At 32.6% G+C, this 68,826-nt stretch overlaps 7 protein-coding genes and 1 long non-coding RNA gene across 18 annotated transcripts; 6 read left to right on the top strand and 2 right to left on the bottom strand.

Moving 5' to 3' along the window:
- Positions 1 to 4,844: 4,844 nt before the first annotated feature.
- LOC102628131 (seed lectin-like) lies at positions 4,845 to 6,181 on the top strand. Its single transcript, XM_006475869.4, has 2 exons — positions 4,845 to 5,292; positions 5,571 to 6,181. Exons 1-2 carry the CDS (start codon positions 4,896 to 4,898, stop codon positions 5,987 to 5,989), a joined length of 816 nt encoding a protein of 271 aa, XP_006475932.2. The 5' UTR covers positions 4,845 to 4,895; the 3' UTR covers positions 5,990 to 6,181.
- Positions 6,182 to 15,198: 9,017 nt separating this feature from the next.
- Positions 15,199 to 17,330, top strand: LOC102608420 (uncharacterized). Its single transcript, XR_008054495.1, has 2 exons — positions 15,199 to 16,663; positions 16,904 to 17,330. It is a non-coding gene; the product is annotated as an uncharacterized LOC102608420 (long non-coding RNA).
- Positions 17,331 to 23,615: 6,285 nt separating this feature from the next.
- LOC102628425 (serine/threonine-protein kinase EDR1) lies at positions 23,616 to 31,682 on the top strand. 4 transcript variants are annotated; one of them, XM_006475871.4, is made up of 14 exons: positions 23,620 to 24,308; positions 25,363 to 25,803; positions 26,058 to 26,161; positions 26,399 to 26,634; positions 27,178 to 27,543; positions 28,302 to 28,342; positions 28,855 to 28,923; positions 29,029 to 29,129; positions 29,676 to 29,754; positions 29,858 to 29,956; positions 30,078 to 30,146; positions 30,275 to 30,324; positions 30,429 to 30,605; positions 31,063 to 31,682. In XM_006475871.4, the coding sequence occupies exons 1-14, from the start codon at positions 23,892 to 23,894 to the stop codon at positions 31,172 to 31,174; spliced, it is 2,361 nt and encodes a 786-aa protein (XP_006475934.1). In that variant the 5' UTR covers positions 23,620 to 23,891; the 3' UTR covers positions 31,175 to 31,682. The 4 variants fall into 4 exon arrangements, with proteins under 4 accessions (XP_024952998.1, XP_052294746.1, XP_006475933.1 ...); XM_006475870.4 differs by having other exon boundaries at positions 23,619 to 24,308; positions 26,399 to 27,543; XM_052438786.1 differs by lacking the exon at positions 31,063 to 31,682 and having other exon boundaries at positions 23,617 to 24,308; positions 26,399 to 27,543; positions 30,049 to 30,146; positions 30,429 to 30,599.
- A 230-nt stretch (positions 31,683 to 31,912) lies between these two features.
- On the top strand, positions 31,913 to 34,850 carry LOC102628907 (hypothetical protein). Its single transcript, XM_006475872.4, has 3 exons — positions 31,913 to 32,672; positions 33,700 to 33,756; positions 34,503 to 34,850. The coding sequence occupies exons 1-3, from the start codon at positions 32,112 to 32,114 to the stop codon at positions 34,719 to 34,721; spliced, it is 837 nt and encodes a 278-aa protein (XP_006475935.2). The 5' UTR covers positions 31,913 to 32,111; the 3' UTR covers positions 34,722 to 34,850.
- A 1,489-nt stretch (positions 34,851 to 36,339) lies between these two features.
- Positions 36,340 to 39,982, top strand: LOC102629175 (protein REVERSION-TO-ETHYLENE SENSITIVITY1). 3 transcript variants are annotated; one of them, XM_052435697.1, is made up of 4 exons: positions 36,342 to 36,595; positions 36,712 to 36,814; positions 38,671 to 39,077; positions 39,392 to 39,982. In XM_052435697.1, exons 3-4 carry the CDS (start codon positions 38,793 to 38,795, stop codon positions 39,812 to 39,814), a joined length of 708 nt encoding a protein of 235 aa, XP_052291657.1. In that variant the 5' UTR covers positions 36,342 to 36,595; positions 36,712 to 36,814; positions 38,671 to 38,792; the 3' UTR covers positions 39,815 to 39,982. The 3 variants fall into 3 exon arrangements, with proteins under 3 accessions (XP_052291660.1, XP_052291657.1, XP_006475936.2); XM_052435700.1 differs by lacking the exon at positions 36,712 to 36,814 and having other exon boundaries at positions 36,340 to 36,595; positions 38,752 to 39,077; XM_006475873.4 differs by lacking the exon at positions 36,712 to 36,814 and having other exon boundaries at positions 36,343 to 36,595.
- Positions 39,983 to 40,536: 554 nt separating this feature from the next.
- On the bottom strand, positions 40,537 to 42,798 carry LOC102629467 (hypothetical protein). Its single transcript, XM_006475874.4, has 6 exons — positions 42,556 to 42,798; positions 42,126 to 42,196; positions 41,986 to 42,050; positions 41,384 to 41,893; positions 41,219 to 41,309; positions 40,537 to 40,966 (listed from the first exon to the last, which is right to left on the bottom strand). Exons 1-6 carry the CDS (start codon positions 42,695 to 42,697, stop codon positions 40,880 to 40,882), a joined length of 966 nt encoding a protein of 321 aa, XP_006475937.1. The 5' UTR covers positions 42,698 to 42,798; the 3' UTR covers positions 40,537 to 40,879.
- Positions 42,799 to 50,918: 8,120 nt separating this feature from the next.
- Positions 50,919 to 54,868, bottom strand: LOC102629757 (calcineurin B-like protein 10). Of its 4 annotated transcripts, none has more exons than XR_370421.4 (9): positions 54,359 to 54,866; positions 54,056 to 54,227; positions 53,592 to 53,674; positions 52,531 to 52,590; positions 52,064 to 52,172; positions 51,926 to 51,978; positions 51,760 to 51,840; positions 51,560 to 51,662; positions 50,919 to 51,394 (listed from the first exon to the last, which is right to left on the bottom strand). XR_370421.4 is itself a non-coding variant. In XM_006475877.4 (9 exons), exons 1-9 carry the CDS (start codon positions 54,404 to 54,406, stop codon positions 51,340 to 51,342), a joined length of 774 nt encoding a protein of 257 aa, XP_006475940.2. In that variant the 5' UTR covers positions 54,407 to 54,863; the 3' UTR covers positions 50,919 to 51,339. The 4 variants fall into 4 exon arrangements, 3 of the variants coding, with proteins under 3 accessions (XP_006475940.2, XP_006475939.2, XP_006475941.2); XM_006475877.4 differs by having other exon boundaries at positions 51,560 to 51,672; positions 54,359 to 54,863; XM_006475876.4 differs by lacking the exon at positions 50,919 to 51,394 and having other exon boundaries at positions 51,412 to 51,672; positions 54,359 to 54,498; positions 54,609 to 54,867.
- A 5,879-nt stretch (positions 54,869 to 60,747) lies between these two features.
- On the top strand, positions 60,748 to 66,408 carry LOC102630752 (histone deacetylase 2). 3 transcript variants are annotated; one of them, XM_006475879.4, is made up of 13 exons: positions 60,773 to 61,176; positions 61,258 to 61,313; positions 61,792 to 61,909; positions 62,966 to 63,028; positions 63,353 to 63,421; positions 63,540 to 63,706; positions 63,825 to 63,889; positions 63,971 to 64,017; positions 64,181 to 64,225; positions 64,314 to 64,364; positions 64,981 to 65,067; positions 65,357 to 65,444; positions 65,848 to 66,408. In XM_006475879.4, exons 1-13 carry the CDS (start codon positions 61,075 to 61,077, stop codon positions 65,946 to 65,948), a joined length of 1,059 nt encoding a protein of 352 aa, XP_006475942.1. In that variant the 5' UTR covers positions 60,773 to 61,074; the 3' UTR covers positions 65,949 to 66,408. The 3 variants fall into 3 exon arrangements, with proteins under 3 accessions (XP_006475943.1, XP_024953406.1, XP_006475942.1); XM_006475880.4 differs by lacking the exon at positions 65,357 to 65,444 and having other exon boundaries at positions 60,748 to 61,176; XM_025097638.2 differs by lacking the exons at positions 64,181 to 64,225; positions 64,314 to 64,364 and having other exon boundaries at positions 60,753 to 61,176.
- The last annotated feature ends 2,418 nt before the right edge of the window (positions 66,409 to 68,826 follow it).

The raw sequence follows: 68,826 nt of genomic DNA, 5'->3' as shown, positions 1-68,826 counted from the left end.
AATGTGTTTGGTGAATTTTTTTTATAATATATTAATTTCTATTTTTTGCTCTGCAATGCATCTAGTTTTTGTTCTTTTTTATATTCCTATTATCATTACAAATCTAATTAAAATAAATTACAAATGAAATTAGTAATAAAAATATTTATTAATTACCGTAATACATATAGGTCCAGCTACCTACCTTAACCGTGGTGGTAAGGTACCCCATTTTCTATCCCCATTTGAAATGGTCGTTGGATTTGAACTTATAGAATCCAAAGGATATAGTTTTAAACGTGATACACATAGTAGAAATGTGCTACCATTTGAGTTAGTTCTGTTGATGAAGATGAAGATGAATTGAGGATGAGGGTGAAAATGTCAAAAGCCAAAAAATTATCCGTGGTTAAACACACAAAGTCAAAGACTTATTATCAATCTTTCAAGAATAATTGTTATACTTGAGTGAAGGACTCCTAAAATAGTCTCAAGATATTGCTGCTTACAGGAAGTAGTTGGAATTAGAAGTACACAAAAAGTATCGGTATAATTACGAGAGGTCAAGACTGCATCGGTTGCAAAATCTAGCACAGAGAAAGAGCTTCGGTTTTTTTTCTTTTTTTGATAATGGAAAACCCTCGGGTCTAGATTTTGAAAAAATTTCTGAAAATTTGATGGTCTTCCCGTCAACGGTTAGCCATTAATTTGGCTACTTTTTTTCTCCTTCATACATTTACCAGCCAACTTGCCAAACTAATTTGTAAACGTTAGTTTTCCATGATGATCGTCAAGGAAACCAAGTTTTGAGACATCAAAAAATAATTAATCAACAATCCAATCACTCACGATACAAGCAGCCTTACTTCCCCTTCTAAATTATAGTGGTTTAGTTGGGCTATTTTCAGCCTGCTTCCACCGAACAGAGTTATTTATTTTATTTATTGTTGCTCCAAATACGGATGACTTCTTCTCCCCTCAAGGAGCAAAACCTGATGATGCCAATAAAATTCTAATCTGTCCTTGAAAAACCATGTCACATAAATTATAATAAATAACAATTAATATCGTCAATAAAGTGAAATGGCTTTGTATATAAATATTGAATAAAACGATAGCAACGACGAAGATTAATATTGTTGGCTTGCTATCTGAGATGTACTGTATGTACTTGTGCAGAAATGTTCATATTCAGTTTCTATTGATTACGTTGCAGCTTTGAACTTTTGATGTCTTCTTTTTCTTTTCCTTTCCCTTGTTCTCTTCTTTATCGGACCAAAATTCTCTTCTCATAGTGGAAATCATAAAATAAAAATTTAACCAGACATTTATGCTGCGTTTACTAAACTGAAATTGGAATGAGCTGGAATCGGAATGGACAATAATGTGAATGGGCTGGAATGAAAATACAAATAAGTTGTTTATTTGAATTATAGGAATCGAAATCGGAATGAACTGGATTGTCATTAATATGTTTACTTTGTCTTGGAATCGAAATCGGAATGAGTTAAATTGTAACAAATTACTAAAAAATACTTAATGGTTTATTGTCATAATTATTTTTAACTAATATATTAATTAATTGTAAAAAATGTAATTAATTAATTATAATAACTATATTAACAATTATTATAAAAATATATTAACTAATAATATTAATATTAATTACTTAATTAAAATAATATATTAATTATTATGATTATTTATTCAAAATTATAATTATTAATCATTATTGTTAATAATATATTAATGTATTAATTAGTAGTAATAATTATATTATTTATTTATTTAATTATATTAATTATAATAATAATAATATATGAATTAATTATAATAATTATATTTTTATTATTATAATATTTTATTAATTAATTAATTACAATAACAATATATATTAATTATTGTGATTATTTATTCAAAAATTATAATTATAATTATTGTTAATAATATATTAATTATTAGTAAAAATATATTAATTAATTAATAATATATGAATTACTTATAATAATTTTATTAATAATTATTATAATAGTATATTAATTAATTAATTACAATAATAATATTTTAATTATTGTGATTATTTATTCAAGAACTGTAATTTTTAATAATTATAGTTAATAATATATTTATACATTAATTAATCATAATATATTATATTAATTAACTATAATAGTATATTAATTAATTAATTATAAAAGAGGATAAAGTTGGCATTTTTAATTTTGGGGGAGGGCAAAATGGTCAATCCTAAGAATGAGAGACTCATTCCCACCTCTCCATGGGAATCAATCTCCTATTCCCCATTCCCAAATAGTGGTGGGCCCCACCATTCCGATTCCGATTCCTACTCCATATTTGCAAAGTAAATGTCATCAATTATTTCGATTCCGGATTCTGATTCCCGAATCCGAAAAGTAAACGCTCCGTTAGAAATATCATGTACATTCATTTTCTCATTCGATGTTCGTACTGATATTGTGTGAATTTAGAGTTTCACAACGTTGTGGACTCCAAAATTCGCATGAAAATTCATTCTGACATCTATGGATAATAAAAATGAAGTATGTGATAAGAATCCACATCAAAAGTCTTTCTAAATCAGGATATATTTGACTATATCCATAATGACATTTATATATGACAAAATCATTGCCAATATAACATGCTTATATATTGGAAGACGAATCCCTAATTTCGATGCTTGATTACTTGCTTTTATGTTATTAAATATTTTGTATAAATTAGGCCTTAGGCCGATCATATTTTTATTTTGCTTTTACAATATCCTCGCCAGATTAGCTAAGAAAGAAATTGTAGTATGCCATATGTCACTTCATTTATATGATTTGTTAATTTATTTTGCATTGAGAAAACACCAGTTAATTACAATACGATCTTAATGCTTGATAAATTAATAATCTTAATTAAATAATAGTTTTTGTTATTTCTTACTTAGGGCCAACGTGTTAATAATTTAATAAAATCTATAAGATAATATTTTTAAAAAACCACATTTTTCCATGTAAAATTTAATATTTACCGAATGTAAAATTTAAGTCATATAATATATGTCTACGTGGTTTTTGTGAAATGTACTCTTAAAGCTATTAGTTTCTTGTTGGATTTAATTTTGAATTGAAACTCGTCTCTAATTTTTTTATTAACATGAAAAAAAATCAATTGATATCATCATTTTGCAACATAAATTATTTAATGTCAATATCGCTTTGAGTGTTTCATTTTTACATTTAATTTTGAAAGTAACTCAATATCTTGTCAAAAGTAACGTTGTTGTGTGAAATTAATATTCAAATCCCATTTCGTTAACTGGATGTATTTTGGAGTTCTGATCAAATCTCCAGTATGTTATTCTAATGCCGTACAATTGAATTGATATGTTAAAAAGAGAATTCGCTCACGATGTACAATTGAATTATCTAAAATTCTAAATTATAGTTCACACAGTCCAGAAAATTATATTATCCTAAAGAGTATATAAAATTGAAATCTAATAGCCTAAAAAAAACGTGAATATTTAAGTGAATCACAATGTTCCGTTGCTTTGGCGCCGTCGAAGATAAGATAATCATCAATTTCCAAGATGAAGAAACACGGCACGTGTGAGATCCAAGAGCCACTCCTATATTCATGATGCGGATTGAAGGGATTAAATTCAAGTCACGAAATTATAACGTATATTCATGTCTTCGTAAAAACATTGTCATTTTTCAATGATTTGCTTGTCTTTGCCGGCCAAAGGCTCATCATATATCAGCCCCCTAGATCTCAGACACACAAGCATACTAGCTTAATTAATTGATAGCTATGGCTACTTTAGAGCCATTATGAGATAGAGCCATTTGATTATGTTGGAACCGATTTAAGGTAGAGTATTCTTTCATAGCAACGTCAACTAGCATGTTGCGTTGTTAGTGGCTAAGTAGCCTAACTCATTGCAACGTCATCTAGCAGCCACACATGGGGATTTGTTGCGCCATAGTTGGTGATCAGCAGGCATCATTACTCATAAACAACAATCACGTCAATATTGTATAAAAATCACATTATTTAAATTTTATTTTGAAAATCATTATTTGAATACTATATATACCAAAAGTTTGAAGGAGTAGAATGAAATATTCATGATCATTTTCATTTTCATTTTATATATTTTTAAGTTAAAATGATTAAATTAAGTTTGAAAACTAAAAAAAAATTCAATTATTCAGGGATTGAAAACCTTCGGAGATCTCCTGTTATTATTCGGGGAGGGGACGAAGATCCCCTCAAATAATTCTGACGAGAACAAAAAGTGGATGGGGACATATGCAGAATATCGGGAATGGTCATCCCTACTTGATTGCACACCTATATTGTCGGCCTAGTTAGCAAACGTGAATTTGGCAAAAAAGTTTTTTTGAAAAAAAGGCACAACTGAATAGATAAAGATATTTTAATATATACTTCAAGTTTATATATATATATATATTAATACATGATTAAAATTTATTTAATTATTATATTATCCTTTACTAATTATTAATCTTACAAATATATTTACTCAAATAAAATATCATATTAGATTAGGAAAAAACTCAAATAAAATATATGCGAACGTGATTTCGGCACAACTTTTTTTTTTTGGGAAAAAGGCACAACTTAATAGATAAAGATATTTTTATATATGTTTTAAATTTATATATATATATATATATATATTTAATACATGAATAAGATTTACTTAATTGTTATATATTTTTTTACCAATTATAAATCATACAAATATATTTACTCAAATAAAAGATGAGATTAGGGGAAAACTTTTATCAATAAAGTAAAATAAATGCTATATAAGTACATATGATGTTGAGCAATGCCATTCGAGAAGTAGCCCTCAAATTTTCGTCCCAAACAAAATGATTTTCCTACTACTCCTTTCAATTTTTCTTCCCAGTGCTTCTTCATCAATCCCTGTGGATCCACCTGTTAGCTTCTCATTTTCCTCATTCAACCCAAAAAGTTGTAGCGATGGCAGCCTAATTTGCATGGGCGCAGTGACTCCAAGTTATGGCTACTTGAGCCTCACATCAGACCCTTCACCAGAATCGCCTGATCAGCTGCCGCTAAAAAAGGTTGGACGGGTTTTATACAGCCAGCCTGTGACTGCATGGCCAGCTATGATTAGTACCACCTTCACCATTAGGATCTCACCCTACCCAAATACAACGGATTCTGCAGATGGCATGACGTTTGTTTTTGCAACCGATACCAGCCCTCCAACTGAAAACTCCGCCGGCGGAAATCTTGGACTGAGTACTGACACATGCATGCATGGGCGCATGTTATATATAATAGCAGTCAAATAATAAACAAAATGATGAATACATCAAGCAAAATTTTCTAATTGAGACTCATAATTCAGGATTAAATTCTAGGACAAGTTGCCAACAGCGGCATTAACATAATTTTAATTATAAATTCTCTTGTTGTCTCCGACTTTAATAAAATCAAAATCCTAGATCAGATCGCCACTTGATATATCATTTCTTTTATACACACACACACTAATTATGTTTACAAATTGTGTGTAGGTAACGGTGTTTCGCAATTAGCCGTGGAGCTGGACACTTACAAGAACGACTACTGGTCTGATCCAGATGCTAACCATATGGGCATTGACATAGCAAACTTAACATCGAATCCAGCCAAGAGTCTCGACAGCTCTGGTATTGATCTCAAAAGTGGAAGACCGATCCAGGTTCACATTTATTACGATGGATGGACGAAAATACTCTATGTTTATGTGGCATATGCGGGGAACCCACTTCAGAAGCTTATTGAAAGACCTATCCCCTTGTCAGAAACAATTCCAAGCTCAGTCTATGTTGGCTTCACAGCATCCACAGGGCCCGACTTTTCAGAAAGCCATCAGGTGCTTGATTGGACCTTCACAACGTTCCCATTGCCTTCTTCTTCTCTGGAGGAGCAAAACCTGGCGATGCCAATATAATTCTAAACCGTCCTTGAAAAACCATGTCACATAAATTATAATAAATAAAAATAACTAATATCGTCAATAAAGTGACATGGCTCTAGAAGCTGACTAAGATTAATATTGTTGGCTTGCTATCTGAGATGTTCTGCATGTACTTGTGTACAAATGTTCATATTCAGCTTCTATTGATTACGTTGCAGCTTTGAACTTTTGATGTCTTCTTTTTCTTTTTCTTCGTTCTCTTCTTGATCCGACCAAAATTCTCTTCTCATAGTGGAAATCATAAAATGAAAATTCAACCATACATGGAAACAATGTACGCATAACAACAGATATTTACATGGACAGTCCTTCCCTCCTGCAGATATCCGCACGAATTAGTGTGTAAATTTAGTGGTTCACAACATCGTGAACTCTCAAATTCACAAAAAAATTTAACAGTGTCAACTTTAATAAAAATCTGGATTCATACATTTATAGCGTAGTGCATACTTTCATGGATAATAAATATGAAATGTGTGATAAGAATGCACATCAAAGATTCTTTCTTAATCAAGATATATTTGGCTAATATCCATAATGACATTTATATATGTCAAAATCATTGCCAATATAACATGCATATATATTTGGAAGATGAATCCCTAATTTATGATGATGATTACTTATTTTTTTTATGTTATCAAAGCATTAAACATTTTGTATAAATTAGGCCTTAGAGCTGATCATCTTTTCATTTTGCTTTTATCATATCCTCGATAAATTAATTAAGAAAGAAATTGTGGTAAGCCATATGTCACTTCATTTATATGATTTGTCAATTTATTTTGCATTGAAAAAAGACCAACTAATTACAGTACAATCTTAAAAAATTAATGGTCAATAAATTAAAAATCTCAATTAAATAATAATTTTTTTATTTCCGACTTAGGGCCAACGTGTTAATAATTCAATAAAATCTATAAATTAATATTTTTAAAAATCCATGTGATTCCACAGGAGACACGTAATATATAAATTAATAATCACCCTAATATAAAATTAAATCATATAATATATGCATACGTGGTTTTTGTGAGATGTGCTCTTAAAACTATTAGATTCTTTTTGGATTTAATTTGACTTGAATCTCATCTCTATTTTTTTTAACGCAAAAAAAAAAAATCAATTGGTATCGTCATTTTGCAATGGAAATTATTCAATGTTAATATCACTTTGAGTGTTTCTTTGCGCAAGACGGATTCCATATATAGTACAACTATAACTCTTATCATGAAAAAATAAAAGGTCTATAATAATCTTATTACAATCAATGTAAGACAATTAATTAATATTCAAATAAAACATAATAAATATAAAATCAAGACAAATCAATACTATAAATGTGATCATATATTTTTGAAAATAAAAAATATCTTCATAAACTAATAAATTATTAATCTTTTAATTAATTATATAATATTTTCCACAATTACTAAATTGTTTAGATTTAGAGTCTCCAAACTTTAGTATTCATTGAGATTTTACTGCATATTAACAGAGAAATAAAACACTTCGTGGAGCCCCAAATAGTTTATATGACTTAATTATATATAGGGCTATTGATTGGCTTTCGTGTATGTGGAAGTGGAAGAGGTGTTGTGAAAGTAACTCAATATTTTGTCAAAAGTAAGATTGTTGTGTAAAATTATTCAAACCCATTTCGTTTATTGGATGTATTTTGGAGTTCTAATCAAATCTCCATTGTGTTATCCTAACGCCATACAATTGAATTGATATGTGAAAAAGAGAAATCGCTCACGATGTACAATTGAATTATCTAAATATCTAAATTATATAGTTCACAAGGTCCAGAAAATCATATTATCCTAAAGAGTATATGAAATTGAAATCGAATCGCCTCAAAAAAAAACGTGAATATTTAAGTGAATCACAATGTTCCGTTGCTTTGGCGCCGTCGAAGATAAGATATCACCAATTTCCAAGATGAAGAAACATGCCACGTGTTAGGTCCAAGAGTCACCCCCTTTATTCACGATGCGGATTGCATGGACTGAATTAAAGTCACGAGATTATAACGCTTATTCATATCTTCGTATGGACATTGTCATTTTATAATGATTTGCTCGTCTTTGTAGGCCAGAGGCCTCATCAGATCTCATGTGCCTAGACCTTTCACACACACACACACCTGTACACAACCTTAATTAACTGATCGATGTCGGATAAAGATGGCCAATGGGCCGAGCGGCACCTGGCACGATATGTATCCGTACAACACGGCACGACACAAATATATTTTGGTAAGGCACGCAGCACGGCACGACACGCACGTGAGCCGTGCCGGACCAATAATTTTAGGCACGTGACCCTTAAAAGCATGGCACAATTAGAGATGAGACAAAATTCGGCACGTCAAAAAACACATAATAAACACGTTTCATTGGTAGGCTAACACGCAGCCCGTGGGCCATCAATGGACATGAGCCAAAGTATATAAAAATTAAAAAAAAAGTGAAAAATAAATATAAAATGTTATGATTTTACAATTATTTTTAAATTAAAATTTTTAATATTTTTTTTAGCACAAGATTTTAAAAATTAATTTAAGTCCTAGTTTAAATAAATATTCTAATTTTTTATGTTTATAATTTATTAAATGAACAAATACATATCATGATTTTAATAAATAAAATTATAAATACCATGATTTTATAAATGATAAATTAAAAATTTTACGACATCAATATTTCATTTATGAAGTCATAAATTAGTCAATAGTTAATGGAGATATGTTTCATTTGTGAGTGAATATTTTTCATATTTATACACAAAAAAAAATTATGAATGAAATATTTTTATGATAAATTAAAAAATATAATATTAGTTGTTCAAATAAAATTAGGTGTAATTGTTATTCTATGACTTGTAATTTTGTTTCTTCATTAATTATTACTATGATCTATGAAATAATAATAATACTAATAATAATAATAATAATAATAATTATTATTATTATTATTATTATTATTATTATTATTAAACTGATGGGCTTAAAAAGCACGTTAGACATGTAGGCTTAAATAAAGCACGCCAGACACGTGGGCTTGTTTAAGGCACATTGGACATGTGAATTTAAAGGAGAAAAAAAGTTGGTAGGCTTTTTTTGGGTACGGCACGAGCGGGCCCGTGTTGTGGGCCATGTTGGGCCCTTAAAAAAAGGTGGGCACGGCACGACCCAGCCCACCAAATTGCCGACCCATGAGCCCGTGTGGGCCAACATTTGATGGGTCATGTCGTGTCCATCGTTAGTGTCGGATACTCAAATTAATACGGCAAATTACAAAACTTTTAGGGTGCATTTGGAATTATAATTATTTTTTAACTAGTGTTTTTATATTTGATGTGATGTTTTGGAGAAGAATAATAATATAAGATTGTTATATTACATAATCATGTATGATGTAGCAGCCATTGAATAAAAATCCTATGGAAATATAAGATAATAAAATCATATTATTTTCACAACCGTTGAATTTTCATCCAACGGCTGCTACATAATCATGTATGTTACATGTTTATGTAACATAATAAAAGCCATAATAATGTTCTTAATGTGATGTTTTCAAAGGTGAAGGGGATTTAGTAATTTGTTTTTAAAATAGTATATAAATGAAAACTGTAAAAAAAAACATATTCGGTAATTTATCCAAAATACGAAAATAATGAAAGTGTTTTGGGTGAAATTTTTTTACAATATGTTGTGTTTTAAATTTCATTGTTCGATACAATTAGTACTCTGTTTTTTTTTTTTTAATAATCTTATTATCATTGCGAATCTGATTAAAATAAATTACAAATGAAATTAGTAATAAAAAATATTATTAATTACCATAGGACATATGGGTTCAGCTGGCTTTATCCCTATGGTAAGGTACCCCCTTTTATTCTCCCCATTTGAAATGGTCGTTGGATTTCAACTTATGTAATCTGGAGACTACGGTTTTAAACACGATATACACAGTAGAAATGTGCTACCATTTGAGCCGGTTGGGTTAACGAAGACGATGACGGATTCATGAGGAGGGAAAAAAGGTCAAAAGCTGAGAAATTATCGATGGTCAAACACATAAAATCAAAGATTAATTATCACTCTTTCGGGAATAATTTTGAAAAAAATTGATGGTCTTCCCGTCAATCTCACCCATGACTTTGGCTATTTCTCTTCTGGGTAATTTTTAAAAACATCCCCTGAAATTTGGGCTTGTTGCAAGTAGATGGCGATAATTTATTTATTTATAAAAAAACCCCTACCGTTAGTTAACTTTAACATTGACCGTTAGTTGACTATGCAAAGACAATATTACCCTTAACAATAATTTGTAAACGGAAATAACTAAAAAAAATTAAAATTATTGACTATTTTACCCTTTTTAAATTATTGATATTTTCTTAAAGTTTTTACAAGAAAGATAAAATTAAAAATTTTAAAAATCATCTTTAAATTATTGATATTTTCTTAAAGGTTCTACAAAAAAGATAAAATTAAAAACTTGAAAATGAAATAGTTATAATCTTTACCTATGATATTGTAAATCTTTAGAATTGACAAGGATAAAATTGTCAAAAAATAGGGTTTGTGCTTTTCGTGCTAATAATTTTAATTTTTTTTTAGTTATTTCCGTCTACAAATTGTTGTTAAGGGTAATATTGTCTTTGCACAGTCAACTAACAGTCAATGTTAAAGTTAACTGACGGTAGGGAATTTTTTACAAATAAATAAATTCTCGCCATCTATTTACAACAAGCACAAACCTCAAGGGAGGTTTTTAAAAATTACCCATTTATCAATTGGGGTTGACTCGAAGTACCAATTTAATGACACAGTCCCTCTTTTTTTTTCGAACTTTCCCCTTCTATTCTTATTTTCTCTCACAAAATTAAGAGAATGAGAATATATATATTCATTTTCTGGATTTTCAACAGCCCCACGCCCCCACCAAACATGTTTTTTTTTTTTGGTCTACTTTGGAAAACGTAGAACCACAGCTGGAAAACAATACAAAACACGCCCATATTGCACATATAGAAAAGACAAATATGATCGATCAATTGGGTTTCAGTTTTTCTTCCATTTTTGTTGGTGGCCTTTCGCGAGGCTGAAAACCTTTTGAATAAGACTATTGGCAACCACTAAAAATTTCATAAAATTCTTTTTATAAATATCTTATTAAAAAATTTTAGAACAATAAAAAATAAATAGGACTATTTGAACCGACCAAAATATTCTTCAAACCCATCTTTACAGGAAAATATTTATTTTCAAAATATTCGTTAATGAATTTACTATTAAGGATAAAATTATGCAATTAAATGAAATAATTTACTCTATACATCCATCTCTAAACTCTTTTTTACTTCATCATCCATCTTTATCCCTTAAATTCTAGACTTATACGGATTTCTCCTTTTTTTTATTTATGAATGTCTCTACAAATGATTAAACTATACAATTAAATTAAATAAATCCAATTCTTGGATTGAGATTTTGAAGTTATTGTAACCTCTTGTCTTTGATTTTCTAGTTGGGCAAAAGTCAACTTTTAAGAATAAGGAAATTCAAGTTGTGTGGCTAACTCAAAGCAATGGTTTCAAGCCTTCAAAAGGTAATAATGGATCTTGATCCCATGTAATTAATCTAAGTTATAGAGATAACTCTGAAAAAGAGGGCCATAGAGAGAAATTTACCTTTCACAATTTTTTATTTGATTTGTTTAAATTAATTCAATCCCAAATGCTTGATTTCATTAATTAATAATAAATTGCGCATACTTTTTTGGCCGGAAAGCTCTAAAACTTAAATTTTGTTTGATTGATTTAGACTAGACTTTATTTTCATGTTTTTATTAAGTTAAATTGAAAAATCCAGGTTAACGATGTTTTGTATAGTAATTACATTAGGATAGAATTTGGTTGTTAAAGATATATTTAATATTTAGGTGGGTATATAGAGTAAAATTTTAATTTTTAAATTTCAGTGATTAGTTTAAAGAGTAAACGAGTTTAAAAAGTGTTTTAATATGTTAAAATAGCCTTACCTTTGAAAATGCTTTTAACACCTTCGTTGCTGACAAAAATAACCTTAATGAAACTTATTTTTCATACACCCATTCTCTCAATTTTCTTGTGGTGATATTAACAGTTTAACACCTCTCAACAACTTCTTAAAGCACATTTTTCACAAGTAACTTTATGAATTTTGTTCCCCATTGAACCGTTAAAATCCAAAACAAAAGTCTTCCTAATTTCTCTCTTATTTTTCTTACTGCACAATTCCGAAGTCCTTCATCCTGTTGCTCAACCTCCATGCCAATATAATCACTTCCTTTATTCATCATTCTCTAATCGAGACAAGCATCTCCTTGTCGGATCTATATTCGTCAAGAAATCAACCATAAAAAAAAAAACAACACGACAACAAAATAGAATACAAAAATAAGTTGCGTATAAAAAAAAAATTTGACTGGCGAAAAGAAAATTAATGATTTTAGAATTTAGTTATTTCTTAGTGGTCATCGGCGCAGAAATGATTAAGTAATTGCGAGAAAATTTGCAGAAATGAAAATTAATATCCTAGAATGGAAAAAAAATGGTTTGTGAGAGAATTCTTAACAACGTGGGTGTAGTGAAGAGTTCTTTTAAATTATACATTTGGATTTAACTGAATTACACTCGTCTTTTATTGTAATTTAACTAGAGGATAAATTTGTAAATATGAAAGTGGGGTTTCAAAAGGATAATAGGAGGGTGCTAATAGCTCAACTCAAGCCCTTTACCTGTGGGTTGCCTTGAATTATGAAGTGGGTCATTCAAGATGGTCTCTATCCAACTCTCTATTGTGGGTCTATTCATTAAACATTCAGTGTGAATTTAGCACAACATTTTTTTCGGCTTTTTGGGGGATAAAAAACATGACTTAATTGATCGGGTCATTAGATAAAATAAAATTGGATATTTTTATATTATAATTTTGAATGCAAACGACAATCATTGAAAAAAAGATTCATTTAGTAATTTTTTTTTTTTAGTTGTAGTCTTAGAGCAAATCAATTTCTTTCTATCCCTGTGAGAAGGATTCAAATTACAAATCTCTTATTTTTATATTAGAGATTTTACCAACTAATAAAAAAGGGAAAAAATTGTGGGTTTAAAACTGTGGCCACCTAGTTCAGTAGGTAAACCCACATTTTTTTTCTTAAATGGAGAGGAATTAATAAAAAACAATGCGGAGATTGCATATCATTTTTGGAAATAAAAACATAAGTACAGTTAACTAAGAGTTCCCTCCCAACTATCCACTAGGGGTTGGCAGTAAGTCGAGTTTGGGGATCAACATTTTGTTTCCATACCCAATGCTGGATATCTTTTCCACTTTTGACTCAGTTCTTAATTTAGTCTGGTTGAACCCAAATTCCTTGAACGTTAGTTTTAAAAGAAAAAAGTCAATAACAAAAACAAATAAAACACATACTATAATGCGATTAAAATGTAAAAGTGAAGCGGTGGGTTTTTTATTTTTTTATTTTTTTCAATTAAAAATAAACAATAATAATTATTTAATAAAATCATGTGTCCCAATTGATACAGATATTTAAGTACAGTCCAATTCCTTGACCTGAATTAAAATCAGGATAGAGACCTAATTCCTTTCTCTTTTCCAAACGGACCAAACTTAACTCTACTTCTTTTAGTTTATTGGGTTGGGTCACTTTTCCTATTGGGAGACTACTGACCCGAATGAGAATTCTGCATTCCTATTGGCCACTTTAGCATTGCTTAAGGGTATATTAAATGACAGATGAGATTGACATATTGGAAGGATAAGAATCCTTGTGATTTGATTTTCTACCCTCACGAACTTGGAACGATGTGTCTACTCTGCCCATTAATTCTTCTACATTTAATTTCCAAATGAGCCATAACTTTTAAATTTAATTCACGTATTAGTTAAGAATCGTAAGATATGGTTCAGCCTCCCCACCCTATTCTTCACCTTATCCATCAGTTTATCGATTTTAAGAATTAATACATATTTGGTATGCCTCATCTAATGGTCAAAAGTATTTATTTAATCTTATAAGCTTCTTTTATAAATTGTAGTATTGTTTGGTCAATGTATGTCTACTCATGAATATAACAATTAAGCCTAATAAAAATTAATCTTACATAGGTTTTTTTTTTTTTGCTTTATAGTATGATATTTAAGCATACCATATAAATAATATTGAATAATAAACAATTAAAGCTTTCCTAAGCACTCTGTGTAAATAATTTAATTAAAGACACATAATCAAAGATAATCACTTATAAACTTTATGGATCCAAGCATATGTTTAGTTAAATATTAATTCCAACAATCAATAATGTATGATAGAATTTGTGAAAAACATTAAGGTAGCATTTACTTCTTGGATTGAATTGGGAATCATGATGAGTTAGAATCCTAAGATTGATAGTGCGGAGTGAGAGTGGGAGTAAGTTGTTTACTTACAGTGAAATGAAAAGTGTGGAATATAAATTAGAACCTCGTTTATGTGCTTACTTTGTCTTAATTTTACCCCTTATTTAAAGAATTATAGCATTTAGGTACAAAGTGAATTAAAAAATATATTTGTAAAATAAATTATTTATTCTTAGAATACACTATTTATTATCATTAGTTATTAGGATTAAATAAATATAATACTATTAAAATTAAATAAAAATATAGTAATATTATTAATTCTCTATAAATATAATCTTATTATATTCAAACAAGTTAAATATTATTATTTTTAATAAATGTAATATTATTAAATAGTATTATAATAGTATACTTATATATATATATATATATAATATTATAATTTTTAAGTAAATGTAACATTATTTTATTTAAATAAATATAATTATACTATATTTAATAAAGGAAGGATAAAAAAGGGAAAAGTAGGAGTGGACTCTCCTAGGAGTGGGAATGTCACTGCACACTCCAAAACTAAGTGATACCTACGGAGTGAGACTCTCACTCATCTCTTTAATTAAGCAAGTAAACATTATAATGGAATGAATTCACACTCTTCACTCTTACTACAATAAATAAACTCAACATAATATTATTCAACTAAATATGTGAAACAATAACCATAAATGTAGGAAATGAATTGAGTAAAAGGTAATTTTTATTGAACGGGACTCCAGTATAAAAAATTAAAAAGACATAAAGAGATTGATGACAGTAGAATTTATTGAACCCATCATGCGGCTGCCGCTCTAATTCTTCTCTCTGTCTTCCGATTCTCCTCCTCCTCTTCTCTTATTGGGCGTGATGATGCTTATACATGATTGTGCTGCCACCTCCTCTTAGAATCAGATTAGGATTTTCATTCCATTTTAGTGCCATGCACGTGCCAACTATAATGGCAGTATTGCTTCAATTCTCAGTGAGTTTGATGGATCCCATTTCAATTTGGATTAAATTCTAACAAATTAATTCTTTGTCCTCTTAATTTTTGGCCCTTAATATCCGAAGCCCACTCGTGCGATAATCTTTTATTTCTCTTCCAATTTAATCCTTTAAGCTTTATTTATTTTTCAATGCCCAGTTAATTTTCCTGTTCAATAAAAATAAATAAATAAATTAAAAATATAATGACAAAAGACTAATTAATATATGATTTAGAGGGGAAAGATATCAATAAATTACGCTCATCAGGTTTATAAGTCATTTATTGGTATGGGGTTGGTACACTTAGTATATCATATACCAGGCTGAGATTTCTCAAGGAAGACTTGAGTCTCTGCTTAATTTCTAGACCATTATTACGGATCTTACTGGATTGCCTAGGTCAAGTGCCTCGTTGCTCGATGAGGGAATTGCTACTGCTGAGGCAATGGCTATGAGCAATAACATACAGAAGGGAAGGAAGAAGACTTTTATTATTGCTAGCAATTGCCACCCTCAAACAATTGACATTTGTGTTACTAGAGCTGATGGTTTTGATCATAAACTTGTTTTTTCGGATCTTAAAGATATTGATTACAAGCCGGGTGATGTATGTAGAGTTTTGGTCCAGTATCCGGGTATGTTTTGGATTATGGGGAGTTCATTAAGAATGCTTGTGCGAATGGGATTAAGGTTGTTATAGCATCGGATTTGTTGGTGTTGGCAATGCTGAAGCCTCCGGACGACGGGGGGGATTACATTTGTGGTGGGCTTTGCTTAGAGGTTTGGTGTGCCAATGGGGTATGGAGTCCTCATGCAGCATTTTCGGCTACCTCTCAAGAGTATAAGAGGATGATGCCAGAGAGGATTATTGACGTTTGACAAGTCAAGGTCCCGAAAGGATCGCTAGTGAAATAACACATCTAGAAGCCCGGTTACTCTGCTGTTTGGACAAAAACGGAATTGTGATGCTGGAATCGTGGGTAGAGACGGCTATATTTTTGTAGGTAAATTAATGCCTCTGGCTATTGTATGCTCGGAAGATAGATTATTACCATACTTGGCATTCGGCTATCCACTTCAAAGGAAACTTACCTGAAACTAGTATTGATTCTTCAGGGAAATCTGCTCTGCGAATGGCAATGCAGACTACGGAGAGGCATATCCGCAAGGACAAGGCTACCAGCAACGTCTGCACTCCTCGAGTAAGAGATTATTGTTATTCCTGTCGTATTTCTGTTTTACTTTAGAGGACTGCCTGCGTAGAGATTGGAAAACTGTGGAGAGACTGGAAACTGTTCTCTAATTTATGGATAGTTTTGAGACTGCAGAACCTTATCCAGCTCAAGGATTTTGTCACAAACATGTGCATTCATATTTTCTGCGCCACAAAACATGCCCAACGAACTGACTTTGCTTTCCTTGAATAAAACTTTTCTTTGTAGTCATTAGTAGTGACTCATTACTCGGAAACACGGACCTGGAGGCCTTAAAACTATTGCTCAATGAATCCATGGACTAGCCGGCACTTGGGTTGAAAAAGCTGAGGGCTTCCCTTCATTGACACTGTGAAGGTGAAGTGCGCAGATGCACATGCCATTGCCAACGCTCCTTACAAGAGTGAAATGAATCTTTGGGTTGTAGATATTCCAACACTGTGAGTTTGTCTTCCATATTTTTTGTTGATTGGTTGAGTAATGTATGACTTTCTGCTGTCATCAGATTGAGGGAGTGTTTTTTGTCTCTTAGGCCACTGCTTCCTTTGATGAAACAAAACCACCTTGGCGGATATTGAAAAGCTTTTCAAAGTTTTTGCTGGTGGCAAATCCGTGCTTCTACATTTTTTTTTTGCAATGATCTTCGCTATATTAATTACATTGTTTGAGTTCTAAACAGAACCTTCTATTGCTTTTTAATATTTCATAGATATCACACAGAGCATGAATTGCTTAGGTACATTAATCTGTTACTATCAAAAGGATCTCTCCCTGTGCCGCAGCGTGATTCCATTGGCAATCTGGGATCTTGCATAATGAAATTGAATGCAACTACTGAAATGATACACTGATTAATTATATCAGCTCGTTTAATAACAATACCTGCTGATTGCAGCTCAGGTACTGTAAATCATCTTTCCTCTTTCTTGGCCTCATTGTCCATGTCTTTAAATTAATTGATTACCAAACACATTTTAAAGCTGGGGAACTTTTATAACAAATGGGTGAAGAATAAAGCCGAGGGAGAAGAATCTGTGGCCAACCTTTTTCGCACCCAATTTTGTAAAGGGTCAAAATCCCAGTTGGCATTTTATAATTTGCCAGCTGTGCTGTGTCCGGAGTCCCATACAAGCTTTCATTTACACAGTCAACATTACAGCTAGATTCTTGTCACTTGTGTGTCTCGTCCCGTTTCAATTGATTACCAACCCCACATAAAATAAATACTTGCTAAACTTTCCGTGCAAGCAACATTACTACGCATATTCTGACGTTTTGCGATCGAAATATTCTTTACGTAGGGGGAAGTTTTAGAAAATATTTTTAAAACATAATACGTTCGATAATTTGTCTGATCAATAATCAAAATATTTTTTATACAATTAATATATACAAATGAAATATTTACGTGGATTCAAATTTGACTCGAATTATATATAAGGCAAATATCAATCCCCATCTGTCAATTCAAATTATTGCCTACAATATAACTATAAAATAAAAAAATAAAAAAAGTGTAGTTAACTTTTAAATAATAATTTTTAAAAAAATGTAAAGATAATATGAAATTTTGATCACATAAAAGTGAGATAAAATCAACTTCGCTTACGAATCATAACATCGAGTATTTATTAAGGACTTTAATATTATAGTTATTAAAATATAGTTTTCCAACTACAATACCAAGTATATCCTAAATTTAAACATTTTTCATGTGCTCTGATTTTTTTTTTCTTTTTAAACAAAAAGTTTGAAGTGTGAGGTGCCTGCTTATCAATTCTACTTTGTGTAAATCTTATCCAATATGGAAAACTATCCAAAGCCCAAAAGAACGTAACATCAATTCCGTCGGATTCTAAGACGATTCTGACTAGATCATTCGATTGTTCCAATTCCTTTTCGTCCACTTACTTGCCATGGCTAAATTAGAACTCGAAGCCCTCTTTTTTTTTCAATTTTCATATTATTTTGGGATAACCAAGCTTTTTCTATTAGCTCGATTAAATATTTTTTTAATGCCCCATTAAATATTTGATAACCTTATCGTACAGGATTTCGCATCTTGTAGCATATTCCATCTCTCTGATCTACCATTTTCTCTTCTCACCCCCTCATTGTAATTTACATGGCCTCTTAAAACCTCACGTAAATGGGACATTGGATTAAAATTATAGGAATACAAATTCGTACATAATTTTTTTTTTTTTTTATAGAAAAACTGATGTTACAATTACAGTGATACTTAGAATAAAAACAATTTTAAATTGTTTCGATCAGTTAGTGATAGTGTGGTCCCAACATATGAATCTATAACGAATTATATATACTGTTAAATATTTTAAAAAAAATCAATTCCATACAAACCCATAAGTCCTACATGTAAAAGTGGAATAGAAGAAGATAAATAACTTAGGGTCAGTTTGTGAATGCTGTAACTTTTAAACTAATTAAAAATGATCAGGAATTAAGAGAGTCAGTTAAGTGTTTAATAAAATTTATTTTCAGAAGTACTGTGAGTTTTGAAAGCAGTTTATGGACGTTTAGTGAATTTTATTGTTAAACTGCTGAGATAAGCAAATAACTAAAATGTACATAATGTAGGATAAAATTTACTTATACATATAAAAATATTTACATACAATATATTTAATTGTGTATTATAATAATTTTAACTAAAAATAAAATTTATAATATATTGATTTTATATTTTTTTCCGTCTTAAACAATTGATAATTAAATTTATAATATAATGAAACAAATTTAATAATAATTGACCAACAAATTGATATTAATAAATTTATATTGATGAATTATAATACAAATTAATTAAAATATTGATTTTGTTTCCAATTTGAATAAGGATAATTTTGGGTTTAGATAATAATTTTAAGGATATTTATGGAATTGTATTAAAAGATAAAATTGATTCTTAAAATAAGAATCTAAAAGCTATTTATTCTCTCCTTTTCAAAATCAGCTAAAAGAGATATTGATTTTTGACAAAAGTGATTTTGATTTTTTTTTACTAAACACTAAAATTAATTTTTAAATTTTTAAAATTATTTTTTAACCTTCTAAAAGCAATCTTAAATGGGCTTTTAATGAAAAAAGGACCGATACACCTTAAATATTTAGGGAGAGGATACAAAACTCTTTAATGTTTTAAAAATAACATTTAAACCCCAATTTGATAATGGATTCAGTTTGTTCAAATAATTAAAAGGTTAACATATTACATTCCCTTACTAATAACTAGTGAATTAACCCAAAAAAATCCTCCTCCAAAAATCACAAACCTAAAATTACAAAATTCAATCGATTCCTAATTGAAAAACTCTCCTCTTCTATCAAAAAATGACAAGCCCCTAATAGAATTCCCTAACCTATTGCACGCAGACTCGTTGCTCGTGCCCTTAAGCCACTGCTCGTTCTAGAATATGCCAAAATGTTGATGATGACGATGAAGCATATCGGTCAAATGATGACAATGTAGACACAGCACCTGTTGATGACAAAAGTGGATCAAATTGGGATGACGATAAAGTGGATGTTGGAGACATTGAAGGTAGTGAAGAATTGGATTGTGAAATAGTTAAGAAGAAGATGAAATTCTTTCTTAAATATGATTAAGATGATAGAGAATATGGCTTGCTTTTAGAATGTCAAGATGAGCAATTAGGAAAAATAAGATATTAAATTGAATTTCTAGAGCAAAATTTTATTTATTAATAATTTTATAAGAAAAATGAGTAAGTCAATATATTAACTTGTATGTTAGAGGGGGATAATAGTAATTATAATTGAAAATAATTTTTTTTGTTAAAATTGACAGAATCTTTTAATAAATTAGGATTTAAATTTTTTTTTCAATATTAGGGAGTTTTGTATTCCTCCTTTCCATAAATGTTTTGGGTGTATCAATTATTTTTTCTAAACTTAATTAATAATTACCAAATATATTTTTAACGGTTTAAAGAAAAATATTTTAAAAAAATTATTAACGTCGGCGGCCGCTGTACCATTGTTGCGGTTGCGTAAGAAACTTTGTATGAAATATTATTTATTCCAAAAAAAAAAAAAAAAAAACTGAAGTCAATTCAGAATAACGGGTCACAAGTCTCTCGCTGCACTGTATCGGCCAATTAGCCAGCCCTTCATAAAATTTTCTCATGAACCACGAGTCGGTGAATGATTGGGTAATTTTTAAAAACCTCCCTTGAGGTTTGGGCTTGTTGCAAGTAGATGGCGAGAATTGATTTATTTATAAAAAAACCCCCTACCGTCAGTTAAGTTTAACATTGACCATTAGTTGACCGTGCAAAGACAATATTACCCTCAACAATAGTTTATAAACGAAAATAACTAAAAAAAAACTAAAATTATTGGTGTAAAAAGCACAAACCCTATTTTTTGACAATTTTATCTTTGTCAATTCTAAAAATTTACAATATCATAGATAAAGATTATGACTATTTCATTTTTAAATTTTAAATTTTATCTTTCTTGTAGGAATTTTAAGGAAATATCAATAATTTAAAGAGGATTTTTTAATTTTTTAATTTTAATTTTTTATAAGAACTTTAAGAAAATATCAATAATTTAAAAAGTGTAAAATAACTAATAATTTTGGTTTTTTTTTTAGTTATTTTCGTTTATAAACTATTGTTGAGGGTAATATTGTTTTTGCACGGTCAACTAACGGTCAATGTTAAATTTAACTGACGGTAGGGGATTTTTTACAAATAAATCAATTCTCGCTATCTACTTGCAACAAGCCCAAACTTCAGGGGAGATTTTTAAAAATTACCCGTGAATGATTCCATACTCCGCAGCTACGTTGTATAACGATGTGCCATCCCTCGTCACCTCCGTACCTTGCGTCTAAAAGAGGCAACTGCGTTTGCTTAATCAACGGCATTTAAACACCTGTAATCGAAGAACCCATTATTAAGAGCTAATGCACGTGTACCAAAACAATGGTGTATTATTGTTGCATCATTAATTAAAGCTAATTACTTTTTATCATCTAATCATCGGGGTTATCTTCGTCATTATCTATCAAATGCAACTTATGCCACCAATAATATTAGACTGCATTTACTTGTCGGATTTAGAAATGAAAATTTGGAATCAGAATGAAACCCACGTTATTTAGTAAAATAAGAAAATGAATGCGATTTATTTTAGCAGACCCCACATTAATTTGAGAATTAAAAATGTAAATCTAATTCCTAAGGAGGCTTTGGGAATTAAACTCTCACTCCTAGAATTTTCCATTATGCCCCATTAATTCTTCATTATTTCAAAAATATCATCACTTCAAATAAAAATATATAAATAGAAAAAAAAATCTTAAAACCTAAACTCTCTCACACTTGACTCCCAGCCAAACGCCATTGCAGGTTTCTATCACTATCACGGCCATAATCATCCACTATCTTCGTCGTGGCTGGTCCATCGACTGTGGACCACAGCTGATTGCCGGTTTCGTATTCGTTGGGGTGTCTTGATTTCGTCCCCGTTTCAGTTTCATCTTCGTTTCGCCGCTAATTTCGTCTTTGATGGCCATGGTTCTCGTCCGATGATGATGAGTTGCTAGCGATGATGATTTGTTGTTGTCGTTGTAGTTGTCAACAATGATGATTTCGATTTTGACTATTGTTTTTTTTTTTGAGAAATGGATTATTTTGTTGATGATGATGAATCCCATTATGATTATTATTATTTTTAAATGGATTATTATTTTGTTGATGATTTATTATTATTATTATTATTAATGATAAATTATAATTAATACATTAACAATAATTATTATTATTAAGAATGACTTTTTAGTAATCTGTTATCATATAATTCATTCCGAATCCAATTTGAAGACAAAGTAAACGCATTAATGGAATCTGACTCATTCCGATTCTAATTTTTACAGTTCAAGTAAATAATTTATTCTAATCCATATTCCTATTCTCATTCCAATTATTTTCATTCTTATCCATTCTAATTCCCGTTTAGTAAACGCATCATTAATGTATTGCAATAAACATTTAACAGTATAAATCCAATTTTGTTCTTTATCATTTTAAATTTACACATAGCAACAACTACATGATTTGTGTGGATTGTGGAATTAAAGAATGCAACATTTTACAGATTTTTCTTCGATTGTATGTTAATATAATACTCAATTATACCTATGATATTTTGTAATCTCTCTCTTTAATAAGACATGTAACAAAAAAAAACAATTTATGTGCTATAAATTTTCATTTACAGCACATAAATTATTTTTCATTTATGTAACACATGTAGCAAAAAAGTAGTTTGTACAAATATTTTCATTTTTGAAAAAATTATCAAAAACACTATTATCATTGACCATCTCTAAATTATTTATTTGATTCGATAGTTAAGATCACAAAAGAATTATTCAAAATTAATACTAAAAATTTCATAGTATAAAGGAAAGTCCATGCATGCAATTGTGGATACAGTCATAAATTCTTATCATTGCATTATAATTTTCAAGTCTATGATCATCCATCATCATATTACAAATTTGATTCAAACCATTGATATCACTAAGACCTATGGAAAATAACCGTTTATTATAATTTTCAGGTGCATAGTTCAAAAGCAGCCCAATTGGCAAAATCGACAGCATAACCGTTGACCAAACAACAACCATCCGATCACCAACATCACGCAATGAAAAGCATTACCCCCCACTAAACGTTCAAGATCAGCAGACGTCCATGAAAGGCAATACAATGTTTACTCAGCGTAGAATTACAAATCCGATCCTTGACTCCCACACTCACACATATTAGTAGTACAATTTATATACTTATTAATTAGTTTTTTTTAAAAAAGATCTATTAATTAATTAAATTGTTTAAACAAATAAATTAATAATTATTTTATTTTGTAATTTTCAAGTGTCATAAATCACAATTCACATTTCACGTAAGAGAGAGAGAGAGAGAGAGAGAGAGAGAGGTGTGCATTGGAGGGAATGGGTGAGCGGTTAATTTAAGTGTCTAAAGTGGGGAGAGGTAGCTTGACGAAGAATGGATGCGTATGTTAAGCGAATCTGCCTTTAATCAGTGGGCGTAGGTTAAGCCACAAGAGGCGATAAGAAGGAGAAGAAGAAGGGGAAAATAATAAAAAAGAAATTACGAAATAGTTGCCATCATCGTTCGTCGTTGATGAATCATCGATGTCGAAAGTGAAGCATCTACTAAGAAAGCTCCACATCGGCGGCGGATTAAATGAGCATCAACGACTGCCCGATGCCCGCCCCGTTATCAATCCGAGCCCCAGCCCTAGTCCCAGTCCCAGTCCCAACGCTACGCCGTCGTCGTCATCTCCTAGCTCGGGGACATTGGGGAGAATCGGGGCCGTTGAATCGGCGGCTAGTGATCGGAGGGATGGGGACAGTGGAGTAGATTTTAACTTATTGGAAGAGGAGTTTCAGGTGCAGTTGGCTTTAGCGATTAGCGCGTCGGATCCAGACGCCAGAGAGAAGGTTGAGTCGGCTCAGATCGATGCCGCCAAGCGGATGAGTCTCGGCTGCCGCTCGGCTTCTGTCACTGAAACCGATGCCCTCGTTGAGTTCCTCTCGCTTCGATATTGGGTGTGTAAATGCTTATATTTTGTTCAATTTTGGGATTCAGACTATTTACTTAATCAATTTAAGGGTACTAGGCAAGTTTAATTCAGAATTTTTAAGTTTTTCATAGCTATGAATGATTTATCTCGGATCAATATTTAAGATCTTATATCTATTGTTTGGTTCAGGTTACAAATGATGGTAGTTTGCAACTTTGCATGGATAATTAATTATTAACTTTTTTCTTTCAGTACTTTTTCATCAGTAGCTGTTGATATTGAAATTGAATTATTGCATCTCACTTCCATTTATTACTTTTGTTATGATTCAAGTGCATTTATAGAGGAACGGAGTGAATTAGCTTGTTTTGTGAATCTGATTCTTTTGTCTTGTTTATATTAAGTTTGAACTGAAACATAGTTGGATTTATGTTAATTATAGTGATTGGATATGTTGTCATTGGTTTTATTAGTTTCTTCCAGATCCCCGTCAATGTAGAAGTTTCTGCCAAGCAGATTGATTGGTGAATTGCGCATTATAGACACTTCCTTTTATGTTGACAAACAATTTATACATCTTTATATTTGCATAGCCAGTACTATTAGTTTCTTAATTCACGGCAACAGAAGTTGTAATAGTAATTTCTTATTTTCTGATGTTACCATAATTACCTGCTTATTTCCTTGTTTTACTGATTTAAAATTTATGTACATGTAACTCTTGGGAGTGTAATGTTATTTCTCCTGTAAAAATTTGGGTACAATTGTCATTTTTGAAAATATTTAATTTGGTCTATGAAACCGTCTATCAGTTTATCAATCATTTTTACTGAATGGTTATGTCGTTCATGGTCGAGAGAAGGGGAGAGAAGGTTTTTATATTCTTTACTGGAATCTGGAAAGGTTAGAGTCAAAATCATGATGCAATTTCTTGTTCTTTAATTTCTCAAGTGATCCAGGAGAACTAATAGTTTACCCTTTCAAATGATTTTTAAGTAATTCTTTTTTTAGCTTCGCATCTGTAGTTATATAATCTGGCTAACAAAGGATTTACTAATTTTTGTATCTTTCACATGCAGAGCTATAGTGCTGTAAACTACGATGAAAAAATTGTTGATGGATTTTATGATGTATATGGAATTACCTCAAATTCAGTGTCACAAGGAAAGATGCCGTTGTTGGTAGATCTTCAAGCAATATCCCTATCAGATAATCTTGATTATGAAGTGATTGTGGTAAACCGCTTGGTTGATCCTAACCTTAAAGAGCTTGAGAAAAGAGCGTATAATGTATCAGTTGAGTGCCGCTACTCTGATCTCGGTCCAATTTTAAGTGGCTTGATACAGAAAATTGCTGATCTTGTTGTTGAGAGAATGGGTGGACCAGTTGGCAATGCAGAAGAAATATATGGAAGGTGGACCTTGAGACGTACCCAGTTAAGGAATTCTCTAAACACAAACATTCTTCCACTTGGGTGTCTTGATGTTGGACTTTCACGTCATAGGGCCCTACTGTTCAAGGTTGTAAATTTTCAAATCGTTTTATATCCTTGGGTTAAACTGAATCAAACGATATTTATTCACCCTTTAACTTAGCTTGGGTATCCTGATTACTTTGAATTTTCTATTCCATTGTTGGCTTATTAGTGCTTAATTATTGAAGAAAACGTTTAGAGTTGTCCCCCCCATTATTTCAGCTAATTTAATGACAAAGTATGTTTCTGGTCCTTAGGATATATTGATTGAAGTTAATGATTTTTTACTGGTGATGGTAGGTGCTAGCTGATAGAATCAATCTTCCATGTATGTTGGTTAAAGGAAGCTACTACACTGGCACAGATGATGGAGCTGTAAACCTGATCAAACTTGATAATGGAAGGTAGTGATCCCCACATTCAAGTTATGAATGCAGTGCTTTTGATTTATGTATATTTCTTAATGATGGCCTTTCCCACCACCGTCATCATCAACCGTCCACATTCCTTTCATTTATTTGTATTTGCTGTAATCAGTTTTTTTTTTTTTTTTTTCACTTAATGCACCTGCATGCTTCTTGTCTAATACAAGGTTTAATATGAACAATGTTTGATTGTGAAATTGTTTTGTTCTGATGCAGTGAATATATTATTGATCTAATGGGTGCTCCTGGCACATTAATTCCTGCCGAGGTACCCAGCTGTCTTCTGCAAAATGCTGGATTAGATGTAAGGGAGTTTCCCGATCATACAGAAACCTCAGTAATTTCTCATATGGAGCTTGATGATGGAACTGAAACTCCAACTATCTCACGACCAATGCCTGATAGGATACCTGAAGTTGGCAGCACAGGGTCAGAGGAGGCTTCATTTGTAGGTAAGATCACAAACAAGGATGAGTCAGAACTTGCTGATAAAAATCAAACTGAGAAATTTGAGAAAGATTTTGGGCAGCTTTCCCCAGCACTATCAAACCCTTGTGAAGGCACATCAGGCACTTCTCGAAAACCATCATCTGCTCAAAAGAAGAAAGTTAAAAGTGTTTCCAAGTATGTCATTAGTGCTGCAAAAGACCCTGAATTTGCACGGAAATTACATGCTGTTTTGTTACAAAGTGGTGCATCACCTCCCCCAGATTTGTTCCTGGATATTAATTCGCAGGATCTGGGTGAATGGAAGATGCTTGAACAAGTCCATCTAGCAGATGGGAAAAATGTAGATAATGATGTTCAATGTCTTTCAAATAGGTTCTTATCAAACCATGAACAGTCTCATGCATCCTCTGTTGGAGTGGAATCTTCAAACTATTTAAATTATGAGAGTAGAAAGAGGCAGCCGGCAGAGTGGTTTGCTGAACAGCACAAAAAATTGGAACCAAATGTCATTAATTGTGACCTTTCTTTGTCCTCTGATACTGCAGGCGAGAGATTCGTTCTTGTTGGTAATGAACTAAAGCTAAATAATGCTACAAGTGTAAATACTGTTCCTGTTAACCCTCCCGGAGTTGTTGCCGGAGCTTCGTGTGAGAAAGAAATTCCTGGATCTCCCTTGCCCGCTGCAGCTGAGTTTTGCCAAAGACAACCTGAAAATGCCTTGGTCAGTGTCAAACAACCGGTTTACACTGACTTGGGTAAAGAATCTGCTGCTGACTTGATGCCAATGATCAATAGTGGCCTGCTTATGACTTGCAATGGTCAGAGTGACAGCATTAACCCAATGTTGGGGGAGGTTGCGGAATGGGAAATTCTCTGGGAGGATCTTCAAATTGGTGAACGAATTGGTATTGGTAATGGTCGTTTCATTTCATTCATTCACTCATTCATTATTACTGTTTTTTAATAAAAGGCATCATGCTATCATTTTTTATAATAAGGATAATTTTCTGTTTTTTAACTTTTTGAATAACTTCATACATCTTCTTTGGAATGCATATCATTTTATCATAGGCTCTGGCCTGGAAGCTGTGTATTTATTGTATTATGAATTAGGTATGAAGTAGAAATCTGCAGGGGTATAAAGTGAAAAGGGAATAATTAGATTTGATGTTTTTATCTGCTTTGCTTTCAGTCAGATCATCTGCTGAACTTGAGCTTGGCCTTATGGCATCAAATTGAAGCCGCCAATGCTTTAACTTTCACTTAGGAGTAATATTCATGTCTATCTGGAATGGTTTGACTGTTCATTCAAATAGTTTTGGACATGCCTCCAAGAATCTTCATACCTTCTTCATATGTTATAGGCAGAAGCTGATACACCTGCTTAACTGCCTCCCAGGGTTTTGGAATCTGTGTTGAACCATTCAATGTATGCATATTAGTTTGCTTGCTATTTTTTCATATTCTTTGCTTCTCTTGATGCACAGTAAGGAGTCAAAAGTCTGACTGTCGTTGTATATTATTGGAGGCTTCTTCCCTATATTTTGTTTAAGCAAGGATGTTTGGATGTGTGTGCACAAAAGCACACTTGTATTTATTGGTAAATTTGGTGCTTGCTTGATTATGTTATAGATGGTCAATAATCGTCTCATATGACATTTTATTTCAGGCTCATATGGCGAGGTCTACCGTGCAGATTGGCATGGCACTGTAAGTTATGCTTTCAATACATCAGTCATTTCTCATCCTTCTTTGGTAGTTTTAACATTGTGGAATTTCTAGGAACAACATGCGATATAGTATCACATGTAACTCCTTGATGATATCCCTCATGATGATTTTGCAATTTTTTGGAAAACACTGTATCTTTCTACCATATAACATACTATATTGTCTGTTTTTTTCCCCTTTATTCTTTTTAAATTAAACTTCTTATATAGTAGTTTTTAACTCTTTCATTTCCAAATGTCGCCCTCAGCATAATATATACTACTGCAGTCATTCTAAACTGTGGAAAATATATTAAAATCTTTCAACTGCTTGACTAACACTTTCAGTCTTTAACAATATCTTTGAAATTAATTTTTTTAAATTAATTGGAGATTTTAATATGTATAACTTGTACAGTCTTATAGGAGTTCTGGTATGTTCTGTTTTACTGTTATTTTCAATTTTGCCGTTTGGTTTTCAAAGTTATTAAAAAGTTACGTTGCATGACACAGGAAGTTGCTGTGAAGAAGTTTTTGGACCAAGATTTTTCTGGAGATTCACTTTCGCAGTTTAAGTGCGAGGTAAGTACCATAAATCAACTTCCTGTATCGCATTTTCTGTTCTTTTATTACCTAAACAAACGACAATCATAATTTTATATCAACTCCTGCTTTACTCTTCTGCAGGCTGAAATCATGTTGAGGTTGAGACATCCTAATGTGGTTCTTTTTATGGGAGCAGTTACTCGCTCCCCTCATTTCTCAATATTGACGGAGTTTCTCCCTAGGTTATTTTACTTTGACATTTAATCTTGAAATCTCGAGAATTAGTGAGTTGAGCTCCATTGGTCTTTGTTTCTTTGTTGTTCACAAGTCTGCCAAAAACTTAATGATTATAAAAGTTGGCTTTCCAATCATCATTTCAATACCATTATACTTAAGTAGTATTCTCCTTCTTTTGCTCCTTTTGATATGAGTAATTCACTGATCCTTATAAATCTTATCTTTGTTCTGGGGTTTTAGTTGATAAATTTCAGAGGGAAAATGGAAAAATAAATAAATAAAAGAGCAATCAAAATCTAACTATCACTAGGTTGTAGAGGCATTTTACCACTATGACTGCTATTATGTGCACTTGCATTGTCTTTGCTTTATATGGAAACTTTACATTCTTTTCTGAGATATATTTCTGATCCATTTGTTTGTGGGAAATCCTGTTTCTGCAAGTCATATCAATGTCAGTGTTTCTGCCAAAAAACTTCTGAAACAATGATTGTTATTTATTAAGTAAATTAACGATATCTTGTCTTTCTTCTCTTTCTATTGGTGCACAGGGGGAGTTTATATAGGTTACTGCATCGTCCCAATCATCAACTTGATGAGAGAAGGCGAATGCGAATGGCTCTCGATGTGGTATACATTGAAACATCTCCTTTCATTTTAATTCCTCTATATTTTAGGTCTTTTCCCTGCCTCTTCCTTTTCCGCTCAATTTAAACTTCTTTATGCTTTGCAGGCAAAGGGAATGAATTACTTGCACACAAGCCATCCGACCATTGTGCATCGAGATCTAAAGTCTCCAAATCTTCTTGTTGATAAGAACTGGGTTGTAAAGGTGATTTTAAACTCAAATTCTGTCATTCATTTTTTTTTTTCCAGACTCTTATTTAGATACTAGACTGCAGTGTTTGATCTTTTTGGTGACAGCTTCCAACATCTTTTGTGCTTCTCTCTAGGTCTGTGATTTTGGGTTGTCTCGCATTAAGCATCATACTTATCTGTCTTCAAAATCGACCGCTGGAACAGTAAGTCGTTCAATGCCATTATATGATTCTATTCTTGAAAAGTCATTAAGCCATTTCTTTAGTAATCCAGTGGGAAGCGCTATCCTGTTAACGCACAGTGACAAAAACTTTATTCTGTTGGACTGCAGCCTGAATGGATGGCACCAGAAGTTCTCCGGAATGAACCAGCTAATGAAAAGTGAGTCAATTGAATTTATTCCGATCCATTTGAGGGGTTTTGGTAGATAAATTGGAACTTCAATTGAGTATGTTGCTTATACAATCAGACTGGCTTGCTTGCAGATGTGATGTGTACAGTTTTGGTGTGATATTGTGGGAGTTGGCTACCTTGAGTGTTCCTTGGAAAGGTTTGAATCCAATGCAGGTTGTTGGAGCTGTTGGATTCCAGAATAGACGTCTTGAAATTCCAGATGACATTGATCCAGCAGTTGCACAGATAATACGTGATTGTTGGCAAACGTAAGTTCTAGATTTTGTGAATATCAATATTCTATAGCTGAGGTTATCAGAGTACAATCATATTTTGCAATAAATAATCAGCTTCATGACTTTTATACTAGATATTGTATTTTATCCTGATAGCATCAGAAAAGAATTGCAAGAATCTGTCCATCGTCTTTTTTCTTCTTCTTCTATTGAAAATGCTAGACATGTGCATTCAATGGAGTCAAAAATTTTGAAGTGACTTGAAGTTAAAAGATGTGGAAAATGAGTATTCTTTTCTGCTGGTGGAGCTTGAATGACAACATAGTTACCAAATATTATTTTGTTTGATATTTTCTCAAGTTAAAGATAACATTTAGTTTGATATGCTTCATCAACATTGGACGGTACTATCGTGATAATTTCTTGGCTAGGGGAACGGATTTAATTCATTTTTCATAACTATTTTCCTCTCCCTTTCCCTCTCTTGCAGGGAGCCACATTTACGGCCATCTTTTGCACAGTTAATGTCTCGTCTGCGATGTCTTCAACGTCTGCTTGTAGATAGATCAAACTCTACAAATCAATTCTCAGAGTTGCCATAACAGTGGCACTGTAATAAATAACTGAAAGACGTTGTTTCTGGGCTCAAAGAGGCAGAGCAGCTACCAGTTTTTTTTTTATTTTTAAAAAGAACTTTTTCCCCCCCTTGAATTTGATATAAAGAAAGTTAGGAGAGTACTGGAATGGGGAAAGTGTTGGTTCATTCAAAGTGGGGGCTCAGCACGATCCATTCAGGAGACGGTGGAATTCCTCCTAATCAACAACTGCATAAGAGCAGTGGAGGATACCGTCAAAACGATGCATTCAGTAGTGTAACTATGTAGTATCAATCTAAATGTACAAGCTTCAAAAGAAGAAAAAAACAGGAAAGGGAAGAAAAAAAAAGTGAAAGATAGAAAATTAATGATTTTTTTTGTTTTTTGGGTTCCATTATTGTATCTGTGGAGGTCTTGTTTGGGAAGCAAAATCCCAACTCCTGAATTGTAAACATCTCTCTACAGGTTGTTGTCGAAACAGAAAAAAGAGAGAAGAAAAAAGAATTTGTCTGCATTTGTTATGTTTCTTTTTATTTGTAGTCTACAAAATTATTTTCTTCACAAGGTTGAATACGCTATGAGAAGTAGTTTTAGACTCTAGAATTTAGCTAGCTACCTGTTGTAAGAATGTCTTCCATATTACAACCTGGATTTAAACCCATGAAAAAATTTAAGGCGTTTGTCTGCATGCAAGAGTTCTAAATATTGTTGAATCTGCATGTGCCTTTGTGAATTGTTATTCAATACGGATCAAATAATCGCCAACCCAGAAGGGTACGTTACATCAATGAATTGAAGAAACGGGAAAATTAAAATTTTTTTAAAAAAAAAGCAAAACGAAAGGCACAATGAAATAAAAATCCCACGGCAAATTGAAATTAGGATAAAGGCTAGTGAATTATATATACAAGTATTAGAGAAGTAAGCAACAACAGCTACAACAATGGCGATGGTTTATCAGCCTTCAACAAAACCACCCTTATCAACAAGCTTCCTCTCCTCTTCCACGCACAGCTTGAACTTCCTCAGTCCAAATCTAAGAGTCGGAGTACGTCATCACCAGTACAGTTATTTAATCCCAAAAATACCCTCGCCACCATGTTTTAGAATTAGAAGAAACAGCAGCAGCAGCAGCAGCAGCAACACCCCGCCACTACCAGAAACAGAGTGCCCAGTTCCAGCAGATCAGCAACCAATAAACGAGTACCAGAACCTGTCAAGTTCGTTCCCATTCTCGTGGGCCTCGGGTGACTTCGTAGAGTACTGCTCAAGGTTGTTCGTCACGGGCGCTTCTTTCGCTCTCTTTGTTGGGCTACCCGTGGCCTGGTTTGGCGCTGTGGGGCCCGACTCCGAGCCTCTGGAAAGAATTCTCGGAGCTGTTTCAAGTGGGGTAATTGTTGTTACCCTTGCTGTTGTGAGGATGTATCTTGGTTGGGCTTACGTGGGTAATCGCTTGCTCAGTGCCACTGTTGAATACGAAGAGACTGGCTGGTATGATGGTCAGGTATATCCGCGCCATTTGTTTCTTCGCAATTTTATCTATTTATAGTTTTATACTTTCAGATAGTCGGAAGCACAGGCCAAGTTGGCTGCATGCTCAATTTCATGCACGCCCAAATAATGATGAAATCTGAAACTAATATCTAAACACTGTCAATCTGTGATTAGTCAAAGTGGAACTGTGAATTTGCAACTGATTAGCCAAAGTGGAACTGTGAATTTGCAACTAACTTCTACCCTTTATCTTGTGTTGGATTTATTATGGGTCAGCGTTCTTGACAGTGATTAGCCAAAGTGGAACTGTGAATTTGCAACTAACTTTTACCCTTTTATCATGTGTTGGATTTATTATGGGTCAGCGTTCCTCTTAATAACTTTTTAACCATCATCTCTAGGCTTGTGTTTAGCTTTTCAAAGCAGCAAGCCTATCTGATCCCACTCACTTGACATTATTTGAAATTTCGTGATTGAACAATCCGGTGCTGAATGGTAATATGATCTTTGTGTTGAATTTTTTTACGAGGTTGTGATTATTTAATTAAAACATAATATTATATGTTATAAATTCACATGTGGCACAGCATCTTGCATAGATCAGCACCACTCAGTTTAGCACTTGGATCTAAGTTTAGTTGAACAAGATTGGCTGAGAAAGTGGGGGACAAGTTATAGGCGTTTCTTTAATGATTAAGTGAGCCAATGAGGCAAACAGAAATGAAGGGGAAGAGAGCCTCTGCTGTTATCTTTGAATTACCAAGCAAGTATTGCCACTTATTATTATTTTTTTTCTTTTTCTTTCTTTCAGCAGATGACCTGTAAACTGATTTTGAGTTCTCATGATATGTTGATATTAGCCTGAATACTTTTTTCCTGCTATGTTGCTAGGTTGTACTATTTCTATCAGGCAGTTTCCATCACTTTTGATCTAACTTACAAAGTTCTTTGCCAACTTCACCGTGGCGAGCTTCTATTCATTGCTTTTATGAAATAATTTGCTATATTCAAAGCTTGTAAAGAAATTTCCTTGACAGATATGGGTGAAGACTGCTGAAGTTTTGGCTCGTGACAGGCTGCTCGGTTCATTTTCGGTAAGTAATTTATTGAAAGCATTAGGTGTACTTCGAATAGGTCTTTGATGATGGAAATTCCATGTGAACCATGTACTGAGAAACTCAATGATTATTGATTATGTTTTGTTGCTATGAATTATCATGAAAGGAATCTTTGAGAAATTATGACTTTCTGCTGCTACCTCCGGGACCAATTTCCTATGTATTCTTTTGAGACAATGAAATAGAGCAAGACTATCTATTACTTCATCCTGTTCAACTTCCAAAATTATAATAAAAACTAGTGGTACTTTTGTATATGATTTGTTGGGATTTACTTGCGTCCCAAACTTTAGCTAAAATTGACAACTTGCTTTATAAGATAGAGGAAACGTCAGTTGACTGGATGCTGTATTTTCTCAAGGATACTTGCTATTTCAATCATATGAGCACATGTTATGGCTTTTAAAAATATGTTGCATTAATTGTTGTAGAAAAGTATTACAGTACTCTAAACAAACAGGTTAATCCTGGTAAAAGAAGCTTATATTGTTTTACACTCAGATAGCTATTACAATTTACACATAATAAAATTCTTTCATGTCTTAAACTCGTGGCTTTTGATGCTCACTCTTTTTTGAAAACGCATCCTTGTTCTGCTAGAAGCTTCCTGCCCTAATTCAATTTCAAAGTAGTGCTAGGACTTAAGAAAATTGTTCACATCTGTGTTTTGTTCTTTCGCATTACAGCTCGCTCAATAGTTTTATCTTGTGTCACTCCTGCAGGTCAAGCCTGTGCTGAGCAGATTAAAGTACACTCTAATAACTCTAGGAGCTTCACTATTTGTTTGTGCTCTTCTTCTCATCAATTTGGAAGGAGGGCAAAAGGGTTCCTACCTAACGCCCACAGAACCTGGGGACGAAGCCATTCCTGGAGTTTACAACGATGATTCTGCAAAATCATTCGAGCCAGATGCATTCTGTGGTGAACCCAGTCCTCCTTGATTACTTCTTCCCAGGCAGCAATTTGTACATTTTACAGTCAAGTACGAATGTATATTCAACAGTATATACTATGTACAGGTTGCTATATGATCAATTTTAACAATCAGAAAATACAAAATTCTTATGGAACTTGGGTGAGCTTTTGCTGGAGTGAAATGGGTTGATTCCCTGCTCAGACAGCACATCACATATGCTTTATTAATTGCTTGAACCAAATTTAGAAATATAGAAAACAGAGATGGCCTTATTAATGTTAATTGACATATTTAAATAGTTAGCTAATTTAGCTCGCTTTGTGGACCAAATTTCCGTCGCTTTTCACTTGGTCCGTAGCCCATAGCTTTTCACTTGGTCGGTAGTCGGTGCCGAGTCCAATCGCCGTAGGTTTTGTCTTATGATGCACTAAATAAATGTCACCAATGTGGCATGACACATTGCGACATTGCTACGTGGACGGGCTCATGTAACACATGGTACAACATCGATTGGTTCGATTCATTGGAATTAAATTCAATACATTGAATGTTGAATAAGATCCCACCCCAGATTCAACTACTAACTTTACTGGAACACGTCATGAATGGATTAGATTTTTTAGGGTGGTTTTTTTTTTTTTTTTAACTTTGGTATATGCTTTGCAATTTAATTTAAAAAGAAGATAATTTCATCTTGTTGGCGTCACTTTTGAGTTAATTAGTTAATTGAAGTTCATTTTAAATAAGAGCCAAGAGTTTTTTATTTTTGCTAACAATTGCGAAATTATATTACCATAGCATTTTGAGTAATCATTGCATGTCAATTATCATCATACACACCAACAAACCTTGTCAAATTGTCGTCATATATTCCGGCAAACGTAAATATCTTTGATTTGAGATTATCATCTCCGATTTTGAACCCAAAAATCTAAAACTTATTTGATTTCTATATTAATTATTTAATTTTCAACTAAAAAAATCTAAAATTTCATTTGATTTCAATATGAATTATTTATTTTATTTCCCAAACAAACTCCCCCATGTTCATAACTTAGGTCTCCCGAGTCCCGACCGCAAAAACATGAAATATCCATTTTTGTAGATATAATTTAGTTCTTCAAATTTTCGTAATATAATTTGTGAAATCACCAGAATTTGATAGCATTGTCATAAGTCATAACCCTTTATAATTCTTTAATTTTATTCAAAACATTTAATCTACCATCTCACGTAACTTCAAATTTTAATTAGGTTAGGTGTGGGATTAACATAACCCCAACAACTTTATATAAAAACAAAAAATCAATCTTGATCATCAAAGCTTAAGAAGAACACGTGAAGTACACAAAATTCCATAGGAAACAAAAACCCTAAATCTATTTAATTCAAATATTTTAAATAAACCAAATCATTAATCATAGATAAAGTAAAGCAAACAAAACAAAAAGTGACCCTATTACACCATTGAAACTATTCAGTTGGGAAGGTAATTAATTGCTAATAGCAAATTAATTTCATTAATTAAAAAGCATTAAATGAAAAGAGAGGTTAAAGGTGTGGTGAGATGGGACCCACCAGTGAACTGAAAATCAGGTCCGGTTCATGAACCTCCCGACTTTTCAATCTTCACCTTCCAAGACAAGAAAAGAATTAGCAAAAAAAAATTGTGAAAAAAAATAATTATTAAAAAAAATTACAATTTTGATAATTGCCCTTGTCACATATATCAGAGCAGTTTCTGCTCCTCCACCATGACGAACACACAACACTTGCAACAAGAAAGACAAAAACGTTTACTGTTCTCAATCTCTTTCTTGTGCACTGCAGCACCAACTTTGAAATATTTGTTTCAATTCAACTCTTTGCCTCTCCATCAGCTGCCTGCATTCTTTACAGGTTAGTGAAGGAAAAAGCCATCATTTTAAAATTTTATGAGCACCCTTTTGTTTCTTTCTGGTTTCTAGTCGAATGAATTGCATAAAGGTCAGATCTTTTTGTTCTTGAATGTGTAGTGAAACTGTGGAACTACAGTTATAAGAAGTCATCTGGGGATGTGTTTGCATGGTAAGAAAAACGGTAGAAAATAAATGGGAAAGGGAGAAAACCAAATATCAGGTACCATAGCTCCTGGGATAGGAAATCTTGTCAATCTGAGTGCATAATTATGGAGCTCAACCAATTAACTGTCACTACACTTCATTATTATTATTTTTTTGTTGGGGGTGGGGGGGGGGGGGGGGGTGGTTGGGGGGGGGGGATTTTTAATGTTTTGATTTTTATCTGATAATTTAGCTATCCAATGAAGTTTTTGCAGGGTTAATCTGATTATTAGATGTCTTTAAGATTGCCTCTACTAAAAGCTTTGTGAAAGCTTTTAACAAGAATCAGAAGTATATTGCTTAGACGCGCTTGCTGTTGGTATCTGGTAGATTGAATGTCATCAAGGAAAAAAATTAGGTTGTTCAGGCAAGAAGTACTTGCATCGGGGATTTATATATTTTTTGTGGGTTCAGAGAATCTGTTATTGTCTTTGAATTAATGTTCGCAATGCTTTACTGCTTTCATGGTAAGAAAGTTACTGCCTAAAATAGGAAAATATTTTGCCTTCGAAGCACAAGTGGTAAATTATTTGAACATGAGGCGCTGTCTTCAGTTTGGTTATTAAGAAAGTTGCTTTTAGAAGACAACTGTAGGATTTGCATTTCTTTGTGTCCTTGACTTAAGATTATTTTTCTGTTTTCATACTCTTCGCAATGACACTAAATACCATTAATGGTTTCGGTCTTTGTTGACTCTGAAAGTCTAAAAAGATTTAGTTGTGTTCAGCACATTTTTTGCTCTATCTTTATTAATCAATCCCTCCACTGATCTATTGTTGGCTTTCAACATAAGTTGGGAGCCTTTTGATGAGCTTCAATTTTCAGTTGGAGGTTGAGGGGACGATGAATGAGCTTAGTTTATGATACAAGGACCTTTTTGATTCTAGTTGAATTTGTCATACATAATAAATGCCTATGGTCCTATATAATGTTAGATGGCAACTAAGGATTCTTGGAGTGAATCCATGTGGTGAGGAGTGGAGTTTGGCACTTTTTCTCTTTCTTCACTCCTTGATGGAAATGCTCTAAGTCTAATAGTTTAATATCTTTCGGTCTAATAAATGAATTATATGTATTTTAGTTTTTGGAGCTATGTGGAAAAAAACTTAGGTTTGTGATATTATAGTATATTTGGACTATTGTTGGCAGTGCGGCTGCACGCGCCCAAATGTGGGATTTGTTTTTTTTTTTTTTAAGATAACTTTCTACAAAAGGAAAAGTACTGCAATCTGTCATTTGAAGGTTGGTTGAGCTACAAAGAGTCAATACTCCCAAGATTGCAATGCCATTCGGTGAACATGCTTGAAATGGGGCTAAACATTAAATAATGTTAGCAAAGTAGATGTTGTTGGTTTCGTGTCTTGATGTTACTTGACATAATTAACTATTCATGTTGAAGAAGAAAGAAAGAATCTTTCAAAGATATTTGGGAGTGAGAACAAATTAATCACTGGATCCATTTTCTCCTATATATGATTGTCTTTCCCTATTAGTAGTCACGAATTCATGATTGTCCTGAAAGGAAAGTACCATTCGAGAGGAACAATGTCTTTTGAGTTGCAATAAATGTCAATGCATACTATAGTGGATTCAGTTTCAATACCTAGATTATTCTGATTATAGTTACATGCGTGATGGAGTAGATTGGATTGGGATTTTGTAAATAATTAGCATGAGCTTACTGAATGTTGTGGAGACTCATGATGGAAACTCTCAATACCAAAGATTTCTTTTGCTTGTCTATTGGCCTTAGTCAGCATTGATGATTTTAACACTTGTTGAATTTTTTCGCTCTATATCTTTTTCCAGTTTTTATGGGCATTCATTTTGAATCATTTCTAATAAAGGCCTGTCTTCGTGTGTGTATGGCAGAATTATTGGTTTGCTTATCTTATCGGAAATAAGTTAATTATGTCTGAAGGAGTAATTTGACATAGTGATACTACTACACAGAAATTGCATGACACCATTTGTCACAGTGAAAACTTCTTATAATGAATATAAAAGCAGCTTATGACATTGAACATGTGAGCTCTACGTCCAAAATTGACCATGAGCTTTGGCTACTCGACGAAATTAATCCAAAGGCGGCGAGATTCCCATGCTGTTTAGTTTGGACCCCTCTCCCGGTCGTCTCGTGGTTGGCACCTTTCATTGGACATGTTGGTATTTGCAGGGAGGATGGAGTTAGTTTGGATTTTTCCGGATCCAACTTGGTGAATGTTGATGAGTTTGCTGTTGGTGCCGTTGCCAGATATCTTCAGCTTGATAGGAAACAGGTACACATTTTTTGTATAATGTTTGTGCCAAAATTTACCCTGTTATGTTTCATATTTTTGTTCTCTCCCACTCTCGTTTCATTAAAATACACACAAAACTTGTCCTTTCACTATCATTATTATCAATATTTGTTTTTAGCTCGAGAACTTGGTTTCTCATGCTTTTGCCAAATGAATCTATTTCGTTGTTGATTCCAGTAACCGATTTAATCTCTCAATTACTCGAGTGTATTCATCATTAGTTTACGGAAGAGACAGTTTAAACTGCATTAAACTGCCAGCAAGTCACCTGACTATTTTATTGTGTGAATCAGTGTTGCTTTCCTCCAAATCTATCTGGGCACACATGCAAGCAGGGCTATCAGCACTCAGAATTTGGAACTGCAATGACATGGGATGATGCCTTACAATTGAGTAACCGTCAGTTTGAGCATAGAACTTACAACATATTTACATGCAACAGCCACTCATTTGTTGCAAATTGTCTAAACCGGCTCTGTTATGGTGGATCAATGAGTTGGAACATGACCAATGTAGCAGCTTTGATTCTGTTTAAGGGGCATTGGGTTAATAGCACGTCAATCATTCGATCCTTCCTCCCATTCACTGTGGTGGCTTGCTTAGGTTTATTAATAGTTGGCTGGCCGTTCTTGATCGGGCTGTTCTCACTCTCTTTCCTCCTCTTGGGTTGGTATCTGTTGGGTACATACTGTGTTAAAGGCCTACTAGAGTGCTAGTCACCCGTGTTCATGTTCTAAGGTTTTATTCTCTAGAAAAGGCATGGGTCGGTACAGTCGAGTGAGAGCGATGTTTATAATACATGGTATAAGAGTTGGCATTAATGAACTGAACTAAATCTAAAATCAAAATATATATCTTTATAAGAAAGGAAACTGTTAAGCGTTTGTCTTAAATTCCTTTGATTTCTCGTTTCTCTTTGTGGTAGCTGTGTCGATCTTGGTTCTAGTTTTCATTGAGACTGTACATGGTGCAGCATTGAGTGCTGGGATAAGGTAGCACACTGACGCCACATGATTCATTAATTTGGGTGAAAAGTGTCCACAGTTCATGTCCATTATATCATCCATTCAGCTTGTTTACAAAATAAGTTCCGTTTAATGTTGGTTACTTTGCAAATAATAGAGACGTTGTAAGCATCAAGTCAAGATGCCCAAATTTGTATGGGTTTTCCTAAATTAATACCATACATTCAAATATTCAAAAGCAAATCTACAAAATAATTCTTTCTTGAAATTTTTGCATTCCATCAGTATAAACAGTTTCTGTTCTTTACCCAAAATGAGAAAAACACATCAGAAGTTTTGACAATTTGTACCAGGTATGCAATTTGAAGTTAGAACTGCCACACGACTAGCATTAAGTAAGCTCCTTTTCATGGCGGGCAAATGCGAGTGTTAAGCGCGTCTTCTGATCAGGGTATTCATTTAGCAACACAAAATCAAGAACAACATCAACAGAGGCTGATATGTGATTTGAAATTAAAACTGCCACACAACTAGCATTGGTAAGCCCTAAGAACAACATCAACAGAGGCTGATATATGATTGAAGTTAAAACTGCCACACGACTAGCATTAGTAAGCCCCTTTTAATTTGGGGAAATGCGATTATTAAGCACGTCTAATCATCAAGGTATTCATTTGGCATCACAAACTCAAGAACAACATCAACAGATGCTTGAGTATGACATCCAAAAGTGCATGATCCTGGGCTTATCTGTTTACCAATACCCAAAGGCTGAGCAACCATCCCAGAATAGTACACTTTTGAAAGGAATCCATTTTATGCTCCATACTTTGGGGCCTTCCAAAGCTTAAAAGCAACTTCATGCAGAAATCTATCAGCTGGTATTGTGAGATAGCCACCATGCTGCAACGGCAACAAAAATGATGCACAAGTACCTTTATTAGTAAAATCAATAAACCAGAAGCCCATGAATTTATGTCTACCTGGATGATATTCAGATAGAGAACCATTAATTATGACATGTTCTGAAGATAATCATAATGTTCTCATGAAAATAAACAATTTGAAGTAAGGTATGATTTGAAACAGGACCAATCAAACTTCATTTTGTTTTTAGGCAAAGCTCAATATAAGATCCAACAAATCAATCTATACCTCTTTAAAATCTTTAAAAGAAAATGTCTCTGCCATATCTTTGCGGGTGACAGCATACTGCCATTGAGAGATAAGCATTGGGCAATGGTGCCTGTTGATTACAAGTTAGCAATATTCGTCAGATACTGTAAACAGGATGTAAGAATCAACAAAGTATTTTCCTACCTAACATCATTCCGCGGAGTTTCTCCTTTCATAGTGTAACTTTGACGAGGGAAGAGCGCTGAAAGATCAGAACTTTTCTCATCGATAGAAATCAAAACTGAAAGATTGGAATTATCTGCCTCCAAAACTTGTCCATAGCTCAATACAACAGACAAGTGCAAACGTGAACCAACTTCAGTAGCAGGTTGAGCCATTTGTAATATAACACGGACCAAAGCATTGATATATTCCAAATCATGAGCAACGGCCTTGCCTTTGTCGTCATTCGTCTTTTCACCAGCCCCAATGTGCACCAATACTAAATCAAATTGGCTCACTTCTTCCATCTTCCCTCTCTGAAGCCCTAACAACTTCAGCAACTCCGAGGCCACAACATCAATTGGTGATCCAGAAAGCGAATCACTTGTTTCGATTAACTCATTTAATTGCAATGTAGCAAAGCCAAGTTTGTCACCAAAAGATTTCAACCTTGAATTAGTTGTGATTAAAGCGGCTTTCAATCCCATGAACCTGAAATGTAAGGAATAAGTGTGTTAGCCAATCTTGACAACGCGCACTTTAACATACAGTTCTCATTCATAGTAAGTCTAAGCAAATGATACCTATCGGATATAGTTTGAAATGGTGACTTCTCCTCCCATTTTAGTTCAGTAGTATGTTCTCCAATCTAATATGAGAACTAACAAATTTTAGACTGGTACAAAATTAAATTTTCCAAATTCTGAAAGTCTGTGAATCTTACTCCACTGAGATAATCTTGATTTGCATCAATCAATACTGCAAACTCTCTAACAATTCGCTCTTCCTCGCTTTCTGCAATCTAAATCTAAGTAAATCCCAACAATCACAGATGTAGCAACATTCATCTGTAAGCTGAGACGATTAAAAATAATGAAAAAAAAAAGGCATGAAGATATTAAATTGCAGCTCCGTGCTGCTGGACAAACAAGAACATGCAAACATTCAGAACCTTGAAACTCTATACAAACATGAGCTAGCTGAAGATAATTGATCAATAATTACACCTAATTTGTGCTGAAACAACATACGATCTTTTTTTTTTTTCATTATTCCTCTGATCTTACATGCGATTTTCAATAATCCAAATAAAGCAGTATCAAATTAAAGCAGCAATAGCAAAAAATGAATGAAAAGAAAAAAGAGAAGCAAACCTGAGGGAGGTGCAATAGGAAGGCTCAAAAAGCCACAGGCAGCTTTAGATGCAAGTGAGTGGAGATGGGCGTGCGATGGTTCTACGAAACGGGCCAATCCGTCGCCGTATAACACCAATGCCTTGCTGGGTTTGTCCGCCATTGCCTTGTGGAGGCTCTGGGAGAGAAAACAGTGTGAGTATATTTATTCCTTCTTTTTGTTACTTTGGGAGACGGGGCTTGGAGATATTTGTACACGTGTCTTATGCATAGATTCTACCAGCTGTAAAACACCCCCTCCAGCGAGACTGCGAAAGCCTCTTTACTTATTTATTTGTTATCACGCGGTAGTAGAAGTCTCGGTCCTCTCGGTAGTTGGTACTCCTTTATCTGTTTTTTTTTTTAAAAAAAAAAAAATTATCTTTTATGTGTATACTTTAATTAATTATACATATTATCATAAATGAATAAGAAGCCAAGCTTTTACAGGTTACAGCACCTACGATTTTTAATTTTTTTTAATTAATTGATTACGAAAATAATAAAGATAAATAGGAGATAAAATATGAGGCTGCATCTGAGTTGCTTTGGGTGCACCATGCCCTTAATTTTGTCCTTATCTGCACTAAATACGGTGGCACCTCCTTTATATAGAAACAATTTCATGTAATCATTAAAAATTAAGATTGTTATATTATAATAAATTAAAATCTTTTTAAATCTCATCTTAATAAATTTACCTTCACATAATAATTATTATTTGTATATTACTAAAAATATATGATATGTTACATGAAAAGTTTAAAATAAATAAAATATGTTTTAGAACAATAATTTATTTTTAAGAGGTGTTATTAAATTATTGTATAATATTTTATAAAAATTATATTGCGAGAAAAATATTAAAAGAGTCCATATATTTAAACTTTTAAGATAACTTTATATATTTTCAATTGTATTAGATTGATATAGTATATACTTTATTCCCATGTCTATAAAACAGGAGAAATGTTCTCATAAAATATATATCATGTTCGGATTGGATCAGGTTGTTAATTAAACCCGATTAGATGAATTTGTGTCAACTCGATCAGATCCTGATCGGATCGGGTTTGATCCGAGAACCCAATCAGGTTGACACAAAAAAAAAAATTAAAAAAAATCAGAAACAAGAAAATAAAAAATGAAAGCTGAAACCTAAATTGCAACTAAACTCCTAAATCCTAACCCAGTAATCCTAAACACTCAACACACACCAGTCGGTCCACACACACAAAGGATTACAAACAAACACAAGTCAACGCATTAAACCATTAACAACACTAGAAAACAACACACAACAATGACGACACAAGGCACAAGCAACATCCCTCAAACAAACGACAGCTTCCCTCAAACAGCTTCCTCTTAAACGACAGCACACAGTATAAGGCACAAGTAGCCTCGCTCCTAACCCATTACCGACAGCCACACGACCCACACGTAGCGCCTCCCTCAAACGAACAAAACACAAACACATAGCACCTCCCTCAAACAAACGATAGCCACACGGCCATCAGACGCAGCAACCATCGAAAGTTGACGATGATCGAAGCTGCTCCACGAGGATCGTGATCCGATCTATTGATCTGTTGCTACTAAGTATCATATCTGTTGGGCCACCTCCACTCTTCCAATCCTTCACCATTACCCGATTCAGTTCGAGCTCCGTTCGAACTCGAAAGCTGCGACCTGAATTTTTGCTGTTGACATTTGAGTTTTGGAAGCTTGAGTTTAAGGCGTTGATACTTGGTATATATTCATTATATATTATATCTAATTTGAACTCGATCCGATCCGAACTCAACCCAAATATATAATTTGAATCAGATCAAATCGGGTTATATATTCGGATGAATTTTTATCCAACCCGATCAACCAGAAACCTGATCGGGTTAATCTGAATCAGACCCGAACCCGATTTTGCCCAGCCCTATGTACAACGATCAAAACGATTGCATGATTGCATCTATTTAATACTAATAACCAATTATGTGCATAAAAGGATAATTTTTAAGGATCTACCCTGAGGTTTTATGTATTTGCAATTAAATGCGTTGTATGACAGTATTATCAATTACCTCCCGCCGTTTGCACTTAGTTTCATATATCGTAAAAATAGATGAGCATAAATTTAGAAAATTGCAAGCAAAATTCACACAAATTGAAGCAAAAAGGCAAAACTCTTTTTTTTCATCAATGAAACCACATAGCCATCCCCAAAATTAAAATGCTCTAATTCATCTTAAAATTCACCAAATCCAACCTATAAAGCAATTCATTCATCCCAAGCAAACACAAAATCTTCTCTTCATGCTTCAAGCCTCACCAAATCAAGCTCAAATACGAAGAATCCCATTTGAAAGAATATGAAAGTGGCAACATCGAAAAGTGGTGCAGTGGATGTTGCATATTGGAAGAACAAAATGCTGGATTCGAGTGCTAGAAACAAAAGCTTAACAACAAGTTTGGATCCATGACTAATTAAGGTAAATTTAAAACTTTTACCTAATATATGTGTTTACTTGGAAATGTAAAATTAAGGGCATAAAACTTAAATTATTTCAGCAATTGGTATCAGAACTCATGGTTATGCATTTCTTTATAAACCATGGTCAATTTTATTGATGAATCTAAGTTGGCTCACTCATGAAATTTTTTCTTTAATTTCAGAATTTTTTTTTTATTTTGGGCGTATTTGAGTAAATGGTTGTTGAATAATACATGAGTGATGAATGTGGACTAGAAATATAAATTTTTCATAATTTTTGATGGGTAAAATCGGGATGGTATGAACAAAAATTATTGTAGCTTACTATAGTGTCAGTGTAGGTGCATCCCGAGTTTGGAGATAAGTTAAAGGGATAATATAAGTTGGATTCCTAAACTTTATGAAATTTCATTATGGCTTAGTTTTAGAAAATGTTTGCATATGAAAATTTTGTTTTGGCCTAGTGTGTTTGAAATTTTTTCAAAAGGGTCCTTGACAGAAGGTCAATGTGGTAAACTATCATTTTAGTTCCTAATATTTTAATAAATTTTATTGTGGCCCAATAACTTATGATATTTTATTTACATTTATATTAGGGACTAAAATGATATTTGACTACGTTGACCTTAAGTCAAGGACCCTTGTAAAAAATTTTCACACATGTTAGGCCAAAACAAAATTTTCATATGTAAATATTTTCTAAAATTGGGTCATACTGAAATTTCATAAAGTTTAGGGATCCATATGATTTTATCCCTTCAACCTCATCTCGCAGGGATGCATCCACCGTGACACTACAGTAAGCTACAGTAATTTTTGTTCATACCATCTCGATTTTTACCACAAAAAATTATGAAAAGTTTGTATTTTTACTCCACAGTCATTGCTCATACATTATTTAACAATCATTTACTTAACTATGTCCAAAAACAAAAAAAATCTGAAATTAAGGAAAAAAATTCCATGAGTGATCTAAGTTTGATTCATCAATAAAATTGACCATGGTTTACAAGGAAATGTACAACCATAACCAGTGGCGGATCTAAAAAAATAATTTATCGGGGGATAAATTAGATAATAATAAAATATAAAAAACTAAAATTTTGATTCTTGAATATGTAAAATATTTGCTAATACATTTATAATTATTCTCTACGCATTTTCATATTTTAAAAATGTTATGTAATAGACTCATTATCAATATTCTTAAATTTATTGTTTCTTATATAAAAAACTAAACTATCATTTATCCCATCCGATTCCAAAGATGATTCTTCGGAGTTTCATTATTAAAAACGTTCGTTCTAATATTATTATAGAAACTAGAAGAATTAACCTTATTTTTTATAATAGAAAATATTCTGGGTGGTGGCTTATCATTATTTTTAATTAAAATATAGGTTTTTATAATTCTTAAAAGTAAAAGTTTAAATTTTATGGGAGTTTATATTTTATAGTGACTATTTTAATAAATTTAAAGGGGGCTAATTAGAAAACTAAAAATTTTTCTCTTTTATTTTTAAAATTGTTTTGGCCAGTGGGGGCTTGCTGCATCCGCCCCTGATCATAACCATGAGCTCTGATACCAATTACTGAAATAATTTGAGTTTTATGACCTTAATCTTGCATCTCCAAGTAAACACATATATTAGGTAAAAGTTCTAGATTTACCTTGATTAGTCACATATCCTAGCTTGTTGTTCATCTTTTGTTTCTTGCGCTCAAATCTAGCGTTGTGTTCTTCCAATATGCAGCAATTTTAGCTTCAAATTCAGCTGCAAAATCTAGTTCCTCATGCACTGCACACACACACAATCGGCAAAACGAGAGAAAAGAGAGAGATGCATTGTACTAATGCCCCAGATTAATGAAAAGTAAACTTTCAATGGGCTGAAGTCACTTAAATAATGTCCCTGAGTTCGGAGTACAAAATTGTCTATCTCATTATGAGCTAAAATAACACAATTGAATGTTATAATTATCCATAATATACTACTATATAGGGTATGACAAAATCAGACTTATTAACATAATATTTGATTACTTAATAAATGAGTCTATCAAAATTACTGCTTAATATTGGACATAGTCACGTATTAATCCGGTAAAACGTAAAAAATAATTAAAATAATTTATACCAGTCCACAATATGTGAGAAATAAACCCAACGGTGGGGTGTCACTGGCCACCGGTGACTGAGGCTACACTGATCAGACCTTGTAGAAGCATAAATCTGATATGATTGAAACAAACCCAAAAACTTATTTTAGGCTCAAAGCCTCTCCATTTCAAAGTCCAAATATGACTAACCCCTAAATTCGAAGAAAAAGTGATTAAGGATAAAAGAATGGTGGGGGAAAAATATTGCCGTCGGGTGATCACTGCCAGTGACCTGCTTTCGATGGAACTGTCATCGAACTGCTTCGCATGTTCACAGCTTAGTGATTCTTAGTCGCTTTATTGGAAAATAAAATTACAACCAGGTTGATGCTGTTTTGAAGAAGCTGTTGCATGTTCTTGAAGGTGTGATTTGAATATATTAACATGTGATTGACCTTAAGGGTTAGTTGCATGTTAGAAATTAAAATTAGTTTTAAAAAATAGTTTTTTTTTCACAGCTTTGAAGATGATGGATGGTGTTGAGATTTTGGATAAATTTTATTAAAATTGAAATTGGGTTGATAGATCTCTGTTGAATGTAACTGATAGTTGTTAGTTGTTGAAATCGAATCTTGTAAAATGGTTGATTGTTTTTTTTTGTAAAAAAATTGTAATTGGGTTTTCCATCTGTGATGAAGAAGCATTTTATATAGTCAGAAATCGAATCTTGTAAAATGGTTGAATTTTTTTTTTGGGAAAAAAATTGTAATTGGGTTTTCCAACTATGATGAAGAAGCATGTAGTCAGAACTATAAGTGTGTTTGGGAGTGAGGTGCTGTAATTTTTAAAATGCAGCTGCTGTGAAGTAAAAATTACAGTTGTGGAATAGAAGTTGGGGAAAAAAATTTACTAAACTGTCAAAGCCTATGTACAAGTATTACCAAATATCTTAATAACTAGATTTTGTCAGCCCAGTTATCTCACTACAATCCCAAACGGGCTACATATCTAGGCTGTAAATTACCAGGAAGTTCACGAGACTTATTAATAAACAATAAATTAGTTTCTTCATAAATTCTTATCGAGCAATAAAAATATTGTTGAATATAACGAAGTTAGATGACAATTTAGGAAGCAATCTTGTTGGAGATGCATAGTTTATGATCAAGAATTCAGGATATTATTTATCTCGTGCTAATACCAAACAATAAACAGCAAGTATGAAGAACAGAAGAAAGCGAGTACAACTATATTTCTTATATTACTATTTGCTTCATGGAACAAAATGCTTTCTCTCATGGAACCCTTGTATAATTGTTGTAGCATGAGGAGCAAATGAAAGAAATGGGTTGTGATTGATATTTTTTTTGCGCTTGGAATTAGAACACTATATAGCTACTGCAAGAATAAAATTTTCAATTTTTACTTTTGTTTTTTCTAATGATTTCCAATGTTCGATACGGTCATACTTTGCATTTAAGTGTAAATATGTAAAACCTCAGGGGAGATCCCTGTGCGTAAAGTGAATATGAACACATTATTAACAACACTGTTGTTGTCAGAAAGACGGTAACGAGAAGCAAACGTATAGTAATAAAATTTAGAGTGCTGCTATTAACCCTGAATTTACGCTCCAAAAAATAAAACGCTTTCACTTTTATTTTCACTTTCTACGTGTTGCTTCATTTGCTTTCGGGAGTAAATTCAGGGTGCAATTTCGAGATAAATAGTTTTTTCCTAAAATTTATGAGAGATGAGCAAATTACTGGATGGAAGGAATAGGTGGTCATCTGGTGCGATATTAAACAAAAGGGGAAATATAGTTGAAAAGTGGAGGGTGGCCAAACGAATAATAATGATAGGGAGTGAAGCAGAAACAGTAACCTGGCTGGTGGAGGTAGTTTGTACCGGCGGTTTTGGAGCATCTGATATATAAATAAAAACGATAAATCATCGGAGGCGTTATTATAAGATTTATATCGACCTAATCTACAAAGTCTTCGCACGATTCGTCGGGTTCTTCAATCGTAACTTCTTCACAGACATACCATACCCGCCGATTCCGGTTTTACACCACTTCGCCCGGTCAGCAACTTCTCAAAGATACAACATCGATCAGATAGTCTCCCAATTCGACCCTCACTTTACAGCCTTTACTACTGGCCAAACATATGAGAACCAGTCATTTGATTGTGTCGGCAATTATTCAACCGGGGAAAATTCATTCACATCCCTAGGATTTCACGTAACAGTTTATTTCATCTTTATTTTTTAAATAATAACTCAAAATATTTTTCTATTAACTCACTATTAGTTAAATATCGTTACTTAGTTATTCATTGAGGGTCAAAAAAGATTTTTCATTAAAGAGAAAATTAGAAAGAGTAAATTAAAATTGACATATAACTAAAAATAATATTTATCTAATCCCACTAAACAAGAAATATCGAAAAAGATGAAAACTTCTATTTCAAGTAATTATTTTACACTTCTCTCCATTTTGACGGCATGAAAAACCCTATAAACTCGAGATTTAAAATAAAAAATAATTACAATTTTTATATTCGTATAAATATATTCTCTAATTGCACTGTGAGCTGACTTGAGCAGATAGTGGTAAGGATTTGAGGAGACAATAATGGTCGAAAAAGAGTGGTGTAAAGCTCATAATAAAAATTGGCTGAAGATTAAAAAAATTTTCAGCACATGCAAGCACATAAAAATTAGTTGTATTTTTGAGTTTTTCTTATAATGATTTAAAGATATTGTGGTAATTATAATTTGTTACTTATGATGATTATTCAATAACTATATCAAACTATTTCATCGTTAATTTCATTTAAGAAAAAATTAATAAATTTTGCATATTTTGTAATGTTATTTAATTGTGTAAAAAAATATTTTAATATAATTTGTACCACTTTAATAAAAAAAAATTATTTTGCCCTCAATGAATTACTAGTTAACGGCATTAAACTAATAGTGAGTTAGCGAAAGGATGTTTTAGGCTATTATTTAAAAAATAGGAATGAAATGGACTATTGCATGAAACTCTAGGGATAAAAAGAAAATTTTCCCTTATTTAGCCACCACAGTCGATTGTGTACGGGAGAAATTTTCCAATAAATCAAAAGTATAATATCAATCATACAATAAGTAAATGATACTATTATAATTTTATTTTCAAATATCATAATGTATGTAACAACTATATTAAATTCAATTACACAAGTCATACATGCATCAATAATTATATTACCTTTGATCTATTGTAAAATTTCTGTGTACATATCATTTTTTTTCATAGAGAATATGCGTCTCTCCATCTATCTATGAGGGTTTAATTATTGTGATTTTTGTTAGTGAACTTTATTATGATTTTTTTTTTGGGTAGAATTATGTAGTTGTATTTTACATAATATTCTTTTAAAAAAAATTGAAAGGAAAACAAAAAAAAATGGTTCCCTAATTTTCACTTATTAAATTTGTCTTTTGAAACTAAACATGAAAAACAAATTTAAAAAAGAAAATACACCATGTTTACGATAACTAACGGATTAATAGCCTGTTTGAGAGTGTGGTGAGCTAATTGGACTGCCAAAACCCAGCTACGCGGTTGTTTGGTAACACTTGGAGTTGGACTTTGGCAGCTTAACAAATTTTTTTTACAACTTCTACTTCACAACTGTGGATTTTACTCCACATCATCTACAGCTTAAAAACTACAGCACCTCACTCCCAAACACACCCTAAATCATCAATCAAACAGTGAATAAACTCTTGAATATTTGAAAATTACAAGTAAAATATCCTCCAGAATAAAAATAAAAATAAAAATCATCCTTAACGATCAGCACTATCTGATTACTAGGAAAAACAAACATAAACGAGGCAGATAACCCAGACAAGGGATCTAAGACAACAGCGCTAGGCATTACATAGTTTTCCCACTAACTGTGCAGCAGATGTGCAATCAGAATCTAAACTAACAGCTGAAACAATAGGAATAACCCAAAATTATTGTCATCATTCTGGCCTTGCTTGCTCTATACTGACTTGCTAATCCACCCCGTTTGCTGTGGCAGCTGTATTTACTTTTATTTTTTAATTTTTTTTCCATTTTTTAAAACAGTCTGCAAGTTTTAAATCACCTTAATAGAAAGGATTTTGAATTTTCAGTCTTCAACCTCGGTGTTAAAAACAAAACTTGGAAATATTGTGGTGATATCCCTGTAGGATGACAACAATTAAAATAACATGATCATCAGTTTGGCATGATTTTTAGCATTTATTAGGTCAAAATAGACAGTGTGGATCATAGGTTTAAATTGCAATTAGGCACCCCAATTTTGAGGAAAGAAAAAGCAGATTAAAACGCACAAGCTAATTACGTACGTCAAATATGGAAGAGTCATGTTCTTTAAGAGGGATGGATTTCGAACTGCAAATTCCTTCCATTCTTCTTTATTGATTCTGCCATCCTTATCTATATCAGCATCTGCAAATGTCTGGACAAATGGATGAGGATGCTATAAGTATCAAAATGCCCCAGAAAATGAGCAGCAGAAACAAGGAAAAAAATTAGAAGACCATACTTTATCAATGATGGCTTCAAGAAGATCATCTGGCAATTTTATTTCAGATTCCATCAATATGGCTACTACCATTTGCTTCACCTGAAAACATAGAACAACAAATCATCAGTTATCAGTATTTCAGAACATGAATCACCGATAACAAAATTGGATGAAGTATACTCACTTCCTCTCGCTCAATGTACCCAGTTTGTCTCAGATCATAGAGCCTGAAGGCGACTGCAAGAAACAAAATGAAACGTTTCAATGAACATAATTAATATGGTTGCAGATGATTCCAAAGTTTTTTATCTTGAACTCTTACAATCAATTTTATCTTCTATTGGGGCATAAGGATGGAAGACATTGAGTGCGTGTACAAATTCCTCAAAATCAATGACACCATTTTTCTTTTCATCAAAAAGATCAAAAACCTACAAAAACAAATGCCACATTTTCATACAGTGATGTAATATAAAGAGAAACTTTCTGAAATAACAATTAAACTTCTATCATTTGACTTCAAACCATAAAATACATGCAAATGAATTACAGAAACTTTATTTTGTTATTAAACTCACAAAATCTTGTTAATGTTGATTTCGGACTTCCATTTCTAGATATACACTAAACAAACTCAACAGTGGCCTGGGAGTTATGTGAGTGACACCCTTTACATTTCTCTTGTTCAATAACTGACCCCCAGCTTTCCACCATGTGGGAAGCAATTAAACCAAATAAAAGTCCAATTCATCATAAACACATAGGAGATAGTCCAATAAGATTACCTACCCGGTCCAAAAAGAGATTCTCGCCATATGGAGCTTGGAAGAGTGCCACTTGAAGTTCTTCCTACATGATAACAATCATTTGAAATAGTCATCTCAATATACAAGAAACAAAGCACCATCCTCACTCAAGATGGACGTTAATAAAAACAGTTGAAAGAGTGACAATAAGACGTGCTTTAGATTGCCTATTCAGTGTGGATATCATTTTATGCCTTTTTCTTTTCCAACAATACATACAGCATCATAGACACCCAAATTTTTGGGATAAATTCCCAATGCGGGTAAGAGATAGTGAACCATGGCCCAAGAACCACATTCAAGAGGCACACTCTTTCATTTGGCATACAGATATATACCCAATGTTATATATTTGATTCAACAAATTTGAGTAAAGAGATAGCACCCATTATAGCAACTGCATCAGTGTCATGCAAAAGCACAAAAGGACAATATACAACATACCAATGGTTACCTTTTCACAAGATCACATCTGCCAGATCAACTGTTTCATTGGCTTACTGACGATTATGACACAAGAATTTGGCTTATTGACAATTATGATACAAGAATTTATCACAAATCAATCAGAATCAAAAACCAAATAACAATAGTTGGTCACACTAATTTACATGTCGTAGAACAAAAATACAATAAATAACTAGAAACAATCAGAGCTCACTCTGTCAAAACTACATCAAGGGCCAAACTAGGAACACTTGTAGGAATGGTTTTTGTTGAAGACACATGCAAGGAGATGGTTGCAAAGCTTACCTACCTAAATTGTTGTCCGCCCTTTTTTTGCTTGATAAAAGCCGCCCCCCCCCCCCCCCCCCCAAGTCAATTAGAAACAATATGTTAAGCAGGTTTTGAACCATGAGATATAAAACTGAAGAAATTTCTTAGTTGATCCTAAAATAGAATCATAAAAACAAAATATTTGATGCATTATTCTAACCATCACCGTCTTGAATTCATGCTAACCAATGATCTGGACACCATTAAAAAGTTAATATCAGAACTTCTAAGCTGAAAAATAGAAAAAAACTTAAATTTTATATTTACCTTGTGTATCAAGCCGTCTTTGATAATTGAACAACTGAGATTCTTATACAGCTCGGACAAAGCCTCCAATTCATTAACAGAAACTGCACCATGAGCAATTACACAAAAGTTAGAACTCTCAATCACACGTATAAAAAAAAACACAAACACTTGCACATTCACAATGTTCAAATTTTGTCACTCTATTCTTGACGACATTACACTTTGTTGTTCGGTACAAGTGTCAAAAGAAAACAATTCAAAAAGAAAAATCACTTGCAGCAACTACCAAAAATATAAGTCAACAAGTAAAAATCTCTTTATTTGCTTTTCACAATAGCAGAGCCGCAGCAGAAGCTTATGCAGAGCTTTTTGGCTCAGTAACTTACAACAAAACAGGGAATTCGAAATTTCTCAGCTCCGCAAACAAATTAAAAATCAACATCTGCAATCAGAAACCACAGTCCAAGAAAAAAAGAAATTACATCGAGATTCAGCAGCAAGTCGAGCAAGATCTCCGACGTCAAAGCGGCATTTCTGGACTGGAGGCCGATACCGAAAGCAACTCGCGACGGTGATTACGACGGCTTCTATTATAGCAATCAACGGTATACACGCCGCACAGATCCGCTCTCCGAATGTCAAAGAACTCGATCCCTGCTCAACCACAGATCACCAAAAAAAAAAAAGGAAAAAAGGCAAAAAAAGAAAAAAAAGAAAAATCAAAATGAAATAATAAAATACCAAATTCATGTTAACGTATGTATTTGTACAGACGACGGAGATACGTCATAATCGAAGGCTCTCAAGAAGGATCGGTTGGCGGAAGAATCCATTGAACCGAAGCCGGCAGAAAACAACTCATGAGAACCGCGACTGTTTTTCTTTGAATTTATATTAACTTCTGTCCGTCTCTCTGCTTATTTTTCTGTAGGAAAGGAGCAAGTTGTTGGTGTTCGTGAATATGAAGCGTGTTCAATTGGAAGATTTCATTTTCATATCAACTCAAGACACACTGCAAAATTTATCTATACCTACCCATAGAAATTACATAAAATTTCATCAATCTGTATAACTACACAGATATCATTCATAGATTTGGTATTAAGGCGTTGATTAGACTGGCGAAAACGCCGTCGACGTTACTGGATTTATTGGAAATGATGTTTGAATGAATGTTGGTTTCTCTACTGGTATGAAAATGAAATTTGACAATTAAAAAGAAGAACAGAGCCGGATGATAATATCTTAAATTATTCCATCAGTTTCTTTCTATTTTTGCTTCGAGTCGCTATCAACTATGATAACCCCAGTTTAACTTATAAAATAGGGCAATGATACAGTACAAACTACCGCCGCGCTAATTCATGTACTTAGAATTAAATATTTTTTTTATATGATATATTTTTATTATTTTATATTTTTATTTAATTAATGATATATTAATTTATATAAAATAAATTTATATAAAAATTTATGATTGTATCATTATTCTATAAAATAATACGAAATTAATTGAATGATTAAAAGTTAAATTTATATAGTACTTACCTTAAAGAATTTTACTTAACTAAGTCACTCACTTACAAAGAACACTTTTTTTTTTTCATAAATTACGGGGGGGAAAAAGAAGAAGAAAAAGTTGAAGACCAAGTTTGTTGGACGCATCGATTTGTTAATTGTTGTGGCTAGTAATCACCGACTGCGATCTGCGCGTGTGTTCACTATGAATATTATTTGTGTCTTGCTGTCCGTACGCACTGAAAAGTAAAGATTAATTAATCGTTTAACTCATGTTTACTTTTTTAACATTAAATGATTCAATAATTTTGGCTTTTGTATGCTTGTATCCACCATATCGAACGCGGCAGATCTCCTTTTTATCTTTCAACCCCGTCCCTTTCAAATGGTAGAATCTTGGACAATGGATAGTGCCAACAACCCCGTGATTAAACAATTCATTGACGAGGTCTGCGAACGCAAAAAAACATTGTTGATTTTGTAGATATGAAATTGGCTTTTTTTTTTGGAAAAAAAATAATGAATTATTGTGATAATACCTGGCCCATTCGCGTGACATGGCATGAGATAAAATCAAACAGAGATTTTAACATTACAAGTTATGGCCACCTCTTCGAGCTAAGATCAGAATTTAGGGTAATGGGGATAATTCTATCGTATTCCTACTTTCTGTCGTATCGGTCGGTGGGTGTATATCCTTCACTTTATACTTGTTTCTAGAACGATGTAGAAGTGGATATATGATAACTATTCATTTTCAAATTATGGTCGGGACTGAAAATTTTGGTATTTGCAATGAAGGATTAAATTTGATATATACATACATACACACACGACAACAATAATTTGATTAATTGGTTGGCAAAGATAAGCCATGGATCATTCCAAAAGTTTAATGTCAAAATTTTACTTATGCATTCTCTACCTTTGTATTAACTAAACACTTTTATAATTTGTCGAAATATTTTCATCAGTTAAGTTTCTTTTAAAGTTCTTATGAAAGGGAAACAAAAAGTTATTTATTAAATTGACGAGCTAAAGACAATTTATTCTACTACAAAAAATTAATTTATGAAAGGGAAACAAAAAGAATGTGCAAAAGAAGCAATTTAATCTTTGATATGATGATAATAATTTTACACAAAAAATTAAATAAATAAATTTTCCCTTTAAAAATTAAATCAATTAAATCAATTTATGAAGTACCTAACACCACACGGTCAATTTTACAAAATTCATAAAGGGTAATTTTTGTCCTTTAAGAAGGAAGAACAACAAATGATGATTTAATTACAAAATTCATAAAAAGTTAATTACATAGTCTTTTATGCTCCAGGGGTAAAATTGACCTTTGAGGAATTTTCCGTTACATATTAACTGATTTTTAACGGAATAGTGGGAAAATGCTAACAGTTTAAATGTTTGGTGGTAAATTGATAGTTTTACCAAACCGTAGTACTGACATGATGTGTCAGAATACCTTTAGTGGAAAAATGATAATATCCCTAAAATAAATCCAACTCTTACTACAAAACTTCTTCCCCACCTTTGATTTTGGATCCACTGCACCATACATATTTTATTATGAATAAATTACTTAATCAATATCATGCCTTTAGTCAATATCAGTTTTATCATTGGGAACAAAATGAAATTACTGACTGAGCATTTTCCATCGCCGTAAATGAAAGTGAAAATTAGTTGCCTCTTATTACATGACATTGGCGTCTCATTAGATGACGGTCGAGTTAAATATCTCATCACTGACGAATATTTACAATTCGGGGCTTAGTTATAGTTCTTATTAACAATAGTTATAGGTTTTAGGTCTTTTTAATTAATTAACAATAGTTATAGGTCTTATTATTTGATACAAGAAATCAAAATGTAAATATTATACCACCAGAAATGGAATAGACTTGAATTAATATTTGGTGATAGACCCAAAGTTCAACTCCAACGTCTTCACTAATTTGGCTTAATAAAGCTGTATGTATGGAATAAATAAAACTTCACATGAATTTGAATCAAGGAGTCATGTATTCTTTTGATGATTCAATATTGTATCAAGAAAAAAAAATAAAGATGAATTGCAAATATTCGTAAAAGTGAGAGAATTACAAACAGGATATGATCGTGGGTCGATATATATGGTGTCCTTAAAGGATGAAACAGTGATATATATGAATGCTTAAAGCATTTAATAGATCAATTGATGCAAATATCTTAATTCATGGGAAGTTGAAGTGAAATAATTTGATGTTTCTAAAGAGAACATGTTTGCATGTATGACAAAATATTTTATTTATATTAAATTATTGAATGTAACGCCCTTGGAGAAGCATAGTCTACCAACTAGAAAATGAATTTTAAATACCCTTAAAGAGATAGATGGTGAGAGACAGAGATTCAAATTGCCTTATAAAATAAATATGTGCAATTTAAGAAAGAAGGATCGTTAGCTCTTGCAGAGACATGTATTAAGCTTCGAAAAATCTCATCAGCACATATATTAAAAAATAACAAACTTTTGATTAATTATATGTCCGTACTTTGTGCAAGAGAAAAATAGAAATTGACAAAAGATTGTTGTCAATAAAAGTTTAGCTATTATGATAAAATTTTTAGGATCCCAAATTACAAAATGTGAAGATCACCAAATTATTTGATTCGCCAAAATTGTAAAATATTTGGAGCTGCAGTCCATACCCTCCTGAGGATATAAAATTGATTGGTAAATTTTGAAGAGCTTTGGTCTTCTAGTCCATACACCTGTAGTTGGTATAATTTATTAATAAAATGTAAATTTGAACTATAGTGCATCAAAATTAAATTGAAGAATCTTGTACTTATCCTTTAATGATAAAATGCTTAAAACAATCACTTGAAGTACAAAATCAAAAAGTTTGCATTTTATATATTATTGATAAAGCTATTATCATAAATGTGTCTATTGTAAGAATCTAGACTTGTAAAATATAATCACTTGAGTGAACATTTATTGTAAGTGGAGTATGTCCATTATCCACTTTACTATGTGATTTTATTAAATATTAAAAATTAGATTTGCAATCTTTGCAAAATATGTTGATGATTTCATTTCTTTTAAGAATAAAATTAAAGATGAAATATTTTGAAATGAAATATTTTTTTTCAATTTATGGATTGAAGTTTATCAAGTGGAATGTTAATATTATAGAAATAATAAAATATTTCATATTAAAAAATTGTTCAATTTTAAAGTATAATGTACATGTTGATATTAAAAAGCTTATGAATTCAAATTTTTTTAAGAACAAAATTCATGATGAAAGATCTCAAAATGAAAGAATTTCTTTCAATTTATGGATTGAAATTTATTAAGTAGAATATTGATATTATAGAAATAACTAAAATATTTTATATTAAAAAATTATTCTATTTTAAAATATAATGTATATTTCTTGATCCTGAAGCATCATATTTTATTCCAACTTGTGTGCACAAAAGCAATAGATAAATTGCATTATTACAAATTAAAACATGTTCATCATAAACTTAAAAAACGCCAAAATAGTGTGAGTAGTATATTACATTTTTTCCTTAATATGGATGCTAAAACTTGATTTTATTGAAGAAGATCAACAAAATTATGAAGATATATGCATGGCGATATTCTTAAATCAAGATGATAGTATCTCCAATTTGTTATATGTTTTTAAGCTTTTAAAGATGGTGTTAATCCTGCATATTATTTCACCAACGTATTATTAGTTACAATAAAATATGATCATTGAAGCACCCATATCACTTTGAGCGGGAGTGCACTTATTAAAGGGAGTTATTGATATGGAGGGCTATGTGCAATGAATTCTCTTTCTTTCACTAGGTTGTTATCCCATCGGGTTTTCCTAATAAGGTTGTAATGAGGTAGTTTGTACCTCCTTAAGATACAAATAGATAGTATAATATTTTCGCTTTGCTATTATTTTTTCCATAGGTTTTTACCACCAAATATTTCAATAAGGCATATTCTTAGGTTTTTACTATCAAAGGTTTTAATGACGTATATGCTTAGTAGGTTGAACATCCAAGTGGGAGTGTAATAAAATAATTATTATTTACGTAAATGTTTATCAAAGCAATCTTTTATTTCCCAGAAACAAATGTTAACCTCCTTATAACTCCCATTTTCTCCTTAATTTGGAGATTATTATCTCTTATAGTTATGATATATTACATATCACTTTATAGTTATGTAACCGTAATATGAGGTATTTACTCATTATTTGAATATATATATTAATACCATTATTTGAATATTGAATAAAACTTCTCTTTATACATTGTCTCTCTTATTTATTTTCTCTTTTTCTACTGATATTTCATTATGCTCTTAATTGATAAATAATTTAACAGATAAGATTTTATTTATTTTGTTATTATTATTATTTCATAATAAATTCAGATTAAGAGTCGCTCAATAGCTCTTTATTATAACCGACTTTAATTTTGAAGCGGTTATTCCACCATGGGGATTACGTGTAGGGATGACAAATTGATCTATTCAAATTGGATATCCATATATCCAATTCAATTAGATTGAATAATATCCATCCAAAATCTTCTTAGATATGCATATGAATATTTTTTAAAATATCCAATTAGATATTAGATGGATATGAATATTTAATAAATATCCAAAATTCAGTTAATTTATCTATTTAAAGTTAAAAAAAATTATATTGTTAAACTAAAATGAAAAAAACAAAAACAAATGTCCTAGATTCTAGATTTAGCAAACCCTAAGATTATCAACAACCGCTCATCTCATTCTCTTCTCTTCTCTTTTCTCTCAAGTCACTGGGAAAGGAACAAGAGATCCCAGCTCATAAATCCTCCTCTCCTTTTGAATCCTCATCCATTTCTCAATCGTCCTCGTATAATCACCCTCCCTCCATCTCACCAAATCCATGACCATCACTTCTGTGTTGAAGTGGCAAGGTATTTTCCCTTCGAAAACCCTGGAAAACTCGCTTGGCGCAACGTTTAAGCAGAAGAAGAAAGTGATCGAGCTCTTGAGATTGTCTAAACAGAAGGGTCCGAATAACGAAAATTTTGTAAATGATGATGGTTGTCATTCTGGGGAAGATGACGATGATGAGGAGGTGAGTGGTGTTGACGACTTGTGTTCATCTTCTTGCTCAGAAATGGAAATGAGCTTGTTTAAGGAAACGTTTATCCAGGTTCTAAAATCTACGGCATTCGAGGATAAGAGTCAAGAGGCCTTGCAAGCTGTCTAACGAGGAGTTGCTGCATTTGCTATCTGCAGTTTTATAAAATTGATCTAATTAAATCCAGCCAAATTTGATATTGAAATTTTAATTATTTTATATTATTTTTTTATATAATAAAAATAAAATATTTATAAATATTTATATTTATATGAATAAAATTTATATTCATATCTAATATTAAATATTGGATATGAGTATAAATATATGTATTATAAATAATTATAGATTTGTATTTTATGGATATTTCATCCATAATAAGATATTTACCGTCTCTAATTACGTGGACGGTACGTCATGGTCTGATCCGCTGCAGTGCCACGCTTAACTCTATAAAGTAGAAGCAAAAATAATGACAGTAGAAAGTATAAAGCGGTTATTCTTTTTCAATTTCCACGTCCAATACCAGCGCGTGAACCACGTACCAAAATCTACCCAATCACACACTGCCAAATCCCCACAACTGTGCAATCGACGAATCCGAATCGAACGTTCCTCAACGGCGCTTAAACAACAAAGCCGCACCATTTCTTTGAAAAAAATTCTCTCATTCACGCTACTAGTTTTGACACCTCTCAGATGACGATCCGAGTCGCAACTATTACTCCGAATCAACTCGGAACCTCGGTTAATCAACTGTCCGCTCTCTCCTCAGTATACCAACCGTCAAAGTCTCGCATTCTCCGTATCGATACATTCGCTTTCTCAGAATGTCGTCGTCGTCGTCTCCGTCTGTTACTACTGATGCTGAAACTCTGAAAAGAAATCGAATTCTCTCTAGCAAGCTTTATTTCGATATTCCTATCTTCAAGGTGACAAAATTCGCAATCGTTTTCGTATAGTATGTTGTTAAATTTGATTTTGAATTTGATCTTAATTTTTGAACGAAACAGCTCCCTCTGATATACTCGCCTGACTACGATATTTCGTTTCTTGGCATAGAGAAGCTGTAAGATCCTCCGAATTTCTTTCTTTTGTTCCTGTTTTTTCATTTTAATTTTAATTTTAATTTTTTTTCCTCTTTGCTTCTCTTTACATGTTTTGAGTTAGTTATGTGTTAGTTTTGTAGAATAGTGAAATAATATCCGCTTGTTTATTGGTATTTGGAATGTGTGAATCAAATTACTCTTGGCTTGATATAATAAAATAAATACATACTTATCGTGTTATTGATTACTACTTGACTTTGCAGTTATTACGGCATAAATTTAGCTTAATAATAGCTTGTGTTTGTGCGTTCTGTTCCACACATGTTTGATTTGCTTTGGTCCTGCAAGTTGTTCTAAAGAAACTTCAATTGGTTATCATTGCAAATGTTTGTTTATCACTATGTTAAAACTGGAATATCCTAAAATTTAGTTGACTCTGGACTGAATTTGAGCTAGAAATTTGACTTTTTTCTCAGACTGTTTGTAAAATTTATGCAGGCACCCATTTGATTCTTCCAAATGGGGTCGCATTTGCCAGTTCCTTAGCTCTGAGGGTTTTCTGGATAAAAATTGTATCGTTGAGCCACTAGAAGCTTCCAAGGAAGATCTGCTTGTGGTACTTTCATACCAGATGAGCTCTTAGCTATTAATAATGTGAATCTGCATTAGTAGTTTTACATATATATCTAGAGTCCTTTTCTAGTTCGGATGTTTGCATATATATATATATAATTTTTCTCTAATGATGACATCGTTATTTTAAGAAAGTGAGAATGTCATTAACAGACACAAAAATACAGTCTCCTATATATTAAAATATATGTTTTTTTTTAATATTTTAATAGCGTCCTCGTTTTGTTAAAATGAGGATGTTCTCATAAAGAAGGGGCTAAATATATACATGCACACATATATACATACATACAAATCTGATTCATGAAGGGATAGTAGTAAGCAGTAAATTTGAAGGTCATGTGCAGGAATTTGTTTACTTGGGGTTGATTTTGTTGGGATTTTCAAACTATTCACTAACCCCACCTACAATTCAGTATTACATATACAGTAAAACACGCGGACTCTGTTTGTATGTACATATGACGGTTAATTTTTTTATAGCTGATGCCTTTCATCTGAACTAATAGGTTTTGGAATAGCTGTGCGATACTGCACAACTCAGACTAAGTTGTAATGCTGCTATTCGTGAAAGGATATTATTTTGGTAGCAGTCAATTGTGTGAGTTCTCAATGTGGATGCTGGTCAAAAGACAGCATTCAACTCAAGCCGTAGGCCTTTTGTAGTAACAACTTAAGGGAGCCGTCATTTTACTTTTGAGTTATGCGATTTAAACCTGATTCTCTTTTCAATCAGCTTGTTCTTGTGGGCCTATGTAACACGTCTTTTTCTACCTCTTGTTTTACAAAGGTTTTAAAACTGAAGCTTATTTATTTCCTTCATGTGAAGTTTCTATGCTCAATTATCCTGTTGCATAAGTTGCTTCTTTCTTTGGTATGGGAGAGTGATTAATTTTAAAGAAAGGCGTTTCCAAGTTTTTTTACTGAATTGTATCCTTTTGGATACACTGCATAGTTACTGTCATACAGTAAGTATATCCTTTTGGATACCCTGTGGATATGAATCTATATCCTAAACTTTTTGGTTATCTTTGATCAGGTTCATTCAGAATCATATTTGAAGAGTCTACAGAGCAGTCCAAATGTTTCCATTATAATTGAGGTAAAGCATAGAGCTTTGATTTGCTGTTAATGTTTCCTCAATGATTTAGATGATGGTTTATATTAATTCTATTGAGAAATAATGTCCATGATGTAACTTTGAGGTGAATGACTGAACGTACTTGAAATGCTAAGAAAAGGTAGTGACTGGTGTAATGATGTTTAAAAGAGATCTGAATGAGTTTGGTCCTGATAAGATTGGTTTTATAGAACTCAAAAAGTAACAGGTTGCTTCTGATGTACTTCAATAATTCCAACCAATGATTAGGACTTGAATTCTCTGACGACAAGATTTTTGACTGATCTAGAGTGCTGCAATTTGTAGGTGCCTCCTGTTGCACTATTTCCCAATTGTCTTGTGCAGAGGAAAGTTCTTTATCCATTTCGCAAGCAGGTGAATCATCATCTTTCTTAAAAGTTTACTATCTCCTGGCTCCTAATAATCTACTTTTAGATAGGCTTATTTTTCATTTTTTTCTTTTTTTTCCCCCTCTGTTCAAAATTAACTGCAGGTGGGTGGAACCATATTGGCAGCTAAGCTTGCAAAAGAGCGAGGGTGGGCCATTAATGTTGGAGGAGGATTCCATCACTGCTCTGCTGATGAAGGAGGTGGATTTTGTGCTTATGCAGATATTTCTCTTTGCATACATTATGCCTTTGTTCAACTAAATATATCAAGGTAACAATTAACTTCAGGTCAGGAAAATGGATGTGGCAGTTTAAGTGGCATTTATATCTCAATTGACAGTGCCTGCTTACGCATGGGCTTTTTAACTGCTCGTCATCTTCAAATACAGGGTCATGATAATTGATCTTGATGCACATCAAGGAAATGGTCACGAGAAGGACTTTTCCAGTGACAGTAGGTTGCTTTCATTTGATTGTGCTTTTATTTTTCATTTTTTTCTTTTGGATTTTCAAATGATAACATTTGTCCTAACAGGTCGTGTTTATATTCTGGATATGTTTAACCCTGGAATTTATCCTCGGGTTAGTTACCTACTCCTAGAATTAAATGACTGCTTCTTCTTCTATCTTTGCACTTTTTTGTTGCTCTTTGTTATTAATTTGTAACCAGTATTATCAAAAAATTACCGGTATCATTTGGTAAACATTCTGATTTTTTTATCCTCTCTCGTAAATCCTCTGTTAGGACTATGAGGCAAGACGTTTTATTGATCAGAAGGTCGAAGTAGTGGTAAACAATCAATATACCAGTTAGAAAAGTGAATACTAGTTGTTTTGTTGGCCTGCTAAAATAATTTGTTTTTCCTACATTTCAACAGAGTGGGACAACAACAAATGAGTACTTAAAGAAATTAGATGAAGCACTTGAGGTATATATGTTCAAAACTTTTTCTGTTCACGTGTTTCATCTCCTTTTTTTTCCTAAATCTTTTCATCATTACTGGAAAGAAGATTGTGGATGTCTCCTTTAGGAAATCGTGAGTGACCAGGGCAACACTAATATGCCTTTTCTCAATAGCTTTTGTTGATATATTTCCTTAAGGTAGCTATTGTGAAGCATTTAGGTTTCAACTTATTTAGGCTCTAATGCAGTTTTTCTTTTCTTTTTTTTCTTCTCATTTTCTTCCTGCCATGATTTGTTATTTTGTTTATGCACAACCCAGACATGCAAGCATAGACAAAATTGATGTTCAGAATCTTGTTTACCCACTAGATGCAGAAAGTGTAGCTATTGGGTATGGCCTACGCATTTGCAGTATCTGTATACCCCCAATGCCATTCTCATTGACTTTGAGATTTTTTTTCATATTCCTTCCAGTTCTTATATATAATTACTTCATGCAGTTGCCATTTCATGGATTGACATTGGCGAGGTCTATAAACTTGGATACTTATTGTTAGTTGTACTGAGTTATATCAGAAATACTGCCAGCAATAGTCTCCTCTGGAGCAATGCAACATTGATAGTTTGTGATTTTGGATCAGGTTGCTGGTCATACGTTTGATCCTGAGCTGGTGATTTACAATGCCGGCACTGATATCCTGGAGGGAGATCCACTGGGCATGTTAAAGGTAAAGTGGGGTGTCTGATAATGCTCCCTACTGTGCATTGAAACAAATGAAGTCTTTAGTTTGGGCCATGATGAGGCCTGATTAATGGCTAATCACAAAACGGTGTAGAAGAATCTTCCGGACTAGGAACACTTGTTTGCTCTTTTCCAAATTGAATAACGGATACCATGGTCACAACGGCAAGATAAATGTCATTTGTGAAATCAGCCGTCTATATTATTAGACAGTTTCTGCCAAATATTTCTTAGGGACTAAAGGATATATGTTGTTGTTGGAGTTGCTTCTGCAGATTAGTCCTGATGGGATAGCCGCTAGAGATGAGAAGACCTTCAGGTTTGCTCGATCAAGGAACATTCCCATTGTTATGCTCACATCAGGTCCAATAACTTCTGAAAAAGTTTTGGCACTCTGGTCCATTAGATTTCATGTTTTTGTGTGAGTTTATGCATGCATGTCCTCATGCCTGCATGCAAGAGTGCATATGTGCAACTGTGCTACAAATATTGAGGGAAACTGCTCTTTTCTGCTAGAACCACCTTCTTATTCTCATGTTGTGCTTTGTACTCTCATCAATTTTGTCAGTTGAAGTGTCAGGCCTTTAGATGAGATATCCTTTTTTAAAACACTTCTAGGAAAATGATTTTACAAAAAATATGCATTAAATCAACATGCCCCCTTACTGTTTTTGGATAGTTAAACAATTAACATGAGATCTGCTTTGCTGAGGTGTCTAGGTTGGTCTTAAAAGAAAGTTTATTATTAACTCATTCCATTTTGCAGGGGGTTACATGAAGTCTAGCGCCAGAGTTATAGCAAATTCAGTTGAAAACCTATCAAGAAAGGGCCTGATAAATATGGGGAGGTCACCTGTAAAGATATAAGTGCAATTCAAGTGCCCTTCACTGTGCTTCATGGGTCTTATGGATGCATGCGTTTGTTTATTTTCATGTACATCTGAAATGTTCTACACTACACAGTGATTGTAGCTATGGGTATATATAAGCATCTAAGGAAGCAAAAGATTAAAACAAATGGTGTGAAGGCAGAACGATGAAATACACACACACAGAGGAAAGCCTAGAAGTAATTGTATTAGTGTATGCATGAATCAGTTTTGAAGTTCACGAGTCTTTGTAAATTTTATGGTTTTCAAATGCTATTTAGGTTGCATTTGAGAGTGATGTGTGGCAGTTGGGCTTTCGAAGCCTAAGTGTCGAGGTGTTTAATAACATCTTACAGTTGGGGTTTGGTACAGTGGCGAAGCTAGTATTGTTTTATGGGGTGGGCTATTAGATTTATTTATTTTTTTATAAGTATGAATAAAGTTAAATTTATAAATTATACTTAACTTTAAAAAAAAAAAAAAAAAAAAGCTTACCCGGGCTGCAGCCCGGGTTAGCCCACTCTTACCTTCGCCCCTGGTTTGGTAGCTCAAGAATTAATTTTTCTCAGTTCGATTTCACAGTTATAGTTTTTACTCCGCAATAACTGTAGTTTAAAAACTATAGTACCTTATTCCCAAACACACCCTTAATCGAAATTATGATGCTAAATTAGCTCATCATAATCTAGAGTGTTATTTTGGATTTTCAATGGGCAGTTATTATTTTCATCATTTTTTATAAGTGACTCTGGTAATTCCACCCCATAAGTTATGTAGATCCATCATACTTTTATAATATTATTACACTAAATTTTGAAACATTCAAATAAAGAAGAAATTTACACAAATTTAATATGATTATTTTATTATTATAAAGGTAAATGTATCAAACCACTTAAAATTTTACTTTAACTGAAATAATTTTTTTAATATAAAATTAATATTTTTAAACGATGTATAAGTAATATTTTATTAGTATGATTATTAATATTAAACTAAACTAACAAAATGTACTTATGATATGGGGGGTCTTGAAAATTATTAAATTTTATTTAAACATATTAGATCATAAAATATAAAACTAAGTGCTAAACTACTAGTTACAATAATATATATTTCTTGGGATAATTTTATTTTTTAATATTATGAGGGTTATTTAGTCAAATTAAACTTATTTTAAAGCAATCTTAAATGGTTAATTTTTTTTTAAAGGAAACTAAACCTTTCATTAAAGGTAAAAAACTATCTACCATTTCAAGAATGGAAGGAAATGCGGAATAGGCATAAATACAATAGTTAGGATAACCTAAGAGTATCACCAAAAGACTTTTCAAATAAAATTTTATTACTTATTTGAAGAGTTACATCAACATTTAAGGCTCCAAAGACACTCCAATTAAGATTCTTCAAACAAGAAATGATCCTTTCTCTTCAAATTTGAAGAGAGACTTTCTCCCTCTTCAATTTATATTTTATTATTTTTTGTTGAAGAAAAAGAGAAATGTGCTTTAATTACTATTGATTTTTTCTTTAAAAAAATAGTTATTTAATTAAAACAATATTAACTCATTTCTATTTGAAGAGTCTTTTGGAGAACAATATCTTTTTTCACTCATCTACTTGCCACATAGGTAAGCAAATGAATATTTGAAGAGTAAAATTTATAGAGCTTTTTGGAGATGCTCTAAGCTTCGGGCCTTGTTCATTACTTCTTCAAAAAAAAAAAGAGATTGGAATGAAAAGCAATTTTACGCGTTGGGTCTCATGAGACATTGGAGAAATTTTTACAAGTATAACTACACAACTCAAATTTATAAGGTGAAACTATAGTCCAATAAGAAAAAAGAAAGACATCGTAGTGCTCGCTCAACAATTATTACTACAGTAATACCACAACACAAAATAATATAGCCACCATATTTGGACTAACAGTCAGAAACATTATTAAAACAACAACACACTGAAAAAGAAAAAACCACGATAAGCTGCTCTCCAAGACAATTTACTGGATAACCCACAAAGAATCCCCACCCAAGGCCATGAAAACTTTGATGCCCCACCCAAGCTACTCCCCAACCAAAGACGCCAATACAAGTGTACCCTCCTATTCTTACTCATGGGCCTGCACCATCAACAATTATCAAAAGGAAAAAGCTATTTACCCCGAATTTGCACCCCGAATTTGCTCCCCGAAAGACAAAACACACCGTTTGGTAATTTGATTGTCATTTGCTTTTGAAGCACGTGTTTCTTCAGTTGCTTTATGTAAAAGGGAAGGACAGTCAACGTGCAGCACTTATTTCATTTGTTGCGTTCCAGCTGTGCAACACTTATTTCCTTTGCTTTGCTTTTTCCTTTACTTTTTCAAGAAGGTCTGAAGATTTAAGCGGAGTTCATTGCAGCGCTAGTGAAAAACCCTAAGTTTACGATTTGGTTTGGAAATTGAAAAATCAGAACTGATTTGTGAAAGTGTTGAATCTCTACATTACAAAACTCGTAAGCATTTATTGTTCCTACATTAATTTATTGAGTTGTTTCATTTTAAGTGGAAAAATGAAAGTGAAAGCAAATGAAGGAAGTGAAAAGTGAAAGCAAAAGTGAAAGTTAAGTGGAAAGCAAATGAAGCAACATGTGTGGAGAAGAAAAACCAAACGGTGCGTTTTGTTTTTTGGGGCATATATTCGAGGTAAATAATAATAATAATAATAATATTGAGATTACCGACAATCAAACAAAGCTTTAACATATTTTTTGAAGTGGTGATTTGCTGTCAAAGGCATCTCATGTGACCCAAGCGAGAAAAGGACTAAAGTGTACAACCAAAATAATTTTATACACAGCCACTCGGCCTTTTGGCCAAGTGGTCAGGGCTGCTG

Source organism: Citrus sinensis, chromosome 1, assembly GCF_022201045.2.
Source record: "Citrus sinensis cultivar Valencia sweet orange chromosome 1, DVS_A1.0, whole genome shotgun sequence".
Classification (NCBI taxonomy): Eukaryota; Viridiplantae; Streptophyta; class Magnoliopsida; order Sapindales; family Rutaceae; genus Citrus; species Citrus sinensis.
Note: the sequence above shows the minus strand (reverse complement) of the source record. Positions and strands in the feature narration are given on the sequence as shown.

Bases quoted from the DNA above. Each gene is read 5' to 3' on its own strand.
- LOC102628131 (XM_006475869.4), top strand. From the start codon at position 4,896: ATGATTTTCCTACTACTCCTTTCAATTTTTCTTCCCAGTGCTTCTTCA. The intron at 5,293-5,570 runs GTACTGACACAT...AATTGTGTGTAG, and splicing joins CGGCGGAAATCTTGGACTGA to GTAACGGTGTTTCGCAATTA.
- LOC102628425 (XM_006475870.4), top strand. From the start codon at position 23,892: ATGTCGAAAGTGAAGCATCTACTAAGAAAGCTCCACATCGGCGGCGGA. The intron at 29,755-29,857 runs GTATACATTGAA...TATGCTTTGCAG, and splicing joins TGCGAATGGCTCTCGATGTG to GCAAAGGGAATGAATTACTT. The intron at 30,325-30,428 runs GTGAGTCAATTG...GCTTGCTTGCAG, and splicing joins AATGAACCAGCTAATGAAAA to ATGTGATGTGTACAGTTTTG.
- LOC102628907 (XM_006475872.4), top strand. From the start codon at position 32,112: ATGGCGATGGTTTATCAGCCTTCAACAAAACCACCCTTATCAACAAGC. The intron at 32,673-33,699 runs GTATATCCGCGC...TTTCCTTGACAG, and splicing joins CTGGCTGGTATGATGGTCAG to ATATGGGTGAAGACTGCTGA. The intron at 33,757-34,502 runs GTAAGTAATTTA...TCACTCCTGCAG, and splicing joins GGCTGCTCGGTTCATTTTCG to GTCAAGCCTGTGCTGAGCAG.
- LOC102629175 (XM_052435700.1), top strand. From the start codon at position 38,793: ATGAATATAAAAGCAGCTTATGACATTGAACATGTGAGCTCTACGTCC. The intron at 39,078-39,391 runs GTACACATTTTT...TGTGTGAATCAG, and splicing joins TTCAGCTTGATAGGAAACAG to TGTTGCTTTCCTCCAAATCT.
- LOC102629467 (XM_006475874.4), bottom strand. From the start codon at position 42,697: ATGGCGGACAAACCCAGCAAGGCATTGGTGTTATACGGCGACGGATTG. The intron at 41,894-41,985 runs GTATCATTTGCT...CTTACATTTCAG, and splicing joins TTTCAAACTATATCCGATAG to GTTCATGGGATTGAAAGCCG. The intron at 40,967-41,218 runs GTATAGATTGAT...TTGCCGTTGCAG, and splicing joins CTTTTAAAGATTTTAAAGAG to CATGGTGGCTATCTCACAAT.
- LOC102629757 (XM_006475876.4), bottom strand. From the start codon at position 54,406: ATGGATTCTTCCGCCAACCGATCCTTCTTGAGAGCCTTCGATTATGAC. The intron at 52,591-53,591 runs GTAAATATAAAA...GTTATCATGTAG, and splicing joins AAGACGGCTTGATACACAAG to GAAGAACTTCAAGTGGCACT. The intron at 51,673-51,759 runs GTATGGTCTTCT...CCATTTGTCCAG, and splicing joins TTGAAGCCATCATTGATAAA to ACATTTGCAGATGCTGATAT.
- LOC102630752 (XM_006475879.4), top strand. From the start codon at position 61,075: ATGTCGTCGTCGTCGTCTCCGTCTGTTACTACTGATGCTGAAACTCTG. The intron at 63,029-63,352 runs GTAAAGCATAGA...TGCAATTTGTAG, and splicing joins ATGTTTCCATTATAATTGAG to GTGCCTCCTGTTGCACTATT. The intron at 63,422-63,539 runs GTGAATCATCAT...AATTAACTGCAG, and splicing joins TTTATCCATTTCGCAAGCAG to GTGGGTGGAACCATATTGGC.